Genomic DNA, 71389 nt, shown 5'->3' with positions numbered 1-71389 from the left:
TATATGCATTTTGCCACAGTGTGTCCATTTTCATACACATCACTCAGCTGAGGGATTCGGTGCGAAATTCAGAGAAGCGTGAATTTCAAAGGATGACTATGTTTCAGTTTGTGTATTGTTTCAGAAAGTGTGGAACTGGTGAGTTGGTCTTCAGATGCAAACTGAATTACATTTCTCCCACACCCCTATGCACCCTGGGGAATGCACCCTGATTATGTGATGAGACGGACAAAAGGGGAAGCAGCAATGTTCTCCAACGGGATTGTGGGTGGGGAGGGAGAGACAGTTCTGGGAACAGACTCAACTCTGTGGGAGGGGGAATGTTGCACTGCTCAAGGCCACACACCGGTTCTTCAGTTCTCCTTGCAATTCTTGTTCCTTATTTCATGCTATCTTGAAATACAAACGAGAGAGCCCAGTTCTTCCCCCATCTCCTTGCCTTGCCCTACTAAACAACTCAACTTCCCCAACGGGAAAACAGCATCCCAGCTTCTCCCTAAATGCAAGTCAGCAAAGACTCAAAGACCCGGTTCAAAAGCCCCTCTGGGCAAGGAGGCAGACCTATTACTTTAATTGCAGCTTATGCGGAATGCTTGTTTTCTTTAAAAAAATAAGATAATATTATTCATCATGGGATTTTACTCACACTGTTCCTTCAGGACACTTGTACAACTTTTATTTCAAGGTAGGGATGGGGGGGAGTTCACTTTTAAAGGCAAACCTGACGACTCCACGCTTTCCGAAGCATTATGTGAACCAAAACACAACCATCCTTTGAAATTCCCACTTCTCTGAATTTTGCAACGCAGTTCTCCAGCGAAGTAGCACAAATATGCAAATACTAGGGTAAAGAGGGTATAAAAGTGCATATATATTTGTGAAAATATTGTTTAAAAATTGTTACATTAGGGCAGGCATGGCCAAACTTGGCCCTCCAGATGTTTTAGGACTACATCTCCCATCATCCCTGACCACTGGTCCTGTTAGCTAGGCCATGTCTGCATTAGGGGAAATTGCTTTGCAAAAATGTGTACCTTGGGCTAAATTGCACAGGAAAAAATGTGTTCATTCGGAGAAATTTGCACTAAAATACTGGTGAATGTTCATGGGGATTTTGTTTTAGAAAAATCATAAATGGTTGCAGAAATGTGGAGGATTGAATTTAAGACCAGAAAAATGAGAAACCAAGAGAACTGAAATTGACAGATCCCTCCCTCCCTACTGAAGGAGGCCTGTGACTTCCAGAAACATCCCGTTGGCCACTGTGGCACACAAGACCACAAGCTCTGATGGGCTTTGAGACCAGCCTTTCCCACATTGTGGCAAACACATCTCCATCTTGAGATCATATGCTGCAGAATATAGAAAGAGCAGGCGCAGGGAAATCTTCCAACAAATAAGATGGCTTTGTTTGCTGATCACATCGTCTTCACTGGCTTCACTGCCTCAGGAACCACGAGTCACTTTCCTTATCCTTGTCACAAAAGTCTGATCTTTGGGGGAAGTGTGTTTGCGGCACAATACCACCCAATCCACTGTAGTTGGACAACCTGAACCGACCAATATGTGACTGAATCACACCTGAAAACACTGACCATCTGGCACTGTCCTTCGTCTCTCTCCCACCCACCCCTTTTTACATTCACATATTCACACTTTTTTCCTGTTCATTCACACATTCTTCTGAAGTGCTTAAGAATTCAAAATTGCATGAATCACTTGGATGTCACAATTGGAGTATGTTACACAAATTGTGTGGTTTGCATCCTTGATTCTGGGCACAAGGTTTTGACAGTCCCTGGTGCAGAAGTTGGACAGGGAAGCACATTCTCCTGCATCACCTTCAATGGAGCTATGCTGTTTCCATATGTGGGGCCACCTCAACTAATGGCTAGAAGAAGAAGAAGAAGAGTTTGGATTTGATATCCCGCCTTTCAATCCCTTTAAAGAGTCTCAAAGCGGCTAACATTCTCCTTTCCCTTCCTCCCCCACAACAAACACTCTGTGAGGTGAGTGGGGCTGAGAGACTTCAGCAAAGTGTGACCAGCCCAAGGTCACCCAGCAGCTGCATGTGGAGGAGCGGAGACGCGAGCCCGGTTCACCAGATTATGAGACTACCACTCTTAACCACTACACCACACTGGCTAGATGATACATTTGTACTGGAGAGGACAACCAGCTATCCAATGCCCTTGCTTTGGGGCAGAGAGAGAGAGAGAGAGAGAGAGAGAGAGAGAAGAAAAAGCAGCCCAGTCATAAGATATGGACCTCATCTCAGGTGCTCTGAAGCCCAAGAATTGCACTCTCTGCTGAGATCTCCCCCACCTTTCTTTGCCAAGCTGAGGTGGCAGTCATGGTAGGGAGGTAAATAAGGTTTAGCTATTCTTCCGTGTGTGTGTGTGTGTGTGTGTGTGTGTGTGTGTGTGTGTGTATCAGCCAAGCCCAGCAAAATATCCCAGTTGCAAGTATGAACATCTCCACGTTGTATGTTTGTGAGCATTGCTTTTGACCAAGATGCTAATGAGAACGTCTCATAGCTAATTCTGCACTTATTGGCAACCAAGCTGATTCCTCCAGGAAGCACACAATAAGAGTGATGGTTATCTGATGTAAGAGAACTTGTGGTAACCCCGGGAGTGCATCAAACAGCGCTGGATTGTAATCCTTTAAGAGTATCAGACATTCTTAGTACAAATACCTGCACCCTCCAACTGGCATTCCTCCAACCCAAGCAGTCACGGCAGACTCGCCCTACTGTTATATAATCTCCATGACAGAATAGAAAAGTCTCGTGCTAGTAGAGGGGTGGTAAAGTGGAGGTTCTTTAGAGGAATGCAGGTCTGAGATATGAGAAGATTCCACAGTTTACAAATGTCTGTTTATAGCAAGGGTGGGTAACTTCAGACCAGAGGGTCAAATGTGGCCTTTTAGGCCTGATCCCAGGCTGCACACCCTTCTCCAGCCCTGCTTCACCATACCCTGCTTTAGATCTTTCCCCTGCCTGGGCTATGTCCTTCAGCTGTCCTAAGGCCTCTTGCTCGCCTGCATGGAGAGATTCAAGTGTAGAAACCTCTGGCTTCCATGTGGTGGCTGGCCCACGGCCCACTGTACAGAGATAAGGGCTGTGTACACATTATACCTTCAAAGCGCATTTCTCCCCTTAAAGAATTCTGGCCACTGTCATATGTTTTTGGTTCCTGGGAACTATAACTCTGTGAGCGGTAAACTACAATGCCTAGAATTACTGAGGGAGGAATGTGCCTTGAATGTGCTTTAAAGATATGGTGCTTATCCCGCATCTGTCCCGGTAAAACCTGGACATCCTGGGGGGTTTTTCCCCTCACAAGAGCATGGTGGCCATTTTGGGCACCATGATCTCACACGATTTTGTGCCCCTGAAATAAGGCTGCTATCTTGCATGGTACTCCCAAAATGCCCATTTTTGGGCACCATGCACAAAAATGCTTTTTCCAGGGATGTGGTGTCGTGCAGGTCACGCGACTTGCATGGGAGCAGGGTCCTGGAAGATAGCATCCATGTTTTTCATCACAGCGTGTTGGAGGGTATGGTAGTGTGTAAGCAGCCAATAATTAAATGAGTTGCTCTGCCCACTGCTTGCCTCTGGCCAATGTCATCCCTGGGCAGACAGCCCCTTGAAGGCTATCTGTGACACAGTGTGGACCCTGGAGAAGGTTCTCTGTTCTTGGTGTATAAGTATCATAAGTGGATAGGATGGAGATATAGCAACAACAAAAATGGGCATATGTTGACTTCAGAAGCAAAACAAGAAATCTGGTTACCTGGCATTTCAAGAGATCACTTTTGATGAGCTCTTGCTTAAACGTAACTTGGAAGCTAGCAAGATACTTCTTTTAGGGATATTGAGAGTTGGTTCACAAGACAGTATTTATCACATGGTAGGGTGAGGGCTCTTCCAGACTATTCATAAACTAGCCATTGCTCAGTTATTGTGGAGGAACTTTCATCTGAGTAGCACAGTGGACACAACATTTTGCAAAGATATCTGAGAGCTCACATGACTAAGACAGAGCCCGAACTGTCAATCTGGAAACCCTTTCTAATCAAATCATTGTTGTGCACATGCTGGACCAGATATCTGAGACCCAGCCAGGCCTCAGCTGTCAACATTTCCCTTTTTTAAGGGAAATTCCCTTATTCTGAATAGGATTCCTTGCAAGAAAAGGGGAAAGTTGACAGCTATGAGCCAGGCTCTTCTGAAGAATAAATTGAAGGATTTCCTTGGAAGAAAAGGAAAATGTCAGTCTGAGTGCCTGATACTTGCATGAGAAAAAGCACTCATGGGAGCTTGGAAAATTCATAAGCTTCTCAGTGAGGAATGAGACAATTAGTCACTATCTCTTAGAAATTCTGAAGTCTGCCTGATCTGTTTTGGGAGGTCTATCTTGCTTCCAGCTGGAAGCTGAACCAGCTAATGTAGGGGTAGTGTGTTGTTGTAGCACACCTACACTCAGGGACAGACATACACATGCCTGTCCAGTCATACACATATGCTTCCATTAACACACAAACATGCTTATTTATACACATTCAAAAACACACACTTGACTTTGTACCCTTTGAGACAGCTATAACTTTAGTCCAAGTGAATATGGTGACTTAATGTGACTGCTGTCTGCATATGTTGTCTAAGAATGTAAGACCATAAGCAGAGCCTTGCTGGATCAGACCAAAGACCTATCTCAGGTGTAGAGAACCTTTCCCCCTGATGTTGCTGAGCTACAAATCCCATAAGCCCCAGCCAACAAGGCCAATGGGTAGGGATGATGGGAGTTGTAGTTCAGCAATATATGGATAACCACAAGTTCACCACACCTAACCTATCTAGTTCAGCATTCTGTTCTTGCAGTGACCAACCAGATGACTCTGGGAAGCCCAGAAGGAGGACATGAGCACAGTAGCCTCTCCCCACTCTGTTCCCCAACACTGTATTCAGCAGCATCCTGCCTCCCATAGTGGAAATAACATATACCCATCATGACTAATAGCTAGGGATGGTCTTATCTTCCACAAATTTGTCTAATCCCCTTATAAATTCATCCAAGCTGGAGGCCATCAGTACATCCTGTGGTGGCAAATTCTGAAGCTTTTATGAACTGTGTGAAGAACATGCTTTTGTGTCTCCCGCATCTCCCACCAGACAGCAATCTCCACATTAGCTGTGTTAGTCTCTTGCCGTAATGATTTCGTTAGTCTCTAAGGTGTTGTTTACCCTACCATTCAGCTCGACCTTTCACTGTCATGAGGAAGAGAGAAAACCTCCCCATCCACTTTCTCCACACCACAGATAATTTAATGTATTGGCAGGGAGGGCTCAGAATTCTCCATATGATTTTTAAAAACGTTTGGATAAGAAAAACAACAACAATTTTGTACGCAGAGGCCTTGGGTGGCATCAAGAGAAAAGCAAGGGGTTTATTTATTTTTTTGGACTTCTTTTGTTTTCGGTGGTCAGCAGGTTGCCAACCACGGCACTGATGCATGATGGGTGAGAAACAAGAGTCTGGGCAAATGGCATGCTGCAAAATAATGGGGAAGTAGATTGGAGACAGTGAAGTAGGGCATCTGATCAACTTTGAAGGATACCGCTGGGCAGATGGACCAACAACAGCTTGGATGAACTACTTCTTGCAGGTAGCATGCTCTCTGCCCATTCTCTGGCAGTTTTCTAGAAAAGATAAGGAAAAACAAGATTGAATTACTATGTCAAAAAAAAGCTTCAATGGTGCTGTCCATTACCATTCCATTCAACAGAAAACATTTTAAGTTCATGTACACACAATACATTTTAGATGATTGCATCATTCAGCAAATCAGAGATCCATTACTATCCAGTTGTAGGAATTGTAAAATAATTCATAGCATGCCGATCTGTGACCAGGCAGTTCACCCATGTGGTTCTTGCTATGCCCCCATCACCACTATCTCTAAGACACACATAACTATTTCGAAAAATAAAATAAATGCACAAATTTGCAGTAAGCTCAAGGTGTAGTTGTGTTAGTTCGAATAATTTTCTTCTCCTACTCCCTTATTCTCAAAGACGGCTCTGCTCCATAAAGCCCAGAAACTCAAAAACTCTCGAAACAATGATTGGCCCATTTAGAGATAGCATCTTTTTATAGCTCTGAAAGCAAATGGAAACTAGGCTTTAGAGCAGCAGATCCTAGACATTATCCAGTGGACCAGGAATTGTTACTCTAAGGAAACCACGTGACTCAGTTGAGAAACTATCACTCAGTAGTTCAAGTATGTCAGCTCCTAGGTTTCTATAACTGCATATGTGAGATTGGGACTCCAGGGCCCCCTTCACCAGCTTTGTGCCTGAATTTGCTTATCTTCCTCTTTCCTTCCCATCCATTTTTCCTTCCTTGACATACTTTTTTAATTGCAAGCCCATAGGCAGGGCTTAAGACATTTACTTGCCGTAAATAGTAATACATACACAAAACATCATAGCTCTGATCTTTGGCCTGTTCTTATACCACCATCTGCTTGAGCCTCAGTCAGAATTTCAACTCAATCCAGAATCAATGGCCTTCCAGATGTTGTTGGACTCCAACTCCCATTGGCCCCCAGCATGGCCAATAATCAACATCTGGAGGGCCGTAGGTTCCCCACTCCTGATTTAAGTGCTTGATCCAAGGACCAAATGCTGCAGAGTTCCCCCACCCCCATTTCCTTATAGGTGTTGGGGTTGCAAAGGCTAGAACAGAGTGGGGAACATCTCTTACCTTATGCGTTCCATTCCTACGATCTAGTGGTGTAAATGGCCCCCGTGGTGGGCATGACCTGCAGAATGGGTCACGTAAGTGTGGGATGTCCGGACTTCACCAGATCTTCCACCTGATGTGCTGCTGGTTCTAGCTGCTCCTCCCCCTCCACCACTGCAGAGAAAGAAGAAGAGTCTTGATCAGCGAAGCTACAAATCAATCCTGACAAAATATAGAAGCAGGGAGGCCCCAGCCCTGTGCATTGGCCATCAGCTGCTGTTCTATCTAAGCTGAATATTTCCTTATAAGCTGGAGAAGATTGTGTGGATGCAAGAATCACTTGCACCTCCACTTAGTCACAGAATCGTAGAATTGGAAGGGACCCTGAGAGTCATCTAGTCCAACCTCCTACAATGCCAGAATCATCACTAAAGCATCCATGACAGTTCTCAACATCCACTTCTCAACATCTGATGGGAGATCTGATGCTTAGGGCACAGCTTATTTGTCTTTTTTTTATTAACTTGTTTACATGTATTTTCCACCTTTTCCCCCATTGTGGAATCCAAGGCAGTATGCGTGTATCTCCTCAAGGGTCCCCCATCCAAGCACTGACCGGACTCAGACCTGCTTAGCTTTAGCAAGGAGGTGGCAAAGTGTGCCTTAAGACCACAGGCGACACAGTCCTGAAACTATTATGTAAGTATCCCGGATGAAAGACTTCCTAGAAACCTGATGCAAAGCACTCTGAGTTTGTCAAGGGGACAGCAGGCTATTTATGAAACAAATAAAATATTTAATCTAGCATCTGAAGAGTATCCTGGAGAAGGGGCACATTCGTGTCCTAAAATGAACAGTGCAGCATATGGACTTGATTGCACCTTATTATCTCCTATGACTTGGATACCTGATGCTAAATCCTATATTCAATAATAAGGCAGCAACCCTAATCGATACCACGCTGTGCAGTGAAAAACGAGTTCCCTTTTTCACTGTGCGGCATGAAAGCATAGCAAACTGTCCATTGAAAAAGAGTGTGATCCTTTAATCCCTTCCTCCAAAGGCAGCATGGCAGCTGGACTTAGTCATGTTCCCTCTTCCTCACAGCTGAGCTGTAATCTGAAAATAATTGGGCAGTGCAGGGGGAAGATTTTCCCCCATGCTATTCATCTTATTATAGATTAAGCTCAGCAGTGGGAGAAAGGAAGCCAAGGAAAGTGGGAAAGGCCTGGGGAGAGATTGATGGGCCGAAAGAGGAGGACCTGTGAACTGTTCCACACCCTAATATGATCCTTCTCATAGAGGTGACATAGATGCCCTGAAACTAATCAGGTTATAAGTGGTGAGGATTAACCCTTAACTCTTTGTTAAGTGCTTGCTGTTCCTTCAAGGAGTTTAGGGCAGTGCTTTTGCCTTCACACACACAAAAAAACAGTGAGTTGGGTTTGCCTTAAGAAGGAACGGCTCACCCAAGATTACCCAAGCTGCTTCAGAGCAGAGCAAGGATTTGACTCTTGAGTTCCCACATCCAAAAGAACTAGTTGCTTTAATAAAAATAGCACTTAGCATTTTGTGTGTGTGAGAGAGAGAACATATTTCTATACAAATTATTCAGTATAGCTGAAGGAGCATCTCCACCCGCATCATTCAGCCCAGACATGGAGGTCCAGCTCCGAGGGCCTTCTGGCAGTTCCCTCACTGCAAGAAGTGAAGTTACAGGGAACCAGGCAGAGGGCCTTCTCAGTAGTGGCGCCCGCCCTGTGGAACACCCTCCCATCAGATGTCAAGGAAATAAACAACTATCTGACTTTTAGAAGACATCTGAAAGCTGTCCTGTTTAGAGACGTTTTTAATGTTTGATGTTTTGTCGTGTTTTTAGTATTCTGTTGGGAGCTGCCCAAAGTGGCTGGGTATAAATAATAAATTTTTGCTGTTGTTGTTGTTACTTGACTGAAGAATTGCACTGCAGAATCAGCAAAGTGCAAATTTCGAAAAATGCCTGTGTTTCAGTTTTGAGAAGTGTGAATTGGGTAGGTTTGCCTGTAAGCGCACGCTGGCCTGAATTACTCCCCCATCCTTTAAAAAGTCCCTTTTGGAAAAGTGCATCTGTTAAGCTGCGTTAATCAGCTTCAACTGCACGAAACCACATTTCCAGTAGGCGCTTGAATCCCACCAGCAAAACATTGACAGTCTGGAGATGACTGACATCTCTGCATGCTACTTACACTATATCATGCTGCCCGCCCTCCAGCAAGCAGCGGTACGTGGAAATCTCCTGCTCCAGCCGGCTTTTGACATCGAGGAGCTCCGTGTATTCATGGTTCTGGCACTCCATTTCCGAGCGCAGCTCTGCCAGCTGCTGCTCCAGGCAGGAGATGCGCTCCTGAAGCTCGCCCAAGTGGTTGTTGTAGCGGTGCTCCGTTTCAGCCAGAGAGGCTTCCAGGGTGTCCCTCTGGGAAACAAAACAGAACCCACCATTTCTCTTTTTTAAAAGGAGTACAGTTGTGGAAGATAAGCATAACCATTGTGTTAATTACTACAAAATAAAAAGGGTTTAATTTCACTCAGCAAGGTTGTTGTGGGGATTAAATGAGGGGGTAACTGTGTACACCATTTTCAGCTCATTGGGGCGAAAGATATAAGTGGAATGAATGAATGAATGTTGCTTTTAGGCCCCATCTGCACTATACATTTAAAGCAATATCATACCTAAGAATTATGGGAAGTGTAGTTTGTTGTGGGTGCTGAGAGTTGCTAAGAGACCCCTAGACCCCTCACAGTTGCCACAGTGCTTTAACTATCAACCCCACTTCAGAGGGGAGGGGAACTATGGGGGGGATGGGGAGCGGTGGTCTCCTAACAATTCTCAGAACTTACAACAAACTACAGCTCCCAGAATCCTTTGGGGGAAGCCATGGCTGTTTAAAATGGAATCATAGTGCTTTAAATGTATGGCATGAATGGGGCTATAGTTGGCAAAAGGGAGGCAGGAGGGAGGGACACAGACTAGCATTAGAAATATTTCCTTGTTTGTTTGTTTTTTCATTGGATTTACACTGTAAGAAAAAATCCATAAGTGAGCTGGGGTGTGAACATGGTTTTCCCCAGGCATAGGAAACTGGCTGCCAACCTATCAATCACCTGATGTCACACCTGATCACTGGGGCTTCCAAAGCCACATGCACTGCATGTCCCAATGATTAGCATAGTGTTGGGGCTACGCTTCCTTGCACAGGGTGATGCAAGCTTGCATCGGTTTGCCCTGTTCAATCTCAGCCACTAAAGCACAATGGCAAGGAAAGGGGTGGAGGAAGAGTAGGTGAAGCTGGATTAAAGCCTTCTCCAGGAATTCTGAAACTAGAGTCTAGAGCAGCCTTTCTCAACCTGTGGGTCCCCATCACCCCTAGCTAGCAAGGCTAAGGGATGATGGGAGTTGTAGTCCAACAACATCTGGGGACCCACAGGTTGAGAGCATAGCTGTCAACTTTTCCCTTTTCTTGCAAGGAATCCTATTCGGAATAAGGGAATTTCCCTTTAAAAAAGGGAAACGTTGACAGCTATGGTTGAGAACCACAGGTCTAGAGTAAAACCCAAGAGGGGAGAGCAGGGATGAGCACACCAGCTCCCCATCATCATTGTTCTCATTGCACGTCTCCAGTCGTGGCTTGTGCCAGTTCATTGCATGAAGGCATGTTGCTGCCTGCTGTAGTTTATTGATCTCTGCCACCCCAACAGCATGCAGCTTCAATGATGCCAAGGGAAACTCTTGCTCTCTCTTTTACCAGGCTGCACTGGGCATCATAGTCGATCTCCAGGGCTTGCAGTTGGCGTCTCAGTTCCGTGACCTTGTTGTTGCTTTCTTCGATCTCCTGGCTGCTGGTGCAGACATCACGATTCACCTCCTCAATCTGTAATGTGTGGAATTAGGGAAAGGATGAAGCTCAGCTTTGCACGCAAAAGGTCCCATGTTTGATCCCTGACATGTCAAAGCCTGAAGTCTCAGAAGAGCCATTGTCAGTCAAGCAAGACAGCGCTAAGCTAGACAAGACAGATGGTCTGACTAAGTGTACAGCAGCTTCCTATGTTTCTCCTCACTGAGGGTATTTCTGGGGCTTCCTTCTAAATACTTCTAAAGGGGAAAGTACCCATGAAAGTGTCCCAATGAATGGGATTCTTTTTGGCAGCATCAGTTGCAGATGCAGAGGTCCTGATGCAGGTTGGGCCCAGAGTAAGGAGAGGTTTTACAACACCCTAAGCCCCATCCCTGAATTAGACTCCTGATCTGGACAGAGATTCCCATGCTGGCTATTTGTCCAAAAAGCACCTGCCCTTAAGAGTAGACCTGCTTGGCCAACATGATATGGTGGAGCAGTCTATAGAGAATGCATAATATCTGTAGTAATGTAAGAAATCATGAAAGGAGAGTGCTTCTGAGCATATTCAGAGTAGGTTTCCCCCCAATGCGTAACTAAACAAGCAGCCCACATGCAACTAGAAATAGGGGTAAATAGCTTCTCCATGTCTAGGGGTTGACATCCAAGCAGGCTTGAAATATTTGGAATTAACCACTGACTGTATCCATTGCACTTTTCAATTTTACTTGAATTCTTTACAGTCCCTGTTGCACCTCTGCTTTATGTATTATGGACTTGGAGGTGTACAGCTTACCTTGGATCCATACCATGCTTCAACCTCCTTGCGGTTGCCATCTATCATTGCCTCATACTTGCACCTCATCTCTTCCAGGATCTTCCTCAGATCCGGTCCAGGGCAAGCATTGACTTCCACATTGACATCTCCAGTTGACTGGCTCTTCAGGCAGGTGACTTCCTGCAAAAAAAAGATTGCAAGCCAAATGAAACCTCTGCCCACCCCCATGGCAGATTCTCACCTCCCATTTTCTACTATCCATTCTACCCTCAATGAACTCTCTAATGAGAACTATCATGATAATAGAAGTCAATGAAGGCTCAAAGCAGGAGATCTGTCTCAAGAAGACAAGATGGATCCTCTCTGGACCAACAGTGAATGGCAGTGCCATTCTGGGGCTGTGCTGCTTCAAAATGCATGTGACTGAATACCCCTTAATATAAAGAGGCTCCTGCATTGTAGTGATATGTTAACTATGCAAGTGAAAGGAAGGGTCCCTAGGCCAGAGGTGGTCAGGCTGTGGCCCTCCAGTTTCCATTGGACTCCAACTCCCATCAGCCCCTGTCATCATGTCCTGATAGCTGGGGATGATAGGAGTTGTAGTCTAACAACTGAAGGGTCATAGCTTGCCCAGTCTGGCTCTGGGCAGTTTTGCTAGTGACTGATGCTCTGCCACTTAATAGATCAAAGTTTCTTCAGTGGCTGCAAATGCACTCAGCTGTGATGGCCTGGGAATCCGATTCAGAGGCTGAACCGGAGGAATCCCAGCCTGCACAGGAGTCCCCGCCTCCAGGGCCAGCTGAACTGGGGCAGGGCCTTGATTCTGAAGCGCCTGCACCTGTGCCGGATCCTCAGGAGCAGGCACCAGGTGAATCCACTCTGGCTCCGGAGGTGGTTGAGGATTCAGTGCCTACAGGTGAGTCTCCCCCTGGGTCCAGTAACACTGTTCAGCCTCTCCTGAACGGCAGAGATTCAGGGCAGAGAGGCAGAGGGAACTGGTTTCTCCCAGAAGGAGTGCTCGCCTTAAGGCCAGGAGAGGCGGGTCTCCTGGGGGCTGGGACCGCCCCTGGCCTCAGACAAGATAAAGGCCAGTCAGCCCGGTCCCAGGTTGCGGGAGCAACATCATTGAAGAGATGTTTCGGCCAGCACCCAGTCCAGTTCCCCCAGAGTTCCTGTCCTTGCCCGGCTCCTCGCTGTGGACCCCGCTTCACCCGTGGAGGACTGTCTGCCGACCCTCGACTCAGGTTCTGGATCTCGCCCCACGGTAACCTCCCCCCTGGACCAGCACATCAGCTATCCAAGTCTTAGATACAATCTACTCATTTTATAAAGCTGTGCCATGTTCAAAAATGCCCTTGGGATCAAGAAAGCATCATCCCACATGTTCCATTTTGACTTCATTAAAGGAGAAGACGGTGTCCCTCACCTCCTCATGGTTCTTCTTCAGGCAACACAGCTCATCCTGCAAGTTCTCACACTGCACTTCCAGGTCAGACCTGCAGGCAGTCAGCTGATCCAGGATTTGATGCAGGCCATTGATGTCGGCCTCCACGTTCTGACGGAGGCAGCATTCCGTCTCATACCTAAGCCGCAAGGAGCAGAGCATGAGAATTCCATTATTCGTTGCTGGATTATTATTTTGGTTTCCTCCGCAGGGAAGGCCAATTGTGATCATTGCTCTTACAGCCTAGCTCTTCAGGAGGGCTGCTAGCTCTGATAGGCTTTCCCACATTGTGGGAAACGCATCTCCAACTTGAGATTGTACGCCACGGAGTATAGAAAGAGGAAACACGGGGAAATATCCAACAAACAAGATGATTTTGTTTGCTGATCACATTGTCAAGACTTAGCTTTGCTGCCCCAGGAAACGTGTTACAGTCCCCCTCAAGTGTCTTATAGCTGGAATGGAGAAACTGTGGACTTCCACAAGTTGATGGACTCCAACTCCCATCAATCCTAGCTAGCATAGCTAAGAATGAGAGGTGAGGGGATCTGTAGCCCAGAAACTTCTGAAAGGCCAAAGGCTCCCCACCCTAGAGCAGAAATGGCCTCCAGTTCTGAGGAACACCATGTATTCCCGCAGAATAGACACTTCCAATCCCTGATGGCTGGAAGGACAAACACCCCCATCTTCAGACAGTCCCAGCAGCAGATAACCTGAGCCACCGAGAATATTCCCTCACTCGAACAATGGGACCCCATCTAACGCACACATATTTGTTCCATACGCCCCCTTGTTTACTGAGAAGTACTCACTTGGTTCTGAAGTCATCAGCAGTCAGCTTGCTGTTATCAATGCACAGCAGGAGTTTGTTGTTCTCCACACTTGTACAAATGAGCTGGGTACAGAAAAAGTTAACAAGAGACCAGTTACCACCCCTGCATGTGAAGATCTAGTATTAAGATTCAGAGTGCATCAATCCACGCCAGATGTTTATCAGCCTTACTCTATCTTCATGCCAGTCTTCAGACATTGTGTGCAACTGGTCCATAACAGTTCCATATCTACACACAGGTGAACCACAAGTCAGCAAGCCACCATGATCACAAGTGGGTAGTGAGGCAGCAGTGCTTACTTGACCTCCCAACAGATGAGTTACTGCTGATTGACAGGAAGGGAAGGGAAAGGAGAGACACGGTGGGGAGGTCACTGCAATGGAAGCACATCTACAAAGCCAATCCACACTCCTGACAGTGCATTTGTGTCATCCCAACCTCCCTAGCACATCATCCCACCTCCACTCCTTCCAGGTAAGCAGCAGCGACTCCACTTTCAGGAGGTCAGGTAAGCACTGATGCCCTACCACACAGTTCGCTACTGCACTGTGGGCCTAGCAAAATGCCATCCTTGCAACCACAAACCACCCAAACTATACACAGGCTCCCCCACAGTTGGAATGATAGCAGTAGAAATTGCAGTGGAACATCATAGGCGATACACCAATATGAAATGAAGATAATGATCTTGTAGGATTTTTTTTTTAAGTCTTGCTGATTGCAGTTCTAGTTTCGTACAGTCCACATCACATATCTGAACAAGCCTTTCAACGTTGAAAAATAGCAATACCAAGTTTTAAGGAGACAGAGTATCTACTGAATGAGTTTGGGAATTCCAAGAACAAGCTTAAGAGAATTTCATTCCTTTGTCTTTCATGAACTGACTTCACACCACTGTCATTTCAGTTCTGAGCTTACGCCAAGGCCTGCTGTCTGTAGTCACTTCAAAGGAAAGCATGCAAGAATGACTAAAAGTTGGCTGTCCATTGGCACCCTACCTGGTTCTTATAATCTTCAATTTGCTGGTGGTAATGGCTGTAGTCCTTGGGTTCGCAGAGCGGGCCTTGCTTGGCATAAAATTCCCGGATCCGACACTCGAGCTCAGCATTCTCCTCCTCCAAGCACCGGACTTTGTCCAGGTAACTAGCCAGGCGGTCGTTGAGGTTCTGCATGGTCATTTTCCCATCAAGGTTAGAGAACATGCCTCCGCAGAAAGGTTCGCTGACCATTCCGCCAACTACCGTAGGACCACCCATGCCACCAACCATGCCGGCAGGAACGCCTCCAACCACGCCACCCATGGCACCAACCATACCAGGATGGGGGCCTCCGACCACGCCACCCATGCCACCAACCATGCCAGCAGGAACACCTCCAACCACGCCACCCATGCCACCAACCATGCCAGCATGCCCACCACCAGCGCCACCAACCGCACCGCTCCTAGCCGCAATGCTCCCAGCGTGAGAGCCGGCACTTCCCCCAAGATGTCCGCCACCAACAAAGGCCCCGCTGCAACTTCCGCTTGAGAACTGGCTTCTTCCTGCTCCGTAGGCACAAGTGGAGCCTCCTCCGACATGGCTCCGGCCAGAGAAGTTGGCTCTCCCGTTGCCTAGCCCGCAGGAAGTGTACCGTCCAGAGGAGACCGAGGAGACCCCCACCCTCCCTCCACCAAGGTTGCAGCTGCCGCTGCTGCTTCTTCCAGCTGTTAAGACGGTGTGCCTTGTGCTACAGCTCATTGTGACGGTGATGGAGGATCTCTAGTGCTAAGCAGGAAGCAAGAGGCACTGCTGGGTGTAAAGTAAGACTGCTAGGCTCCGGGCCCCACCAGGTCTCTATTTATACTTTCTGCAGAGGGTGTCGCCAGTACTGGTTGAGCTCCTTTTTTGCTTCGTGTGTGAGGTGGTTCCCCCCCCCTTTCTTCTAAACTCGTAGCATTGAATACTGTAATTATCTGTGCCACAGATCTCCCAAAGGCAAAGATATAATGGGATCTGAAGAAGATGCTGCGCGTGTCAGCAGCTCTCTGGGAGGGGGAAAAACCCAACGAGGAGTAAAATGTTGTGCTGTTTGTGAGACACACTTGGCAAACAGATTGTGGCACAGCAGTACATAATAGCCTCTTTTGCCTACAGGATGAAAAGAGGCTTTCCTGAGCCAGCCTAATTTTGTTCCACAGCTGGAATGCAATCTCGTCAATTTAAGGATGAGACAAAACAACTCAGTTTTCGAACTTTGATTGATTGAGTGTTGAAAAGCGTCTCCTTTTCGCCGACGACGTTGACACCTCTTGAGAAATAGCTGCCTGACTTGATCTTGTTTGAAACGGATTTCGTCTGCTGCCCTCAGTGATGTCATCAAGTTGACAAATTTGATTGACTGTGTGGTATTGGTGGTGTCGCTCTATTCATTCCATGATCCTTGATTGGCTGGGCTCACCTATGTCCCAGAAGCATTGTCCTCATTCTCAGCCTCCCTGATTTGCCCCAGTAACTTCATTCTGTAGTCAGATATGGTTTGCATATGTCACATCGTTGTGTCATTGTATTCATCAAAGGACTCCTGCTTTGCTAGGGGGGTCACTCTTACGACTCATTTAGGAAGGAGAAAGAAGCTGAGACTGGGAGGGGGTGGCTGGTACCAAAGCTCCTGTAGCTAAGAAGGAACAATGTCACTGAATGGGGGCAAGAGGGGAGTAGCACATTTCTATTTTCTACCCAAAAATCAAAATCTAAGGATATTCCACACACAACTCTAGTAGAATTGAAACATGACCCATTTTAAGCGTGAAAACAGTTGTGTTTCCCAATTCAATATATAGCTGGAAATTATCACTCAAATGCTGAATGAATATTCACAAATAATCAGAGGTTGAATGTGAATTTTTTACTCAAAATTTAAGCCAGTGTGGTGGCTTGGTTAGAGCAGCCTTCCCTAAACTGATGCCCTCCAGGTTTTTTGGACTGACCATTATTCATGTTGCTTAGGGCTGCTGGGAGATTTAGTACTAAACCAATAAAGGTCACTAGTTTGGCTAATGCTGCTCTAACCAGTCATCAACCCTGGCTTAAATTTAGTGTAATAGCTCTGAATTAAGTTTGGCCATATAACAATACAGAGGCTCTACATTTTACAGCCTGAAATTTAATATTGATGCCTGCTATTATAACTGGGGTGGCGAGGTGGGATCAATGCCTTTTGGCAAATGCAAATGTCAGTGGAATTTTGAACAATCTGGTGACTTTTCAGTATATATTAAGCATCAATATGGGCAGCAAATAATTTTGTGAAGCAAATTCATTTTGCTGGGTTGGGGGGGGTGGTATAATAAGTTGCTATGGCATTACCCGATGTCCTCTCAAAGAAGCCCCCCACCACAACTTGAGTGGGACTGCATTATTTTCCATTTAAGTCCCAACCTTAGCTTTAGCCTTGCTAGTTCACTGTGTTTTTCGTTTCTCCATTTTCTCACTGGAGAAAATAAGTCCCCAGTCAACATTTTTCTTGTGGTACTTCACGAGAAGGGTGTTGCCTGTCCAACGATGTTTGACTTCAGAAGTGTCTCTTATTTATTTGCTTGCTGGATTTGGGGCTAGCTAATTACTCTGGTTATTAAATCTCATTCTCTCTACTGGCATAATAGCCCAAAGGGGCTGCTGATTATACATCTTCTGAGTCCTTTGTGGTACTGACAAATGTTTGCTCTTAATGAAATTGGAGTGTCTGCCATACGGACTTAAGTTTACCGCCCGCTTTCTGCACTTCAGGCCCAACACCACTAAGAGTTTAAATAGTGAACATTGAGGGCTCCACCAGTCTCACCACCCTCCTAACACTGCTGCCCATCCACCTGAAAGGCAAAAGTCAAGGAATAAACAGCTATTCCGTTCACTTAGAAATATTTTAGAGTGGGAGGAAATTAGGGTTCACTGGCGGGGCCCTTATTTTGAGAACTAGATGAAGTCATACATCTGGTGTCTCATAGTCCAATGGTACCAGAGCCTTCTAAGCTGAACTGGGCATTTTAAAGGTTTTTTGTGGGGGTTTTTGGCATTCTGATAACATTTTCAGTAGAAATAAAACCTAATTTTTGAACAATCCAGTCTTGAGAGATGCTTTTTCCTAGGAAGACGTTTTGGTCTTTTCTCACTTTGTAATGAAGCTGGACAAATATGAACAGGGACAGATTTGATTCAGCAAACAACAACAACAACACCCAGGAACTTGCTGTATTCTAGAAGAGAAATTGTCAGAGAAAATGTTCAGTCATTACTTTTTCATTATTTGCTTTAAGTAACAATAGAAAACCACTACAATATTGCCAAGGTACAGTAAAGACAGTATTTACACCCATGTTGAAGACACTGTTGAAAGACTCTCCAGCTGGAAAAGGAACAGGAATGCCTAGCAAACAGCTTGTTGCTTGGAATCGCAGGTGGGGAGAATCAGCAAGGGGGGGTTTAAAGCAGATTTTCCATCTGCACAAATTCCCTGCCAGACTTTTTGAAAAGCCAGATTAACACTAAGCGTATTTCGCTCCTTGCTTACACCTTCTACCAGCGGTGGCTTGTCCTGTGCTTAGAAAGCATTGGTTCAAGAGGTTTTCCTATTTCCCCATGCTTTCTAGGCAGGGGTCCAAGCAGTTTTCCATTTGCCCCATCACTGTCTGTGGGGGGGGGGACCCTCTTTACTGCTTAATCAGAGCAAATGAAAACTCAATGGACCTTTGCTCTGATTCAGTGTTAAAGAACGGGTTTTTCCCAAGGGGAAGCGATGGGGCAAAGAGAAGTGTGGACAAGCCCTCTGTTTATTAGAACTGAGTTCACACTGTTGTTTTAGGTGCAACCAACCAGTTTGTTAACCTTTCTTCATTAGGACAACAGTGTCTGTTGGAAACCCCCAAAGCTAGCACACAGGTACTGCCTGGGCAGATGGTTTAGCTGGTTGACTCATCTGAGGCTAAAGCTACTGTAAACTGAGTTAATTACCTCAAGCCTTGCTCATAGAAATGGCCCAGAAGCCTGGGGTTTATTTCCAAGTAATGATAAACTTCCATCCCAAATCCCTTTTAATATACTCCTCTCTACGCTTTCCCCCCAGCCGGTGCAGAAGGAAATTAAAACTTAAATGCCAGCTTCAAAGGAACTGGGTGCCTCAGCGAAAATCCCTCGGGTCACATCCTCAACCGGCTGAAACTCTTAACTTCATGGCATTTCCTGGTTTGCAACACGTTCCCGGCTGTGGAGGGGACATTTTGGTTGATGAGATTCTCAAAATGTGGGGTTTGCATTGGAACAAGGGGAAAATGGACAATTGCCAGGGGAAGAAAAGCTTCAACCTGGATATGCTCCTCCCAGCTGTCCCACAGCTGCTTGGCGCCATATGTCCGAGTGAACCCCGCAGCACCTCTAAACCACCACAGATAAGCCTCCACTTGCTCTCATTTGGAAGAAGCTCAACGTTTTCTTTTTTAAAAAAAAAAAATATTTTCAATGCAAAATTACAACAAAAATTACAAACACTGAATCCAAAACAAAGCAGTACAAACAAGAAAAAAAACACAAGAGAAAAAAGAACAAAAAACAAAAACACATATCTACAAATAAAACCATATCATCATTCTAATCATTACATACATATATTCATACTGACGCCCTTCCTTTGTTCTAAGACCTCAAAATTTTTACTCTTTCTAAATTGTTATGTCTAATGCAGATTACCTCTATCTTTAAACTTTTTGCACCATTTTTCTCTTTCTTTAACCCTGCAAAGTTTCATTCGTTACATACTGATATACTTATTAAAAGAAGGGGAATGTGCTAAAGGGTATATGAAAAAACATTGTTCTGGAGTAAGTAGCTCAACGTTTTCATGGAGGAGAGGGCTTTCAGTGGCTACTAGCCATAAAGGCCATGTCCTGCCTCTACAGCTGGAGGCAGCAACACTGCTGAAAACCAATTGCTGGAAACCTAGGAGTGAGAGAATGCACTTGGGCTCAAATCCTGGTTTAAGGCTTCCCACAGGCATCTGGCTGGCTATTGTAAGAACAGTATGCTGGACTGGGTGGGCCATTGGCCTGATCTAGTGGTCTCTTTGGTTCTTCTCCAGCTTTCAGCACCCTGACCTTCTGCTCTCTGGGAGCCTCCGTGCAGTGGTGTGGGAAGAGGGGTGCGGTGGCCCTCACTGAGGGGAGTGACAAAATAGCAAAAATATGTGTTTTTAAAATATATACGGTGGTACCTCAGGTTAAGAACTTAATCCATTCTGGAGGCCTGTTCTTAACCAGAAACTGTTCTTAACCTGAGGTACCACTTTAGCTAATGGGGCCTCCTGCTGCCGCTGCACCGCCAGCATACAATTTCTGTTCTCATCCTGAGGTAAAGTTCTTAACCCGAGGTACTATTTCTGGGTTAGCAGAGTCTGTAACCTGAAGCGTCTGTAACCCAAGGTTACAGTGGTGCCTCGCAAGACGAAATTAATCCATTCCTCGAGTCTCTTCGTCTAGCGGTTTTTTCGTCTTGTGAAGCAACCCTATTAGCGGATTAGCGGATTAGCACTATTAGCGGTTTAGCGGCTATTAAAGGCTTAGCGGCTATTAAAGGATTAGCGGATTAGTGGCTAAAAGGCTATTAGCAGCTTAGCAGCTTAGCGGCTTAGAAAAAGGGGGGGAGCGGGGAAAAATCGGAACACTTGCAAGACGTTTTCGTCTTGCAAAGCAAGCCCATAGGGAAAATCGTCTTGCGAAGCAGCTCAAAAACGGAAAACCCTTTCGTCTAGCAGGTTTTCCGTCTTGCGAGGCATTCGTCTTGCGGGGCACCACTGTATTAAAAAATGGGCTCATAACACTTTTTTTGAAAAAATAACTTCCGCACCCCCCGCACCCCCCTTCCTATGCCACTGGTAGCTAGGTGAGGCAGGGGGCATTGGGTGCCACACTGCGGGGACTGCAGCATGCCTGAGCCATGCATCTCTCCTGAGGGGGAGGCAGCGGGCGGACTGCCTGCAAGCTCCACACTGCTTTTTTTTAGCAGCGTGGGGCTTGTGTCTGCCTGCAGGACACGCACGCCACACCGGGCACCCGGGCGGCTAGCTACGCCGCTGCCTCCATGGTGCTCAACTTAAACCCAGAGCCTCTCCGTGTTCATAAAAACCACCTAGAAAAAGTATGTGGTGGGGTGACCCTTATTTAAGACTGGTGTAAGACTAAAATTTTTCTCAAGGGGAGTAGTGGGAAAAAGAGAAGTGTACATCAGCCTGGCAGAGAATGGTTGAGGAAAAAAAGCACGAGACACTTCCAGACAACTTGCTGAGCATAGAAGCTGATCCGTTTGCAGGGAGTTTAGATGACGTTGACTGTTTATTGAACATTTGTTCTGATTTGTTTGTGGGGAAGTTAGATGCCACTGCGTCAAACAAGTCTCATCCCACACTTTCCAGTGCATTTCCTGTCACTTTCCTTGCTGCAGAAAGGCTGATCTTTGGGGGAAGAGGGTTCCTTGTGCAAGAGCTGACAATTAACTTTCATGGTGCAGCCTGAATTTGCCAGTATATGATTGAATCCCACTCAGAAATTGTGGCAATGCCCTAAGAAGTCTTTCTTTGTTTCATCACAATTTCTCTCCTCCCCGCTTCCACTTCATTTTAGAGCACTTTTATTATCCTTGTGTGTTATGTTTTTGAGCATCGCCGCTTCAACACAATGGCAATCATTGTAACTCAAGCAAGGAATAACACAAATACTCCTCTTCTTTTCCTTCCGCAAAGAATAAAAAGCAGCATTTCTTATCTTTCTACATGCTTAAAAGGAGATATGGAATTTATGACACACAAGCCCTTCTCAGTCTCTTGTTTTCTGACTTGATGAGAGATTAACGTTAATTACTGCTTTGCTAAATAACAGAGTCCAGGAAAAGAGGTGTGTAATTTTTTGGAAGAATTATCTTCCTAAAGCTCATTGCCCATGGTTTCCTGCTGAATCAGGAATTTTTAGTTCAGCACTAACATAGATTTTCTGATAATTGATTTTCTAGATAAACGAGAGAAACAAAAATGCTGTCACAACACTGTTAGTAATACTCAACAGCAAATCCACCAAAAACAATGAACTTAACTCCATTGATTCTAATGGATCTCCTCTGATTATGACTGAGGGATTGTCCATATTTCCAGTTGCCCCATGCCTAGAAAGTGCAGGTCTGAGAGGTTTTCAGCTTGTCCCGTGCTTTCTAGGCACAAGTCCAAGCAGTTTTGACTTTGCTCAGGTGCTTCACTCCAGAAAACCTGCTCTTCAGTGCTAAATCGGAACAAACAACAATCCACACAAAACCTGATTGCTGTTTGTTCTGATTCTGTGCTAAACCATGGTTTTCCCAGGGTACAGCTGCAAGGCAAATGGAAGTGTGGATGAACCCTTAGTTGTTTGCCTTCAAACCCTTGAACATGGGGTGGGAAAGCTGTGGCTTTCCAGATGTTGTTGGACTCCAGCTCCCATGAGCCCCAGCCAGCATGGCCAGTGGGCAGGGATGGTGGCAGTTTCCAGCAACATCTGGAAGGCCACAGGTTCCCCATCCCTGTTCGAAAGAGCCAGTTCACTTGCTTCAGTTGTTCTTCAGTTTTGATAGTATAGCTTGTCTTGTTGTGGACTTTAAGCCTTTGGAACCACAGCAGACAAGAAGTAGCAGAGCTTTGCCCTGGTGAGCCTTCCTAAGTCATCAAAACAACTTCTCAAGCCATCTTGAACAGAAGGTATTAACTTGCAACGTTGATGCTTTTTGCAGCTTAAGGGCAAGTTAATGAATCGAAAAGGGAAAGGAGTGGGGTTACGTTTATTCGCGTGTAGCTTTCCTTTGCAAAAACTAATACAAACTGACTTGCAGCTAAGTTCTAAAACAAACATGCATGTGAGTGGTTGTGCTGGACTGTGCTCAGGCCACGAGAAAAGAAAATTGCAGTCTATGTGTGCCAAGTGGCAGCCATTCATCTGTAGATTCCTGGGTTGAACCCAAGCATTAAGCACATAATTTGCTCTGGATGAGCTCTGGATGTACCACTGGAATTATAATATTGCTAATGACACTTTTTCCTAGGGAGAGGGCAAGGTGTAACAGCTCAGCTGGCAGATGCAGTCAGCTGCAGATGTAAAGGCTCCATAGCAGGTAGGCCAGTCCAGATTCCTGTTGGAAACTGTGGAGAACCACTGTGAGTAACTGAGGAGAAAATACTGAGCTGGTTGAGCCAGTGGTCTGACTCAGTATGAGGTAGCTTCCTATGGGCAGCAGTGCCAATGGAGCAGGACAGCAGAGCTGGCTTAACACATTTTGGAGTGGCGTTCATGAGGAGTTAAGAATTGCTCTGCTGGATCAGGCCAATCGCCCAACAGCATCCTGTTCTCACGGTGGCCAACTAGATGCCTGTGAGAAGCCCACAAGGAGGACTTGAGCACAAGAGCACAATGTGTAATAATGCTCTTTACCATACAAAGGGAGGGGATAGCATTTAAAGCATGGGTTTAAGGCCTGGGGGCCGGATCCGGCCCAATCCCCTTCTAAATCCGGCCTGCAGACGCTCTGGGAATCAGCATGTTTTTACATGAGTAGAATGTGTCCTTTCATTTAAAATACATCTCTGAGTTATTTGTGGGGCATAGGAATTCCTTCATTCCCCCCCCCCAAAAAAAATATAGTCCGGCCCCCCACAAGGTCTGAGGGACAGTGGACCGGCCCCCTGCTGAAAAAGTTTGCTGACCCCTGATTTAAAGTAAGTGAAGTGACATCTGTAGAGAGGGGGTCTGTCAGACAAGTACTTCAAAGTACCACTGCCTATTGATCCACAACTGAGGTATTTAGGGACATAACAATACATTCAAATCTAGGGGGCGTCAGGGAAAAGGCTTCCTCTCCCCCCCCCTCCTTTGGCTGTGCATCAGCAGAACATAGCAATTAGAGTCCTTTACCAGTTAAGAGTGTTTAATGATCAGAGAAAAAGAACAAAGCAGCCATTCTCGGAGTGAAGGTGCTCCCTATTAAGTTTTCCTCCTACTCCCCCCCCCCAGTCCTCCCCGTCAGTTCCCCTTCTCACAACCTGATCTTGCAACCACTGAGCCTTCTGCATAGCAACCTTATCAGCTCTTCTTGCTGTTGGAGAGAGAGGCTGGACACTTTCCAGCGAAGGGGAGTCAGTTATCTATCTCTCTTACCTGTTCTGCTTCTCTTAGCTGTTCCCCATTCAGCTCTGCCCAGCTGTGGTTTTCCAAACTATGTCCCTCTGCAAACCAAGTCTCTAAATCTATACAGCGGTACCTCATGTTGTGTAACTTCCAGGTTATGGAATCTTTGGGTTACGGCCGCAGCAACCCAGAAGTGTATATTTCCGGGTTTCACCGCTCATGCAAGCACATGCGCAGAGGCACTCTGAACGTGCATGTGCAGAAGCACTCTATCACACCACATACATGCGCAGAAGCAGCACCTCAAGTTACAGACTTTTCAGGGTGCGCACGGCACCCTGAAACAAATTAAATCTGTCACCAGAGGTACCACTGTACTGCTCCACTGTTCCTGGGCAGCTTCAGGATCCTGGTCAGGAGCAGGAAGAGGGGGAGGTTCCCACCATTCCTCATCAGAGCTGTAATCCTCAATCTGGTCTCTGACAGGGACACATTTAAAGGGGGAAAGATCTAGGACAACTGTGAGATGGGAAGAGTTTCTCTCCTACATTGATGGGGGACAGACCAGTGCAGATACACATTTTGTTCTGGTGTGGACAAGCCACTGGTTGTCCACCGTGGATCTGTTTCACCTTATGTTCTTGATTAAGCCTAGTTGCCTTAGCAACTGCAGCACCTTACCCTTTCATCCTGGCCACTTGCCTCCTTTGAAGCAGTTTCCACAAGTTGTGGTGCAATGCAAAAATAAAACAAAATGCTGAGTCGCAGGGCTTGTTTTGCCATGGGTGAAAATGTTCAGGAAGCACCACTTCATTCCTGTTTCAGCTCTGCACTTAATCTGATCTTTTAGAACATCCCAGATGTAGCATGGCAACATCCTAGGATTTCCAGATCTCATCACTGCCCCAGAGAATCAGAGGCTTGCAGCTTCCAGCCCCTCCTATCCTTCACTAGAACTACCTCAATTGTACACAATTTTTGTGTCACTAGCATCCCTTGTCCCATGGATAGCTGATGCACTGATGACAGAGGAAACACCCTCTAATTGTTTTGCAGTTCTTGTCCAGCTGGCTTTCTAATCTCAAGCTCACCCACTCAGAAAATGTGTTAGGTGGAGGATTTTGGTCTCTGATAAACAGAGTTTCTGGCTCCAAAGACACTGGTAGCTTTTAACCTGATCCTCATGGTTCAGAGAGCAGAGAGGCCTTATTGGCAAGCCTAACAGGAATGGGAGGCCCCATAAGATCTCAAGATATTGTGTGCAAAAGAATGATTGCCTAAAGTTCACCCTTACTAATACTCAAAAAAAGTGGGGGATGCTCAAACTAGGGAGGGATGAACTTGCCAGCCTCTACCCCATGTTCCCACAGGCACTGGTTGTACCCATTCTGCCCCCAGCATCGAACAAGAAGGCCTTCAGTTGTGTGCCCTTAGGAGCCTCCTTCTGTCATGGCTTTGGACCACCTCTCCTCTGGTAACTGCGGTTCTGAGAAGGAGGGGGAGGAGGGGGAGGAGAACCCACCCCCAGGTCTTTCCTGTTTGGGACTGTTATCCCTGGAGCCTGCATCCCCTTCTCTGAGACTGAAGGAAACACTGCTAGCAGATGTTGATGGTTGGTCTACAGACCCCTCAGGGGATCAAGCAATACCACAGCTGGAAAGTCCATTACCCCAAAAGGAGCTAAGAGGAAGGGCCCTTTAAATAGCTATTTACTCACTGGGTGGGGCCTCCAGTCAAAGGCTCCCTTGTGCTGCTATTACAACTCAGCCAGGTCTTTGTTGAGGCAACTTGGATGGTTGGCCTCAGCTCTCAGAGAGCTATCTGTGGTGCTGAACCCAGACCTTAATCTCCCTCCAAGGGGCTAACCTTTGCCTTGCTCCTCTGCCTGGACAATCAGCAATGTCTGACCTCTCCTTGTTTGGCCAATCACCCTCCTGGGTGGTGGAAATCCCTGTGGACTGTGACTGATCAACATGGGACAGTTGGGGGAGTTAAATGGGGGTGCCTGGTGTGTTCACCTCCTGCTCAGTTTGAGCTCCATGAATTCTTTTTGAAGGCCTGAAGGGGACTGCTCTATCACTGTTAACTGCCCCACGGCATCGGGATGAAGCCAGCTGAGTCAGGGCAGTTTTACTTGGTGACATTTCATTCAGTAATTGTTTCCTTTTTATGAAGTCCTGTTAGTGCCATGATTGGCATGAAGTGTATAACAGAACATGACCTTAAGAGAGAACTTTTAATGGGTTTTTCCGCAGGCTGGAGGGTGCTACGTATGAGATGCAAAGGCTATGGGCTTTTCCACAATGGTTGCAATTAATAGATTGCAGGGCCATGGACCTATTCACCTCATTAGGGAGGATAATAAAGGCAGACTTCGATTTTACTGGCCTTGGGATTGTTCTCTGCTGTTCTTCAGTTTTGTCAAGGACATAGACTGAAACGATTTACCTTGTTTAGTGTTTCTTTTCCCGACTGTCAAAAACTGCCTTCCATTTTTTTGGCACCACTGATGTTGTCTTTGGGCTGCCTTTGTTCCCCCATTGCTATTTCCCTTTATGGTTCTTTCCCTTCATAGTACTCAACCTCATCTTCCTTCACTGCTGATGTATTGGCTGTGACAACCCATGTGATTTTGTTGATGATGTTACAGAGTGGATGGCAACTAAGGTCAAGGGCAGTGAGGGAGGAGGAGGAGGAGGAGGAGGAGGAGGAGGAGGAGGAGGAGGAGAAGAAGAAGAAGAAGAAGAAGAAGAAGAAGAAGAAGAAGAAGAAGAAGAAGGGAAATTGTACCAAGAAGCAATAGTCAGGGGAATAAGCAACGCATTGAAACAATGTGAATTTGAAGAGCAATTCAAGTTGAATAATTTCACTTTTTTGTTAAAAAATGAAGTGCCAGTTCTCATATATTTATAGAAGTGTTGTGGGTGCCAGCCCAAAAGTTCCAATGCTCCATACTAGGGAGTCCTGTCACAAAAAAATCCCTGACTTCCTCATTTTTTGGTGGATTTTTTCCTCCCCCTGGAGAAATTCAGTGGAAATGGTCAGCACACTTTCTCTGCCCACCAGCATGTTTTGAGAGGCCATTTTTGCTGACCACTCTAAAAGATCCTCCTTCTGCTACCCATCTCTTGCTTCCTGCACCATGGAGGCCTCCAGCTCTGCCATTTCACTGTCCTCTACTGCACTTTTCCCAGTTATCTTCAGTAATGTGAGCTATGTGTTGTGGGGAAAGTTCTGTCTCCACCACCTCATTCCTTGTTCCTTCCTTTGATGTCCAGGCTTACCTGTCTGCATTGTTCATATCGAGGGCACTGTTTCACCTCCAGCAAGGCAATCATCATCACCTTAATCACCATTTCTAATGAAGCTCAAGCTCCTTCGCAGTACTCCAACCCTTCAAAGCATTGCTTAGTACAAATGCTGGTTAACCACAGGGTTTTGATGTTCTCGTTTTTATGCCCTTGCACTTTCTCCTGACCACCACATTGTTGCACACACAAGCAAGTAGCTCGCTTTCATCAAAAGGCTCCGTCAGTCGATTTGGCTCAGCAAGCTGCCATTCAAAAGTCCTTAGCCTGATGTTGGCAATACTTGTGCGGTTGAATTTGAGGAATGTTGATCGGGAAGCTTGGGATTCTGATTCTGGCAAGACTCCCATGGTGGTGAAGTAAGGTGTGGCAAGACAAATTATCACAGCAAAAACAAAAAATGCACTGAGCAGCCAATGGAAGCATCCAGTTATGCCAACCCAAAGTGGCACGAAACTGTCACATGAATCCTCCCAGACAATCAGGAGTCTAAGGAGGCAATGCTAATATTTCCCTGCTGTTCTCACCTCCGCCAACAGGGGGTCAGTGCTAACGTGCAGTCACTGTATTGTAGAGGAGACCCTGGTTCAAATCTTGCTACCAGACAAAAAAAGTGCTCAAGGCCAACCACCAGGCAGCACAGCCAATCCATGATTAGTGGTTTGTTGACGCGGTCTTTTTTAAAGGATTGTGCTATTTTAGGGATTGTATGTATTTTACATTATTTTATTTGATGTTTTAATGTGTTGTAAACCACTTTGAGAATTTTTTTCTTAATAATGTAAAGTGGAGTAGAAATGAAAATCATCATCATCATCTTTATCTATTTGATGTTGTTGTAAGCAGACCTGTTTCTTGTGCAAAGGGCAGTATATAAATATTCTAAATAAGTAAATAAACATGGAAATGGGGAGGGGTGTAGGGGGAGATTACTGGTCCTCCATATAGCCGTAGCCATTCTTTGTCACCTAAAGCTGCCCAACCCTGGTTACAGTTGGAGAGGTTCCATGGCTGAAGTGAAGGGTGGTGCTCATTAGGACTGGTAGGGTGGAATTCAGGGAGGTTGACAGTAGGGGGAGCCAGAGCAAGCTGCTAGCCAGTGAGGCAGAGCCAACCAATCTTGTTTTTGTCCCCAACCTCCTCCCTTCTGGCCCTTCTGCTTGTTATTTCTGCCTGTTCACCTATCCTCTCTGAGCATGTGACTAGGGTTGTGTCATCCATTCCAGGCAGTTCTACATACTGGGGTAGGAGGGAGAGCAAAGGAATGGGTAGCTGGGAGAGAATCAAGGAGCGGGTAGTCCCACTGGGGGTATTTTGCTCAGACGAGACCCCACAAAATCCAAAGGTGGTTCTGTGTTGCCTTCCTGTTCACCACAAGTTTGAGTTTTTGAGAAGTTCTTTAGCAAAACACAGTAGTTGCAGAAGGAGGTGGGAGGAGAGAGAGAAGAATGAAAGGGTAAGCTGATAACTGAGAATGTGGCTGGAAGATATTCATTAAGCTCCCTTTGAGGATTGGACTCTCTTTCTGTGGATGAAACGGTAGACAGAAAAAGATGTAGAAGAAAAAGATTCCAAGCCAAAAAGCCCAGGTCTCAAATGTTATTACAAGAAAATTCTTGGAATGTAACTAAAAAAGCAAAACTGCAAGGTGAGCTGGAAGCTAAAAAGCTGAAGTAACGCCTTTGTTTTCTGGGAAATAGCCTGGCTAAATTCCATATCTGCAGCCCTATAAACCTGTGTAAAAATGCCTGTTTTCTTTAGAGGAACCAACCTAAGCTGAGGGACTCTCTGCTGGGTTTTCTACCTGCTCCTTTCAGCAATACACACAGGTCCTGCTATCCAAATGCTCAGTATATGAAAATTCACTTATCCAAACATGAGCAATTAGTACTCAAACCTCGCTATACACACTGCAGATTCAGATACCCAAACATCTTGACCTTCACGTAGTACTGTAAACAGATTATCAGCCTTAAACAAGCCTTACTTTTTTGTGTGTTTAGCTGGCCTGCGGCTTTCATTTCATCAAAAACCATGATGAGAAGGAGCAGGGAGGGAGAGGGAGAGATTGCACAAATATGAGAGCATTCCCCCCCTCCCTTACTATTTTGCCCTCTGCAAGGTTTCAGCGGGTTTCCCTGGGTTTCCCCAGGTTTTTTCATCATTTGCAGATCAAAATTCCTTGGTTGGGAATGCATTTTAAAAATTCCAATAGGAACCAATGGAAATCATCAAGTCATTATACAAACACTCACCTAACAAACAATTTCCTGATAAATTGTGTTTGGATACCAAGACCTGTGTGTAAATTGCTTCGAATAAAGACAGATCTTTGCACCCCCAAAATAAGTATTGAAGTCTGGGTTTTTTTCTACAATAAAAAAACACTGGTTCTTTCCCAATTTTATCCTTTCTCATGGAATCCCACAATGATTACATTTTTGAGAACCCTAAATATACAACCATGAAACGATCTCATGTTTTATAGGAAATAATGCTTTATTAGCTATTAGCAAGCAAGGCAGTTGACTGTAAAGGTCACCTAACAGTGTGCTTTTTCTTCCTTATGCAAAGGTTTCATGTAGCTTCACCAACATACATAACAGTAAATGTGTGTTGTTTTTGTTAATTTGGAAAACTTGCTGATAACTATTTTTTTAATAAAAATAATGGAATACTGCAGAACTCATGAAGATTCTGTGATGTTAAACTCTCTCAGTTGTATCCACAGAACTATAATCTTGGGGCACTATTGATGGCAGGTTCTTTTCAATAGGTGGACTGTTTGACCTGCTCACGAGAAGAGACGACCTTTCCATCTTCAACCTCCTCGACAATCATGCGGACTTGACGTGAGGTCTTTGTCACTGCAAGAGAAGAGTTGGAGAGAGGGTTTATTTCCGCTTCAGACGTTTCATAACTTCACCAGATAACTCCATCTCAAAAACAGAATGATCAGAGGTGAGAGGACCTGAGAAGCTTATATAGGGTCCTCAGCCAACTGGGAGGCTGAGGTGGGAGCCAATCAGGCCCTGAGGGAAGGAACAAGGAATGCTGGAAGGTTTCTGTTGCTTTCTGGGCCTGTGAGCAGAATGGTTAATGTTTCCGTTTCCATATACAGAAGACCCCAGGAAGTTGCTCCTGATATTATTTCATAACTTGTCTCACAGACCACTTGATTGTAAAAAAACACAACAACCTCAAAGCAGTTTGCAAAATATATGTAGTTGAGAGATAAAAGTAGGATGTCGGCCGAAATGACTGGCAGAATCCGAGACCAGGGAGAAGAGTCGGTGGAAGAAGATTGGAAGAAATTTAAAGACTATCTACAGAAATATTGTAAAATTAATGAATGTTAGAATGATGTTGGATAGAAATTAAGTGGTTTTCAGCTGTAATACTATAAGGGAATATGAAAATGAATTATTAATAGGCAAAAATTTAACGTTACAATATTTTAAGATCAATGATTAGGATAAACAAAGAGGGTAAGGATTTGCTGAACCAACAAACTGAACTGGAATACAAAAAAGGGAGGCGTGAGGAGGTCTGGGAAATAAGCTAATGAAAAATAAGTAATGGAAAGAATGAGTTGTTTTTAACAATTTCTATTTTGTATTTTATTATTATTATTATTATTATTATTATTATTATTATTATTATTATAATACTTTGAAAATTTTAATAAATATCTTATTTAAAAAATAGATAAAAATAGGATGTCTTACAGGGATGGGAAACCTGTGGGTCACTCCCAAATGTTGCTGAACTCCTGTCAGCCTTGACCATTGGCCATCCTGACTGGGGCTGATGGGAGTTGGAGTCCAACAACATCTGGAAGAGCACCCACTCCCCCTCTGTGCCCTGTCAGAATAGCAGAGATGAATACCTCATCTACTTTCCTCTTATCTACTTGGAATTGTTGGGGAAAACAGGGATTGTGTGGGCTGGGGTGTCATTAATAGCGCAATCCTAGGCATGTTTGCTCAGAGTTCAGTGAGTTCAGCGTGACTATGGCTGCACACACATTATACCTTTGAAGCACATTTGAAACACTTTTCTCCTCGAAGAATTCTGGGCACTGTGGTTGCTAGGGATTGCAATTCTATGGGGGTAAACTAAAGTGCCCAGACCTTTTTGAGGGGAAAAATGATTTTCAAATGTGCTTTAAATGTATAATGTGTGCACAGCTTTACTCCCAGTAAGTGCATTTAGGAAAGCATCATAATGTTTTTCTGAACAGCCTGAAATCTGCTCAGGATTCTGGCCAAGGGTGATAGTAACACTGCAATCCAAGATGGTGATGTTGGTGAACAGCATTCTTTGATGTGCAGAGATATTTTCATCCTGACTCACTTAGCAGTGGCAGCAGCTAACATCACAAAAGATGAAGGGTCTTAGTGTTCAGATTATCTCCTTACCATTTGTGGTAGTCCTTCAGCTACTGTTTTTAGAAGGCTACTGGGTTTGGCTAAAAATGGGACAAGTCAGGGCCTCTTGAAAGGCTCCACTATATTTCCCCCATAATCTGAGAACTGAAATTTTTTTAGTTGGCATGCATTCTTACCATCTCTTGCGGACACAGCTGCGTTGTACTGGGAACTGATGCTGTAAGAAAAGGAGGAAAGAAACATCGCCAAGTTAGAAATGCAGACTGCTTTTCTAGAATACATTATGAAATGCCAGTGTGATAATACACACAAAAAAGGAAATCCTAAAAATGCATCTTAAATATGGAAACAAGGCTGCGTACCAATTACAATGTTGTTTGTTGATTAGATAATCAAATAATGAATGGACCTATTAATGCCAGCACCACCCAAATCTGGATAAAATTGCCTTTTAAGATATTGAAAGCCCCTCCCTGTTTTGCTCCATGTGAGCTGTTTTAAAACTCCCTTCTTGCTATCCCTCTCCAGCACAGCCATCCCAGCCCATCTTTATACATACTGGGCTTCCTCTCCCTCCAACAGGCGGCGATAGGTGGCGATCTCCTGTTCCAGGCGGGTCTTGACATCGAGAAGGATCTTGTATTCGTGGTTCTGGCGCTCCATGTCACACCTCAGCTCAGCCAGTTGCTCCTCCATGCTGCTGATCATAACCTGGATCTGGGCAAGCTGGGAGCCATAGCGAGACTCTGTGTCTGCCAGGGTGGCTTCCAGTGCTGCTTTCTGGAGGAAGAGAATTGAGAGGAGGGTCACATTCATTGCTTTGAGAACTTTGGAAGATTATCAGGTATATAACCATGACAGTAGTGGGCTGCACGCTGGTTTTCTTATGTACTGAAGTTCTCACCCTGGGCCAGCAGGGGAATACTGTAGATAGTTATGCAAATAAGGGATCGAAAGTTACGTTCAGTGATTGGATAGTTTTAGAAAATTGTTACAGTTACGTTGTAATGGAGCTCTATATAAGCAGGCTGACTGAACCCTTCAGTTCAGTTCTGTTCTGGCCTGTGAATAAACAAGAGCTGTTTGAAGAATCGCTGTGTCGTCTGATATGTTCACCCACAACTTAACAGGTTTCATGAAATATTTCAAGGAGGGATGGAGGGAAATTGAATTTGGTTTGCAAACCAAAACACAACTATCCTTCAAAATTTGCACTTTTCTAGATTTTGTGGTGCAGCTTCCTAACCAAATAATATGCATATATTAGAGGAAATTTCCATAAAATTCATTATGTTGAGGGATGTTGCTTGCCAAAAAAAAAGGGTATCTATATAAAAATGTGCTTATCAGAAAGAATTCAGGCAAAATTCTAAAACCCCTGCACATTACTACTGAGATGTGGAGAACTGGATTTAAGATTGGAAAACTGAGAAAGTGACAGAAACCAACATTGTCAGATTTGTCAAATCAGGAATAACATCCAAAGTCCTTAGATAAATGCAGGTGTCCAATCAGCAAATAGCTTTGGGTTATGGAGCCTGCTGGATCAAGCCAAAGCTCTCTCTGTTCCAACATCCTGTTCTCACAGTGGCCAACCAGATGCATGTGGGAAGCCTCAAAGCAGCCCACAAATGCTTATGCCGTGATAAAAATTTGTTAGTCTTTAAGGTGCCACAAGAATCTAGGTTGTTGGTTTTTTGCACAAGAGTTACCCAGCTACCACTCTGGAAATAGAGACACAACTTGTTGCATTCATATTTCACCCAAGAAGCTTAAAGTAGCCTCACTCACTCACTCACTCACTCACTCACTCACTCACTCACACAGGCACACATTTCATCCTCATGAAATACAGTGGGATAAGAGATGGTGACTGGTCCAAGGTCACCTAGTGAACTTCATGACCGCATGGGGATCTGGTCTCTCTGGTCCTAGTCTGACAAACTAGCCATGAAACCACATTTTAATCATCCCATATTAAACTTCTGCAGAGCCTCTAGGCTATGAGACAAGAGCAGCAGGGCGACTCGCTCCATCGCTTCTCAGTGCCACACCTCTGACTCTCTCATCCAAAGAACGCAAAGACTGCAATCTGATACAGTGTAGTGTATATAGGCTGCACACTTCGCCGGAAGTAAGTCCTACCTAATTCAACGAGCTCAATAGACATATATAAGATTGCACCATTTGTCACCACCAACCTATCCCATTGAGTTCAATGGGATTTAAGCATAGTTCACTTTTGAGCCCTGTGTGTCTCTGTGCTCTTAACTACCTTTTTTTTCCTTGAGCTATTAAGGAGCAGTCAAAAGCAAAGTTGCACTCTGTATAAGGACACACTAATGATATTGTCCAAAAGAGGGGAAGTGGGCAATGTTACACAATGGCCAGAAACGCACCGCAAATCATTCAAATGAAAAGCTCCTACTTCTTGGACTGTGTCACTGAGATAGAGCCAAGGGGACATTCAGAGATTCATCATCCTCCCCAGTTCCACGTGCCCCCTTACCGTGCTGAGTTGAGTCTGCAACTCTATCTCCAAGCTTTGGACGCTCCGCCTCAGTTCTGTGATCTCCGACTTGCCGCTCTGCAGCTGCTCTGTGTGGATGGCAACTTCGCGGTTCAGCTCTTCGGTCTGCAAGCAAAAGGAGAAGATGTGCTGCTCACATGAAACTCAGAGCACCGAGTATCCATTTGAGAACCTGTGGCACTCTTTTTTTTTTCCCCTCCAGAAAGCCCCTTCATCCTGAGAGGAAGTCCCACCTTGCTGAAGAACCACTGCTCAGCATCCTTGCGGTTCTTCTCTGCCAGGTGCTCATACTGCTCACGCATCTCTGCCAGGATCTTGGTCAGGTCCACTCCAGGAGCAGCGTCCATTTCCACGGAGATCTCACCACCCATCTGGCTTCGGAGGACAGCCATTTCCTGGAAAGCGAGGAAAACATGGAAAGTTTATTAGCTTTGTTTTGGTTTTGTTTTTTGTCCTCTACTCTGGGTTAAGGAGGGAACTGCATGCAGATGAAAGTGATGAATGGTTGCTGAAGGACCCTGTGTGAGATGCAGGGAAGGGAAGTTCTCCCAGGGTGGGAGGTTGGGAGAAGAAAAGGAAGGTCCCAGGTGAGAGCTGAGAGGGTTCACCTTTTTCTGTATGGGACAAGAGTTAAGACCTACCTGTGAGAGAGGACTCTGCATTCTATTTCTACTTTCTTTGTAAAAAAATTGTTTAGATCATTTGTTTTTTATTGTAATGTATTCTGAACATTCTTAATAAAAAAGAAAGAATGTTTATTTGCTTATCTGTTCCAGCTGTGACATGGGAGTCCAAAACCACATAGATATGTGCCTTATGGCAGATTAGCCTACTTGTCCAAGTTGTCCATCTCTCCCAAAACAACTGGAAGCAGCTCTCCTGGGTTTAGCAGGGGACCTTTTGAATGCAAAGCATATACTCCACCACTGAATAAAGCCATGGTCCTTTGAAGACAGGCTCTGTCTCGGTGGCTAGCAAGCAGACTTTGACCAGCTGCTCAACTGCTATGAATTAGACTTTCTGCATACCGTCACAAGCCACCCTAAATGTGGGTTTGTCCCGGTACTCCAAATACCAGATCTTGAGCATGGCAGTACAGGCACATGACTGGTTGGTTATGGGACTGAAGCCAGCAAGTGTAGGATGCTTTACTTGCCACTGGCCATGCGATACAGGTTCATGGCAGCTTTGTCTCTCACCTCTTCATGGTTCTTCCTGAGATAAGCCAGCTCCTCCTTCAGGTTCTCAATCTGCATCTCCAGGTCTGCCCTGGACAGGGTCAGCTCATCCAAGACTCTGCGCAGCCCATTGATGTCAGCCTCCACATTCATGCGCATAGCTTGCTCTGTCTCAAACCTGGAAGCAGAAAAAAGGACAGATTAAATTAAGATATCCCCTTTTCATATTGTTTTGTTTTGTTTTGTTCCACATAGTTTTGCTTACTGTATTTTTCCATGTATTAGACGAGGTTTTTTGGCTCAAAAATATGTCAAAAAACTGGGGTTGTCCAAGGCACGGATAGTGGCATGGGGGGAAAGCTGTGCACCACCAGCCAGCTGGTTGGCGGGCATGCAACTCCCCCCCCCCCATGCCGCTGTGGGAGGAATGCACTGTAGGGAGCGTTTCCCGCCTACAGTGGCATGGGGGGAGTGGCTGCCCACTTTGCCAACCCCCAGCAACGGCCCTGCTCAACAACTTTGGGCCATCTCCGCTCATTTTCTTTAAATTTAGTCCCCCAAAATAGGGGAGGTCTTATACACAGAAAAATACAGTATTTGCTTTTTCAGGCTAGTTGCTCATGACAGGCCTTCAGTTAAGTTTCCTGATATATGAGATGTCAGATTATCCAGCCTCGTTTGTTGGCTTCCTAATCCAGCCTGCTAATTACACCTTGCGTGTGTTCTGGACCAAACTCTGTGTTTCTAAACCTAATTTTTCTTTCCTTGCTCCAACATGTTTAGTGGCTTTTAGAACTGCCGTGGAAGCTGTTGGCCTATTTGAATCCTAGCAGCAGTGCTTAATATGGCTGAAGCAACTTCATCAGTCCAGGGAGCTGTAGATTGGAGACCCTTCTCCAAATGAAATGTTTGTTCCACCTGCTCATGGTTCATACATATTCTGCGGAAGCACAACTTACTTGGTTCTGAAGTCATCGGCTGCCAGGCGGGCATTGTCAATCTGCAGGACGATGCCAGCATTGTCAACAGTGGCAGCTAATATCTGGGGAAAGAACAAGTAGTCTTAAAGAGAAGTCTTAAAGAGGCTTGTCTGAATTATGTACTCTCTTAAGTATACAGGACAAGAGCAGGCATTAAGTGATGCCTAGGGTGGAAGTTAGAATGGCAGTTCATGGCACCAAGGTAATATGCATCAGGTCCGCCTGGATAGCTCAGTTGGCTGGAGTGGGGTGCTGATAATGTCAAGTTTGCAGGTTCTATCTGCATATAGCACAGCTGCATATTCCTGTATTGCAGGGGGTTGGACTGGATGGTCCTCAGGGTCCCGTCCAACTCTACAATTCTATGATTCTATGATCTATCCATCAGGCTTACTCTACCCATCACTGCCACTATTGGGTTGACCATATTAATAGCAATCCCTACTCATCCCTGTGGAACACCTTCCCATCAGATGACAAGGAAATAAACAACTATCTGACTTTTAGAAAACATCTGAAGGCAGCCCTGTTTAGGGAAGTTTTTAATGTTTGATGTTTTATTGCCTTATTATTATTATTATTATTATTATTATTATTATTATTCTGTTGGGAGCCACCCAGAGTGGCTGGGGAAACCCAGCCAGATGGGTGGGGTGTAAAGAATAATTACTACTACTACTACTACTACTACTACTATTATTATTATTATTATTATTATTATTATTATTATTATTACCCAAATGGATTATGATAAACATGAGGAAACTGGAAAGCAGCCTTTGCCAACCTGCTGCTTGCCAACTGTTTTGAACTACAACTCCCATCAGCCCTAGATAGCAGAGTCATGATGCCTGGAAATTGCCAGATTGGCAAAGTCTGCTGCCAAGCAAGGAAGGGACTTGTTCTCTGATGTTGTTATCCATTGGCTGCTTCTCATTAGGTGCCATTTTCAAGGAAGGACATCAGTAGATCAAGCAATGGATAGAGATTTCTGGTGATCCATGAGCAAACTCAGAAGCCTCACTCAAGGCATAGATAGATTAGATGATAGATAGATAGATAGATAGATAGATGATAGATAGATAGATAGATAGATAGATAGATAGATAGATAGATAGATTAGATAGATAGATAGATAGATAGATAGATAGATAGATAGATAGATAGATATAGATATAGATATAAATAGATAGATATAGATAGATGATAGATAGATAGATAGATAGATAGATAGATAGATAGATAGATAGATGATAGATATAAATAGATAGATAGATAGATATAGATAGATGATAGATAGATGATAGATAGATAGATAGATAGATAGATAGATAGATAGATAGATGATAGATAGATAGATAGATGATAGATAGATGATAGATAGATAGATGATAGATGATAGATAGATGATAGATAGACACACACAAAAATTTTCACAATGCCCCTCAAATCAAATAATTACATTGTTTCCTGAGTTAATTCCCACCCTCAGTTGACTTCTCCACAGTGTTTTTCCTCAAACCTTTTCTACTAAATTATATCTTTTCTGCTGCATTACATATTTTTTACAAAAGGTTCCTCCTCTATTACAATTGTTTAGGTGAGGCATCTTTCAAACTTAGGCTGCATTCGGATACTCATTTACACAAAGGTAAGTGCCACTGAACTCAATGGGATGTACTTCTGAGTAGAAGCGTATAGGATTGTGCTGACAGCTCCTCATCTGTAAAATGCAGGGTGGGCAGATAGAAAGGGGGCAGGATACTCATGCAGAAGAGGGGGTCTCAGCTGGTGTAGCTGGCATGGCAGCACAGAACTGCTGAAGTTCCACACATCATCTATTTTATTGTGTTTATATCCACCTTTTTTTCCCCTCCAAGGAACTCAAGGTAGTGCACATGGTTCCCCTCTTCACATAATCCCCACAACATCCCTGTGAGGTAGATTTGGCTGAAAGGCAGTGACTGTTCCAAGCTTCATTGCCAAGTGGGAATTTGAACCCTGGTCTCCCAGGTCCTGGTCCAAGCCAGCGTGCCACCCTGGCTCCCCACTCTCATCAGTATACCTGAAGGAGCGTCTCCACCCCCATCATTCTGCCCAGACGCTGAGGTCCAGCGCCGAGGGCCTTCTGGCGGTTCCCTCATTGCGAGAAGCAAAGCTACAGGGAACCAGGCAGAGGGCCTTCATGGTAGTGGCGCCCGCCCTGTGGAACACCCTCCCACCAGATGCCAAAGAGATAAACAACTACCTGACATTCAGAAGACATCTTAAGGCAACCCTGTTCAGGGAAGTTTTTAATGTATGACATATTAGTGTATTTTTTGTCTTTGTGGAAGCCGCCCAGAGTGGCTGAGGAAACCCAGCCAGATGGGCGGGGTACAAATAATAAATTGTTGTTGTTGTCACATTAAAGGTGCAGGATCAGCCTGCCTCCTTTTGCACCTGGACCCCCTGGTGAAATGCAGCTTACTTGACAGGGTCGTTGTGGAAGGTGGAAATGAGCAGACTTGCATTTGTTTTATTTAGCTGGTTCGCTCTTCAAAGAGCTCTCCTAATCTCTCGTTTCGGTCCAGTGAAAAACCGTTGCTCCTGCGCCTTCTCATCGCCCTGTCACTGCGACACTAGACAAAAAGGTGAGCTGCGTCAGAGAGCTCTCCTCTCCCTGCCCCGGGGTGCTTCCAGCTCCTCCATTATCTGAGCAGCTTGGCAGAGGGAGTGCATACTTGGAACGCAAGTCATATCCGCCGCGCATCCACAAGCCCAGGGTCCTGTCAGCACAGACATCACTCACGGCCCTTGTATTCTTTTGGGTGCACCTGAAGTGGAGCCACTGGTGCCCTGCAGCCATGCGCTCTAGCTGATAGCTTTCTCTTGATCTTGCGGTTGTCAACCTCCTGGGGATTAGCTCAACTGGAAATTAATCCAGTTCCATCCCTCCATCAGTCCACACCCTTCACTCTTAAAATAATTAGAGACCAAGGGTTTTAGAAACTGTGGGTCCACACCAGAGATGTAAAGCACACCCAACTTGCCCCCAAGGAATCCTGGGAATTGTTAAGGGAACTAGGAATCATGGAGAAAATACAGTTCCCAGAATTCTTTGGGGAAAGCCATGTGCTTTAAATGGATGTTGGGTGTACTTTACATGTCAGGTGTGCACCTGTCTTACAGCTGGTTTTTCTAAAGCAGCTGAGCAGTACTTCAAGTACCTAATGGGTTGTTACATAGATAAGGGCGAAGAAGAAGAAGAAGAAGAAGAAGAAGAAGAAGAAGAAGAAGAAGAAGAAGTCTGCTTCTTTAAAAGGAAGAACTAGATCTGATAGTTTTATGCCACAAGAGCATAGATCTCAGTTGACCTTTAGGAGAAACCTCTTGAAGTTACAAGCACTTAGACTATGGTACTGTTTACCCAGGACAGGGATAGCCAACACTGTGTCCTCTGGACATTGCTGGACTCCAGCTCCCATCCATTCCCCCACCTAGCCAACATGGTGCTTGGTCAGGATGATGGGAGTTAGAGTCCAACCACATTTGGAAGGTCACCTCATTGGTGCCCTGGACTTAGGGGTGGGTAGGCTTGAAGCAGAGGTTGGAGGACAGGCATCTGTTGGTGATGCTCTAACTTGATTTCCTGCATCAAGAAGGGGGTTGGACTAGATGGCCTACAAGACCTCTTCCAGCTCGGTCGTTCTGTGAACTTTCATCTCCCTGAAGGTTATATGGGGTTGTTGTTTTAATCAGAATCTTAATCAAAACGATCAGATATTATGTGTTCTGGAGGAAACCTCTCAGCTGTTGGTTCATTTGACTTGACTCTACAAATGTCTCCCTGGTGGACCAGAAATCAGGATGCCCTTCTTGCCCCTCCCCATGATGAGCAGGAAAATGGGGAAGGGCCGTAGCTCAGTGGGTAGAGCATCTGCTTTGCATGCAGAAGGTCCCAGGTTCAATCACCAACATCTCCAGGTAGGGCTGTGAAAGACTCCCTACCAAAATCCTGTAGAGTGTCACTGCCAGTCAGTGAAGACAATAGTGAACTAGATGGACCAATGGTCTGACTTGGTATAAGGCATCTTCCTACATTCCTCTGTGCCCTACATTTAGAGGGCTTATACCACTATCTAACTTAGGTAACACATCTCAGTTGCACAACATAGCTAAAGTTCAGGAGATCCACACCTCTGAATAAGAGTCTATTTGTACCCTTAAGATACAAAGCATGCACTAATTTTTTTAAAAATGTAGTGTGTAAATGAGAGAAGGATATATATGGAAACATGAGCATTATATGGGGCAGACGACAGGATAAGGATTTGTTGCAGCTTCCTAAGAAGCATCTGGTTGATGACACACTTGGCCACATAATCTGTGAGAAGCCCTAAAATGTGAGCACTCTTGAGAACTGAACCCACACTTCCCACAGTAAGCACCAAACTCTCCATCGCACCCCAGTTTCATACAGGAATCGCAGATAGCTATTCTTCTTATGTGCAAGGCGAATGGTCACAGCTGCATTGTCGCAAGTCATTCTGGGCTCTGTAACAGCTACACATACATACAGGCTTAAGCCAGAAACCAGTGAAAAGGGTTCAAATGCCTTAATAGCAATGCTGAGGTTTGCAATCCGACAGCCTGGGAAGCCCTTATTGCTGGGCTCAAGGATCCCTTGAGCATCCATTCTTTTTTCAGCTACCTTACTCTTCTTTTCTTAACTGTTTTGACACCACTGCATTGCTCTAGACACCCCAACTCTACAATTCAATAGTTCCAAAGGCTCTCTGGTTTGCCATTTACCTTGCTCCGCAGATCCTCGATGGTCCTGAAGTATGGGCTGTAGTCACGCTCTGGACCTGGTCCCTGCTTCATGTGCCACTCCTTGATCTTGACCTCCAGATCGGTGTTGGCTTCCTCCAGTGCCCGCACCTTGTCCAGGTAGTTAGCCAGGCGGTCGTTCAGGTTCTGCATGGTTTCCTTCTCGCCTCCACCCAGAAGGACATCGCCGCCACCAGCGACAAAGCTTCCACCATAGCCTCCACCAAACCCACCACCAAAGCTGCTGCTGCAGAAGCTGCCCCCATAACCACCACCAAGGGCACTGCCTACCCCATAGCCACCACCGAGGGCACTGCCTACTCCATAGCCACCACCGAGGGCACTGCCTACCCCAGAGACATAGCGAGAGGAAGAGATGGAGACGCCACCAGCTCCGCCATGGATGCTTGGGGCTCTGTATCCGCCGCCCAGATGGACGGAGGAAAGCCGGGAGGAACCCCCAGCAAAGGAAGGCCCCTTCATCGAGGAGGAAGAGGTGTATTGCCTGTAGGTAGTGGTCATGGCTTCCAGGAATTGGAGACACCCAAGAGAAATGTTCTGACTACGTTCTAAAAGGCTGGAGAGAGCTAGCAGCTCCTTGTCTGTATTCTCCTCTTATATCTGAGACGGAGGCGTTGCCACAAGGAGTGGCGTGGGTGGGTGGGGGTTGCTCTCCTCTCTTTTCCATTCCCTGAAGGTTTCATCACCCCGGGCATCCAAGCCAACTTCCCAAACAATCCTTTTCCTCCCTGCGTTTATTCATGTTTATGTCACATTCCAGAGGGCGGACTTTTCTTTTTATTGAACTGTTCCTTCTTTTGTTTCCGAAAAGAAATTGTCAGCTGTTACTCAGCCAAGGTGGCTCTTCCACCCAAGGCTATATATATTTTTTTTAAAGGGTTTCTGTACCAGGAAGGCTATGGAATGCAAGTAAGAAAGAATAAAGTATTTGGAGACTCCGCCCTGATGTCTTTCTGAAAAGTCAGGGCATTCTGCCTTTCTCGTGTTTTTCTTGGCTCCCACTGCTGAGTCTTTCCTAAGCACCCATATCCTTCAGCACCTTCTGGAATGTGGAGTGTGTGGACTCTGTCTCTAAAGCAGGGTTCAGCCAAAGACTCTTAAGAGCGTATAACCAATGACCAAGTGGAAGGATAGGTCTGCTGGCAAGACTTCGCTTGGCCGGGAACTGAAAATCTCAGGGCCAGACAACAAACAAAGCTTATCTTCCATCACAGCGTCCTTGTTGCAGAGGTTTAGTTACATGCAGGCATCAACAGAGGACACCCCCAGAACCTCTACTGCAGGGTTTTCCAGACTTGGGTCTCCAGTTGTTTTTGGACTACAACTCCCATCATCCCTAGCTAACAAGACCAACAGTCAGGGATGATGGGAATTGTAGTCCAAAACAGCTGGAGACCCACATTTGAGAAACACTGCTCTAATAGAACATAATCATCATTTCTAACCCACCTTTTTTTCCCCAAGGAGTTCATAGAATCATAGAATCATAGAGTTGGAAGAGACCACAAGGGCCATCGAGTCCAACCCCCTGCCAAGCAGGAAACACCATCAGAGCACTCCTGACATATGGTTGTCAAGCCTCTGCTTAAAGACCTCCAAAGTAGGAGACTCCACCACACTCCTTGGCAGCAAATTCCACTGTCGAACAGCTCTTACTGTCAGGAAGTTCTTCCTAATGTTTAGGTGGAATCTTCTTTCTTGTAGTTTGGATCCATTGCTCCGTGTCCGCTTCTCTGGAGCAGCAGAAAACAACCTTTCTCCCTCCTCTATGTGACATCCTTTTATATATTTGAACATGGCTATCATATCACCCCTTAACCTCCTCTTCTCCAGGCTAAACATGCCCAGCTCCCTTAGCCGTTCCTCGTAAAGGCATCGTTTCCAGGCCTTTGACCATTTTGGTTGCCCTCCTCTGGACATGTTCCAGTTTGTCAGTGTCCTTCTTGAACTGTGGTGGCCAGAACTGGACACAGTACTCCAGGTGAGGTCTGACCAGAGCAGAATACAGTGGCACTATTACTTCCCTTGATCTAGATGCTATACTCCTATTGATGCAGCCCAGAATTGCATTGGCTTTTTTAGCTGCCGCGTCACACTGTTGGCTCATGTCAAGTTTGTGGTCAACCAAGACTCCTAGATCCTTTTCACATGTACTGCTCTCAAGCCAGGTGTCACCCATCTTGTATTTGTGCCTCTCATTTTTTTTGCCCAAGTGCAATACTTTACATTTCTCCCTGTTAAAATTCATCTTGTTTGTTTTTGCCCAGTTCTCTAATCTGTCAAGGTCGTTTTGAAGTGTGATCCTGTCCTCTGGGGTGTTAGCCACCCCTCCCAGTTTGGTGTCATCTGCAAATTTGATCAGGGTGCCCTTGAGTCCATCATCCAAGTCGTTGATAAAGATGTTGAATAAGACCGGGCCCAAGACAGAACCCTGTGGCACCCCACTAGTCACTCTTCTCCAGGATGAAGAGGAACCATTGATGAGCACCCTTTGGGTTCGGTCAGTCAGCCAGTTACAAATCCACTGAGTGGTAGTATAGTCAAGACCACATTTTACCAGCTTCTTGACAAGAATATCATGGGGCACCTTGTCAAATGCCTTGCTGAAATCAAGGTAGGCTACATCCACTGCATTCCCTTCATCTACCAGGCTTGTAATTCTGCCAAAAAACGAGATCAGGTTAGTCTGACATGACTTATTTTTCAGAAATCCATGCTGACTATTGGTGATCACAGCATTCCTTTCAAGGTGCTCACAGACTGTTTGCTTAATGATCTGCTCCAGAATCTTCCCTGGTATTGATGTCAGACTGACTGGGCGGTAATTATTTGGGTCCTCTCTTTTCCCCTTTTTGAAAATAGGGACAACATTTGCCCTCCTCCAGTCTGCCGGGACTTCATGGTACTTGGTTCTCCCCCTCCTCATATAAGACACACACCCCCAACAAGCCTGCAAAGTTAGGGCTCCCAGATGTGTGTTTGTCATTTGAAAGGAGTATAGAAAAGAATGACTGGGAGGGTAAGGGTTAAGCACCCTCCCATCTGCCCTCTCTTTCTTGCAAATTGCGCCCTGGCCCTGTATTGGGTCTCTTAGTTCTCATTTTTCCAGTCTTAAATTTTTGCAGCAAATCTATATCTTAGTGTAAATTTCATATACTGTTTTGACTAATCTACACATTTTTATGCACACTTTCCCCCAATAGCTGCGTATTTGTGAACAAAGGTTGGAGAACTACACCTCAGACTTTGGATAAGTGCAAATTTTGAAAGATGGCTATTTAGGTTCTTATATTAGTTCAGAAAGCGCAAATTTGATAAATTCAGTTTTAAATGTGAACTGCGTCAAATTTCTCCCCCTGCCATTTTGCTCTGGAGAGGTGACACCCTGCAACCTTCTAAATATTGCTGGACTACAAATTTCATCATCCCTGACCATTGGCCATGCTGGCTTTGGGGGGCATAGAGTCCAACAACTTCTGGAGAGCACAGGTTGCCCATCCCTGTTTAGCCCTGTCTGAGTTGTGGAACTCTGCATAAAACAATCCGCCATTGGTTCTCCAGATGCCACAGCACCCAGCATTAGTTTGGCCCAGATCAATACAGTGGTACCTCGGGTTACAGGTGCTTCAGGTTACAGACGCTTCAGGTTACAGACTCCGCTAACCCAGAAATAGTACCTCAGGTTAAGAACTTTACCTCAGGATGAGAACAGAAATTGTGCAGCGGCAGCAGGAGGCCCTATTAGCTAAAGTGGAGCTTCAGGTTAAGAACAGTTTCAGGTTAAGAATGGACCTCTGGAACGAATTAAGTTCTTAACCTGAGGTACCACTGTAAATAGGTCTCAGCCCCAGTGAGCTTACAAACCAAAAGCTAGGGGCGTGAAGAGAATAGAGAGAAATTAAATTGCACTGGTCTTTTGTTTCTCTCTCCCTCCCTCCCTCTCTTTCTTTCTTTCTTTCTTTCAATACCAATATATTCCTGAGAGCCATTTCACACGCTGCACAGCAGTAAGCCTACATTTGCAACCAAGTCTCCCCTAGACCAGAGGTTTTAAACCTTTTTGAGTCCACGGCTCCCTTGACCGACTACCTTCTTTCTGAGGCACCCCTGTGGGGTTCAGGGGCCCAGTTATGTCACCGCTTGCCTTCAGAGCCAGCAGCCCCTCACCCCTTTTTGAACACCCTCCCTTGTGGAGTGCGTTCCCTCATCTTCCTCTCTCCTCCCCTCTCCTTGGGAGTCCTCTGGGCAGCCACTGCTGCCATCCCTGGTCTCTGAGCTGCCCCACCCCCTGCCCCAAAGAGAGGTGCCTCATCCTGCCACCCCACAGGGGCCTGGGCAGAGGATGCCCCCAGCCTTAGTGGCCCCTGTTTTGTTAGCCCCAAAATGGAAAACAAGTGAGTTCCCAAATTAAACTGATAGACTATGTGCAGCTTGCAGATCTAACATACAGAATAAGACAACAAGAACATATGTTTAAAGAAGACTGGAAAATGTTTATTGAATATAAGGGGGGAACTGTGTACACTTGAAAACGTTGGCAGCATTAAGATAAATTCAACAGCGTAAGTTTTGGTGGATGTAATAATGCAATACTTGAATGGCTTGGTTTATTTAAAATATGCAGGGATTGATGTTATGCAGAATGAACCATAGAAGGAGAAGAAGAGAATCTTGGTTAAATGAATATTCTAAATTATAAAACAGAAAACTTAATAAAAATGGGGGGGGGGGGAATCATTGCCCTAGACAATGAGAAACAGACAAATCTAGCTTTCTGGCAAAAGGAACTGCATGACATACTTGCTTGCAAACATCTTTTGTTTTATTCCTTCTTGACACTCTAGTTATACACCTAGAGATGTAGAAAGAGGCGACATCATATCAGACCCTTGGCCTGCCTAGCTCAATACTGTTGACACTGAATGACAGCAGCTTTCTAGGATTTTCATACGGTGCTCTCCCAGCCCTACCTTGAGATGCCCTTCGGAACAGAACCTAGGACATTCAACATGCAATGCATTTGCTCTAACACTGACCTATGACCCATCTCCATGCTGAAAGGACAGTGTCCAATGGCTCTAATGCCTTACTTTTGTAGACAGCTCTGGTTATCTCCCGCTTGGACTACTGCAATGCGCTCTACGTGGGGCTACCTTTGAAGGTGACCCGGAAACTACAACTAATCCAGAATGCAGCAGCCAGACTGGTGACTGGGAACGGCCGCCGAGACCATATAACACCGGTCTTGAAAGACCTACATTGGCTCCCAGTACGTTTCCGAGCACAATTCAAAGTGTTGGTGCTGACCTTTAAAGCCCTAAACGGCCTCGGTCCAGTATACCTGAAGGAGCGTCTCCACCTCCATCGTTCTACCCGGACACTGAGGTCCAGCTCCGAGAGCCTTCTGGCGGTTCCCTCACTGCGAGAAGCCAAGTTACAGGGAACCAGGCAGAGGGCCTTCTCGGTAGTGGCGCCCTCCCTGTGGAACGCCCTCCCACCAGATGTCAAAGAGAACAACAACTACCAGACTTTTAGAAGACATCTGAAGGCAGCCCTGTTTAGGGAAGTTTTTAATGTTTGATGTATTATAGTATTTTAATATTCTTTTGGAAGCCGCCCAGAGTGGCTGGGGAAACCCAGCCAGATGGGCGGGGTATAAATAATAAATTATTATTATTATTATTATTATTATTATTATTATTATTATTATTAAGCACTTGAATGCCTTGCATTCTTGCAGCTGTTGCAGAATCCCAGGTCCTCTCGCCACGGCATCACTAAGTTTCTTGATGATTAATTTTAAGTTCTAGGAGCCTTCATATGTCCAGCTTCATGAGGGTAAAAATGTCTTTAAAATGTTACACAAGTGTCAGGCTTTGGGGAATTCTATCCCTCCCACGGTGGCAGCAAAAGAGCAGAACAAAGAAGAGTTCTTACCAGTTAGTTTATTCAATAATCACAGCGAGAGACAAAGAAATGCAGTCTCTCTATACAGTGGTACCTCGGGTTAAGAACTTAATTCGTTCTGGAGGTCTGTTCTTAACCTGAAACTGTTCTTAACCTGAGGTACCACTTTAGCTAGTGGGGCCTCCCGCTGCCACCACCGCGAGATTTCTGTTCTCATCCTGAAGCAAAGTTCTTAACCCGAGGTACTATTTCTGGGTTAGCAGAGTCTGTAACCTGAAGCGTCTGTAACCTGAGGTACCACTGTAGTGGCGTTGCTCTACATTGTCCCTATTCTATGTCACCCCTGCATCAGCTAATCTGGACTTTCTGCCTCTGAGCTCTCTGTTCTAATACCCTCAATGCCCACCTCGTCCTGGGAGGGAGGGTCAGGAATGCTTTCCAAGGACACTGAGTATGTCAGCTGTCTCTCCCCTGATACTTTTTCTTCCTGTTGTTCCTCTCCCAATATTTCCCAGCTTCTCCCCTCTGCAGCCTCTGAACTATGTCCTTCTGCAAACCACTGTTCTAAATCTATACGGTCCTCCTGTTCTCAGGAAGGTTCAGGAGAAGGGGGAGGCTGCCCCCACCATTCCTCCTCAGTCCAGCCCCTGACAATAAGTGAACTGCAGTGGCTATGATCTCATACACACAAATTTCAAGTCAGGGGTTACTCGGTGGATATGAATGATGTAGCAAGCTGCTGCTTGTTGTGCAAATCCACTGCTGAATTAGCCGCATCCAGTTATGTCATTCCACTGGAACGGCCAATTGCATGTATGCACAATGAAAGTACACATCATACCGTTGGATTGCTATGACTCTAACCGTGCTCCACCTTAAGCATCTATTTGCCAGCTCAGAGCTCTGCAAGAAGGTAAAGGGGGGAAACAGGAATGGGCGGATCAGTCTATTTCAGGTCCAGGTCAGTTTCACATGCAATTCATTCATAAATCTGTCCTGTTTACCCAGTAATCTATGTATTTGGGGGTTTTTTTTAAGAATGCACATGGACATTCATGCTCAAACTCTAAATACATATTTTGTACTAAAAATACATTTAGACAGATATTTCATGTATGCTTTTATAAATATATATTTATCCTTGAATATGCAGTTTGGTGCCTTTTCATTTAAAAAAAAATATTTTTCATTTTTTAAAACAACAACAACAATATTATTATCCATTTAAAACATTTTCAATTTCTAGACATCTAGGATTATTTAGATCCCCAGACTCCCCCCACTGTATCTAATTACATTTTTCTAATCCATTTTATCTCCTTTTTTTACCTTAAATCATATTACATTATAAGTGTTATAACAATCCTGCTAACATTTTAAATATCTACAGTGGTCTTTAAGGTATTCTATAATCCCCCCCCCAACTTTTGGCTAATTATTTTTTTTATCATCTTGGTGTTTGGTGCCTTTTCCAAGCTGCAAACTGTATTGCAAAATTCAGCAAAGGGCCGAATAATCCGTGAAGTCCTTGTTCAAAGAAACCAAAACAGTGCAGGCCTAGTGATCGCAGCAACTCTTGCAGTAGGCCTTGCACCAATGAGGCTGTTGCAAGGACTGAAGGCCCCCGTCGTCCAACCGCTCTCTAAATCTCCTCCCCCAGGTCACTGTCCAGCAGCCTAAGGCTTCCTTGTCCTGTCTCTCTTTGGTCTGCCCTCTTCATTTTTCTGTGTGTGTTCTTTGAGACCAGGAGGAAGGGGAACAGGTCACAGCAGGAGGAATAGTTTCCCTGGCTTCTTCAGCAGCCTGACTCATTGCTGCCTCTTGGCCCCCTCCTCTCCAGCCTCCACTTCTGTCTCTGAGCCTGGACTGCTCTCTGCCACAGCCTCTTCCTGCTCACTAAACCCTGTTACCTCTTCAGCTTCTGACACCTCCTCCTGCCCGTTTGCTCCATCTTTTCCCTCTGGCCATTTATAGTCATTCTACCACCAAACCGCTGACTCTGAGCCTTCTTCCTCTGGGGGTTCCCTTGGGGTTCCCCAGCTATTGCCTCCCACTCCTCTGCCGGTCCATGACAACCACTGATTAAGACCTTATTTTGTGCTGTCTCCAACTTTCAAGTTCCAAAAATGAGCAGGTGCTAAAAAGTTGTAACAAAAGTTGTCCTGTTTAGGGATGTTTTTAATGTTTGAAGTTTTGTTCTGCTTTTTAATGTTCTGTTGAAAGCACCCTGCAGCCAATCAGAAGTGTGCTTTGGTTTCCAAACATTTTGGAAGTCGAACGGACTTCTGGAACAGATTCCGTTCGACTTCCAAGGTACGACTGTATTGGGGAGATGGGTTGAACCTAACCTTCTCCCCCAATTGCTAGATTTTGATGTGCAGGGGCTATTTCCTTAAATTGGTGGGTTGTTCCATCCTATGAGCTCCACCTTGTATGCCGTCTTAAGTGGCACAGCCCAGAAGCAGAAAGAACGATGCCCTGAGTGAAAAGCAGCCCTGAGACTCGGGTACTCATTGTATTTCCATCAGACTGTTGGTGCGGCACTAGATTGCCTTCAGCAAATGATTAATTTAAGGTCAGATAGGTGATGCATTTGGCTCAGCACGCATTGTCAGCTTAACTGTGAATTTCTCATGGATCCATTTCTTGTCTCAGCAAATCCCTTGAGAGTCCAGGAAGGAGGTGAGACATAGAAGAGGAAACCAGAAGATGTTTTCAAACAGAGGTGGGGAGCCTTCAGCCTGTGGGCCAGACTTGGCCCACAAGGCTTTTTCATTTGACCTACAGTGGTACCTCGGGTTACAGACGCTTCAGGTTACAGACACTTCAGGTTACAGACTCTGCTAACCTAGAAATAGTACCTCGGGTTAAGAACTTTGCTTCAGGATGAGAACAGAAATTGTGCAGCAGCAGCAGGAGGCCCTATTAGCTAAAGTGGTGCTTCAGGTTAAGAACAGACCTCCGGAACGAATTAAGTTCTTAACCCAAGGTACCACTGTATTTGGTGCCAGTACAAAGCAGGCAAGGTAGGGCTTCAAAAGAACAATTGTGGGCTTAAAGTGATTTTAAAGCAGTTTATGGAGGTTCAAAGAGTCATGGACTGGCCGGATGCAGAAGAGTGGTGCGAGGCACCAGGCAGGGAAGACTGTAATCCCAGGGTCGTGTGTTGGGTGAAAGATTTCTGCATTGTAGGGGGTTGGACTAGATGACCCCGGGGTTCCCTTCCAACTCTACAACTCTATGATTCTGCTGCTCCAGAGAAGCGGACACGGAGCAATGGATCCAAACTACAAGAAAGAAGTTTCCACCTAAACATTAGGAAGAACTTCCTGACAGTAAGAGCTGTTCGACAGTGGAATTTGCTGCCAAGGAGTGTGGTGGAGTCTCCTTCTTTGGAGGTCTTTAAGCAGAGGCTTGACAACCATATGTCAGGAGTGCTCTGATGGTGTTTCCTGCTTGGCAGGGGGTTGGACTCGATGGCCCTTGTGGTCTCTTCCAACTCTATGATTCTATGATTCTATGATTCTAAAACATTTTGGCTGCATAATGAAAAGAACATCTGGAGGGGGCCTAAGTCATGGCATTCTTTGCAGTCTTCCAGATACTGCACTAGAAGTCCTATTTCATCCCCCATGATTTGATCGCGTGCACGTACACACACACACACACACACTCAGGGCAGTGCAAGGTGTGTCAGAAACAGCATTCCCTTAAATGTCCTGCCAACTGTTTTACTGTCTTCAAAGGCAGGTCCTAACAATTCCATCCCAGAAACTGCAACGAACATGTTTTGCGAACAGGCTGCCTCAAAGGGAGACGAAAGACGACAGACCTGCGAGACATGGAAAGGCTTCCGCTTGTAAAAACTTCCCCCAACAGCTGGGCAAGGGCACCTTAGAAAGCCTAGAGGCTTCCTTCAAAATGACACAGAGAAATGATGGAAGTCAGCAAGCCTTTACAATACTTTGTTGGCTCCTTTTGGACAAATAATTGTGAGGATCATTTGCTCAGCACCATAATTAACCTTAAGCTGAGTTTTTTGGGGTTGTTTTTTTAAAAAATCAGAATTGGTGGTTTGAAACCCTATAAAACTCACTTCCAAAAAGTTAATTGCTGCACGGTGAGTGAGCCAGGTTGGAATGAGATCATGTTCTTAGTTTAATCCCCAACAGAAATCACTTTTAACTGCCAAGGCTACCCTCCTGGAATTCTGCTTTCAGCAAGTGTATGCAGAAAGGAGCTTGGGATCTAGTGGAGGATTGCGAGGTGATTTGCCGGAGATCAACACAAGTTTCCAAGTTCCAATGCTTTAACAGAAGCAACAACAGAAATCTACATCCCCCCCCCCCAAAAAAAAAAGACTGGAGAATCAGGAGTAAATTCACGTGGGAAAGGATTTGTGTGCAAGCTTCATTTAAGATTATAAGAAGATCTGTGCTGGATCAGGCCAATGGCCCATCTAGACCATGGTGGTGCTGTGGTCTAAACCACTGAGCCTCTTGGGCTTGCCGATCAGAAGGTTGGTGGTCCTGGCCAGGCCTCCGCCTATTCCACAAAAGGTTTACAAAGTTCAGTTATTGCAAAAGTTATCTTATGTCCTTCAGAGGAGAAATTGTGAATTGCAGAATTTTAAATACCCGTCATCATCCTTGGCTTCATTCAATTTTGTTTAAGCCACTTCCACCTTAAGGAGGAGGTGGGGTTGCAGGCTTCACGGCCCCGCCACATGTGCGGCAGGTGGAGGCCAGTCCCGTGCGATTGGGAGGATTCCCAGCCGCATCACCCCCTGGCTGGCCAATCGGCTGGCTTGGAGGCGTGGCCTGCCCTATAAAGGCAGGACGTGGCCGGGGATCTCCCTCTTTGCCGCCCGCCAGCTGTTCCTGTTTTTCCCACCCTCCCGCCCTATAAGGTTTTCATTCCTTGACCTTGCTATGGACCTTGGTTGGTCGCCGTTGTGGGGCCTGGTAGGAATTGTTCCACTTGGCAAATTGGCACCAGCCACTTGGTTTTCGCTTACCTCGTAGCAAATCGTCACAACTTTCTGGGTATTGGGGGCTAGGCATTGGTATTGTTCTGTAGTTGGAAGAGGGGAGGTAGCGCCATCACCTGCCCCACATATTGAAGGGTAGTCCATTAAAGGATTCTGCGGGGCGTTGCCCTGTCCGAAGCCTAGTGAGGTTAGGGCCTAAGGCACGCTCCCTAGCGGTGACCCCAGGGGAGTTCCTAGTTGATGTGCATCAGCAGGACTCCCCCTACTGGTGGTTAACCCTTCCCAGACTTCAAGCAGACGGGCTGGAGTTGGATATAGTTAGGACGAATGCCTAAGCCAATACTGCTCATTACCTGTAACCAATAAAGTTGTGGCCATTTTTAGCCCATTAACCTTAATAATTGTGTCATGTGTCTTTACTTCCACCTGGGGGGGGTTGGGAACTCGCCACGCGATAAGACTCTTCCATTTTCTTCTAGTTGTGAGGGTGGGGGATGAGGAGGGGCCTCACAAGTAGAGCAGCCTAGGGCCTCTCTTCATCTAAATCCGGCCCTGCCCATAGTCACCTTTGACTGGACTTTTTAACCCATCTAGACCAGCCTCCTGTTCTCACAGTGGCCAACCAGAGGATTGTGGGAAACCTGCCAGCAGGATTTGAGCACAAAAGCATTATCCCCTTCTGTGGCTTCCAGCAGCTGGTCTTCAAAACCAGCTGTTGAGGCTGAGCATAGCCCTTATGGTTTGAAGCCATCATTGATAGCTTTATCCTCCATGAATCTGTACAATCCTCTATTAAAGCCTTCCGAGTTGGTCCCAGCACCGCCTCCTATGAAAGTGAGTTCCATAGTTTTTATTATTATTATTATTTTTGAAAAGCCAGCAACTGCAGCAGAGAAAAACTTCAGGCTTTTTCCGCAGACAGCACAAGGGCATGTTTTTGACCAAGTAACTAGAGCAGAGTTTCATTTAAGCCCTGAACCAAGTCTGTACAAGCAAGGCTTTTAACACGGCATCTGCAGAGAGCAGGCAAAGGGGCCATCTATCAGGAGAACAGACTGTATCGAAACAACCTACACATACCAGTTTGAGTGTACAGTGGTACCTCAGGTTAAGAACTTACTTCGTTCTGGATGTCCATTCTTAACCTGAAACTGTTCTTAACCTGAGACACCACTTTAGCTAATGGGGCCTCCTGCTGCTGCCACACGATTTCTGTTCTCATCCTGAAGCAAAGTTCTTAACCCGAGGTACTATTTCTGGGTTAGCAGAGTCTGTAACCTGAAGCGTCTGTAACCCGAGGTACCACTGTAGACTAAAGGGGGACAGTGACGTGTGGATAAAAGCAATATCTGTGTGCACCACAACATCCAGCAGCAGTGGTCGTGTTAGAATGTTGGCTACCTCCTCATACTTGCACAAAGGCCTATGGGCTTACTATGGGAAGCTGGAGAATTCCAATGAAAACAGAAATGAGAGCAAAGTCGTGAATGCTTGCTTATTCTTCCTGGGTAGAAGAAGGGAATCAATCCAGCAAATGTGATCGGTATTTGCTGCTGCTGTTGCTTCCAGGCGGCATCCACAAGGCAGTTTATTCTGTTTTCGGGACTTTCCCCTAACTCTTAAGTTCTGCATTATATTTGAGCCTCTTCTGAACTATAGTGCAAGTCTGGTGCTCATTTCCATGTTATTTGCTTCCAGGGCGAGAGGAGGGGAACAGTTTGCAAATAATGTGAAAATGAGTGCTAAACTTGTGCTATATATTCCACTGTATTTCCAGAAGTAGCTTTTGCATCATGCCAAAGCTCAAACACTTGTATAATGTGGAAATTAACACTTAGGGAAATGTTGTGAAAATGGATGTGACTCTTCAATTCTGTTTCTGATTATGAGGCCTCTTGGCAGATCATGCTAGCACATTATTGGAGCCTCATTGGTGGAGGAGTCTGGAGCACTGGTGCAGAGTGGGGGGCAGAGCTCCCCCAAAATGTTCAATGCAGGAGTCAGGGGCCCCTCAAAATTCTGCAGCGGCCACATATGCAGGCCATGGGGCGTCCGCAAGACTTGTCAGAATGCCTCACAGTGTGCACAAGTGATGTCAGCACGCTCCGCAATGTGCTTGCAATGTGCGCCCATGCCCCGCGGCATGCTGACATTATGTGTGCATGCCTCAGGGCATGCATGTACAATGTGATGATGCCACACAGCCCCAGGTCCTCTCAATTGTGGGGGCAAGGGGGCATGTGTGGTCTGGAGGCCTGGTCTAAGTGCATTTTCCAGCCATGGGTGGTGAAACTTTGGCCCTCCAGATGCTGCTGAACCACATTTCCCAACAACCACAGCCAGCGTGGCAAATGATCAGGGATGATGGGAGTTGTATTCCTGGAAAGGCAAAGATTCCCCAGCCATTTTAAGCCCATTGATTTCCGTTAGAGAGAAGGCCTGAAGTTTAGTGGTGAAGCAACTCCTTTGCACACAGAAGGTCTCTGGTTCAGATAGGGCTGGGAACAGCTCCTTCCTAAAGCCCTTGAATTTTTCTGGTAGCCCCCCAACCTGGTGCCCTCCAGATTTTTTGGGGACAGCAACTGCTATCATCCCCAGCTAGCATGGCCAATGGATGGGGATGATGGGAATTGTAGTCCAAAACATTGGAAGGACACCAAGTTGGGGGGAGCCTAGTATACACAATATAGAGCAAGACAAACCAATGACTTATACCAAGTTAGACCATTAGTTTATCTAGCTCAGTATTGTCCTGCTGTCCTCCTAGGCTATTGGGAGGCAGCTTAAGATGTTTTCACAAGGACCTCTCCCACACTGCATATTCGGGCACTGAGAGCATCATGGGAAACAATGTTTTGGAAAGTTTGGTCCTTCTAAATGAGATGCGCTTTGATACTGCAATATTGACACTCAAACAATCAAGTCTAATCACACATATCTATCATCTATCTATCCATCTATATTTCTATCTTTCTATCTATGAAATTATTTTGAAAAGGCATGTCTTCTTTCCATCTAGGAAGGCTGAAGTTGGGTTAAGAGCAATGAAGCCATTCTCTTGAACTGACCACAGAAAACTCCTGATTTGCTGGAATGAACACACTTTATTAGAGCCTTGGGTATGCAGCCGTACAAGAATTCAAATTGCGGCTGGTAAGAAGACAAGCAGGAAAGGAAAAATCAGAGCAGTATCTCAAATGACAAGGAAAGGCTGATGTGTTCAAGGTGCAGACTTAACGGCCAGAGACGTGGACCTGTTCACGAGATGAGATCACTTTTCCGTCTTGGACCTCCTCGACAATTGTGCGGACTTGGCGGGTGGTTGAGGGTCCTACAAGGAGACAGAAGGGAGGGGGAATGTTATTTGCAGGAAAGTGATTCAGCCTCCACCATTTGCTGACCTGCCTCTCTGTGTCCTACACATCAGCCAAAGCTCACTGTTAGAGAAACTGGATTTTAACATCTCCCATGAAACCTCAGAATGCGTTGCTTTACCAAACCATGGGAATGCAGAGCAAGCTTTGCAGGACTGGCATTTAAAGGGCTTCTTGTGCTTTGATCAACATCTGCAGAACGTTTCTTCAACCTTTACAGACCTGGAGCCAATATTTAACTCCGACCAGCCACTTTCTATTTGTAACGTGGCACCCACTTTTATTTCATACTGTATGTGTCTTTCTCATTTCCCTTCTCCCTCTCTCCTACACACACACACACACACACACAGAGAGAGAGAGAGAGAGAGAGAGAGAGAGAGAGAGAGAGAGAGAGAGAGATGCACACACTATCCCCTCTTCCATCTTTCTCCTCTCCAGCTTGCCCCTTCTTTTTTAAAAAAAAATGAAACAAAGAAAAAAAATAGTGGCACGACCCCCTTAAGACTTAACTGGCATGACCTGCTTAAGAATAACTTTACTGAATCTCACTAGAGGTCTGTCTAAGGCAGCATCCTATATCTACAGGGCTGAACCCAGGGCCTCTGGGAAACCCACAACAGCCAGCAACTGATATTCAGAGACATACCACCTTTGACACTGAAGGCGATAAAGCTCTGATGCCTAACAACCATTGATAGCCTTCTCCTCCATGACTTTGTATATTCCCCTTTTTAAGTTGTTCAGGTTGGTGGCCAACACTACATCTTTCCATGGCTTAACTATGGGCTGTACTACAAGTTTTCTTTTCTATTCTGCATCTCCTACCATTCCTCTTCAAAAGGAAAATACCATAGTTCAGCGGCAGAACTTCTGCTTTGCATTCAGAAGGACTGAAAGCCAAGCCCCAGCATCTTCAAGTAGGGCTGGGATAGACCCCAGTCTGAGTCTTTGGAGAGCTGCTGTCGGTCAGTGTAGACAATACTGAGCTAGATGGACTAATGGTCTGACTTAATCTAAGGCAGCTTCCTGTGTTCCTATAGGATAACCCATAGCTCGATCCAGGTTGAGTTACAACCCGGTTGTTGACTATGACTCATTCATTGAAGGCCAGTGCCTTAATCCAATTAGTTTCCTGTGTTATCAAGTAACTACATGCATTGACTAATACAGATGACGTAGACGGCTTTGTTGAAACATGGCACCCTTTTATGAAATACTCACTTATAATCACGAAGAATGGCAATTGCCAAAATCACAGACTGGACTTTGGCAAACTTAACTAGATCGATCCCTACTGGATGGTAAAATATAGAAGCAGCTACCATCTTGAATGGCTAGGCCTATTTGTTGACAGCATACTGATGAATGTATCGTCTCCTGTCTGTCTGTCTGTCTGTTTGTCTGTCTGTCTGTCTGCATGCTTCAATATTCTCAGCTTTTATAAAACAAAGAGAACTTCTGAAAAGCAAAAGGGAGAGCAATGGCCCAACAGATCCTTACCACTAGAAATTGCCGATGAATACTGGGAAGAAATGCTGCAAGGGGAGAAAAACAAGACTAGATTAGAGAAACATGAAGAGTTCATTTTCAGCTGCAGTGCAGCAGGTGCAGAAATGGTAATCAAATGCGCTAAAAGGAAAGGCACAACAACACAACTTTGTGTCCAGTTAATTTCGTGATTGCTTTAAAATAAAGGAACCCCAGAGGCAGCCCTGGAACATTTCCATTTGTTACATTTTCTCCTCTGGCCCAATACTATCGGCTTCTTCACACATTACAGCAAACACAGCTACGAGTGTTTGTGTGGGAAAGTGTACCTGTATTGATTCATACAGATCAGCTGCTGTGTACACAGAGTGTATCCTAGTTGGGTGACACATGTGAATAACTGTATGAGCATGCAAGCACAACTCTTTGTATTCACAAGTATGCAGGTTGTACACTCATTGGATGTAATGTGTGAAAGGCCCTTATAACATTCAGCAATGGGCCAATGGGGGCAGAGGACTGGATATAGGACTCCTGTGCCTTTAGAAATGTACCAGGTTTGCAAGCCAACACAAGACGTTGCTCAAGGGTAGCATGGTGTGTTGACACTATTGCACCAGAAGCACCCACAACAGCTGGACCTAGTGTGCCAATGGCACATGATGTGCTTAACATACATCAGAAATAATGGGATGGGAGGACAGGCCTAGAACAGCCAGCAATCCTAAATAATTACTTGGCAATTGAAAGACATCCTCTGTGATGGACTGGTTTGGATGCAAAGGAATGCTGGGAGGAACCAGCTGGGGAACCACCAGGGGAAGAAGGCTCAGAGTCTGGGGAGTGGTGGTGGGACATTGTTGAGTGGTCAGAGGAAAAAGACTGGGAAGAGGAGGGGTTGGAAACTGAAGAGGTAACAGGGCTTAGTGAGCTGGGAGAGTCTGTGACAGAGAGAATTCCAGAATCAGAGGCAGAGACTAAAGCAGGAGAATGGGATGAGGAAGGCCAAGAGGCAGAGACGAGTCCAGCTGGTGCAGAGGCATGGGTGTCTTCTCCTGCTGCGACAAGCTTCCCTCCCCACTGGTCTCCCAGAACCAGAAGAGGCGTGAAAAGGGCAGAGGAAAGGTTGGCTGCACTTAGGCACAGTCTCCGATTGCTTGGGGAAAACCCTGGAGAGGAGTGGGCTGTGACAAGGTGGGGACTTTCAGTCTCGGCAACTGATCTATGGGGCAAGACCTACCAGGGATGAGCTGCCAGGTTCATTAGGCCCAACACTCCACCAAGTCTGTGCAGATCATGTTCTTGCTAACAAAGAGTTAGCTCCAACTTGCACAGTGTGATTTACTGCCAGCTCACTCCTGACATCCTCCTTTTTCAGCCTATTGACTCCTTATCCAACATTAGAAAACAGCCCTCCTCTTTATACATACTGGGCTTCCTCTCCCTCCAGCAGGCGGCGGTAGGTGGCGATCTCCTGTTCCAGGCGGGTCTTGGTATCAAGGAGGATCTTGTATTCGTGGTTCTGGCGCTCCATGTCGCACCTCAGCTCACCCAGCTGCTCCTCCACGCTGGTGATCATAACCTGGATCTGGGCGAGCTGGGCTCCGTAGCGGGACTCTGTCTCTGCCAAGCTGCCTTCCAGTGCTGCTTTCTGGGGGAAGAGAATTGAGAGAGAGGAAATCAGAGTTAGCTTCTGAGGGAACCTGCACAGCAACCTTTAATGTTAGAGTCCTCCAGCGGTGGCTGGTAGGACAGAAGGAAGGGAGCCCAACAGTAGGTGGCGCCAATGAGCCAAAGACAGACACAGACACCCTCTGACTGGTCAGAAGCAAGAAGGCAGGCAGGTGGCAGCTCGTTGAGGACAGACTGATGTTGACGGGGCAGCACCCCATTCACCCTACTAGACCGTCACTGGATTCCTCCCCGTAATTGGGAATCCTGTGCAATCAGATTCCCTAACTGAAGGGAAACACAGGGGCTCTTGGTCCATGCATATTAAGAACATAAGAAGAGCCTTTCTGAGTCAAGCCAGTGGCCCATCTAGTCCAGAATCCTGTTCTTCCAGTGACCAACTAGATGCCTGGCGGAAGCCTACAAGCAAAATCTGAATGCAACAGCACTCTCTCTACTTGAGACTCCCAGCAGCTAGCATTCTGACTGTGTGCCAGGATGTTGTCAGTGACTCCCGGCTGGTTGCCCAGGAAAGCATAAAGACAAGGAAAAGTTACTTACTGTCCCTTTTTTATTTCAATCTTTACAGAGAGAGGCTATAGAACTCAGACTCTTGGATAATGGCATTGTCCCAAATGAATCTCCATCCCCATCCCCATCCCTGTCTCTCCCACTTCCTCATTCATGACGTCTACGGGTGCTGCTACATGCCCTCTGTCTTTGAGCTCTTTGCTCTCCTACTTTTAAGGCTCGCCAGGCTCTGAGAGATGGAGGGTCTGGAATGCTTTCTAACGACGTGTCAGCCAGGCGTTGTCCTGGCTCTCCCATGATTTCCCAGCTTTTCCTCTCATCTGCCTCTGAGCTGCAACTTCCTTCAAACCCCTGTTGAAAATCTATACTGTCTTCCTCTTCCTCCTCCCTGGAAAGGTCAGTCCCTGACACTGTGGAGGTAGACTACAGCCATCATGACTTGTAGCCATTGATAGCTCCATGAATTAGTCTAACCCTCGTTTACACCCTCCAAGCTGATGGCCATTACAACGCCTTCTGGAAGCAAATTCTAATATTTGCTTCCTCAGAGAAGGTAGAAAGTCATTCTAGGAATTCCCAGCAAGTCAGGTCTGGTGGTGGGGTGCGACATTGTGCAACCGTTTCCCTGATTAAGGGCAGGGAGAGGATTGCCTGAACACCGTACCGTGCTAAGCTGGGACTGCAGCTCTATTTCCAGCCCTTGGAGGGTTCGTCTCAGTTCCGTGATTTCCGACTTGCCACTGTGCAGCTGCTCTGTGTTCATGGCAACTTCGCGGTTCAGCTCTTCGGTCTACAAGGAAATGGGGAGACAGCACCATAGTGACCTCACTGATCAAAACGCCCAGTATTCCATTCTTGTTTCTTCTCCCCCCCCACCCCCCAAGAAAGTGCATTCACCCCAAAGGAAGACCCACCTTGCTGAAGAACCACTGCTCAGCATCCTTCCGGTTCTGCTCCGCCAATGTCTCGTACTGCTCACGCATGTCCGCCAGGATCTTGGTCAGATCCACCCCAGGAGCAGCATCCATTTCCACAGAGATCTCACCACGGATTTGGCTTCGGAGAACAGTCATTTCCTGTGATAGAGGTACACGGAGCAAGGTTATTCGTAATTAAGATTCTATCATGTTGTTGATTTTATTGTACACCACTATCATTTTTTTTTAAGTATTGGCAATTTAGAAATATTCTTATAAATAAATCAGATGCAACTTCTTTGGGGGAAATTCCACCAATCTGAAAAATATAGGTTGTTTTTAAACCTATATTGCACTTGGATTGCAAACCCTAATGAAAGTGTCTTTCATAATGTGCTTCTGTTTCATGTAAGGATTTTCCTACATGCTTCTGAAAGCATGAGGCTGATGTTGTCAAGAGTTAGCTATCCCGGATTAGTACCATATTTTTCCGTGTATAACACGGCCCCTATTTTTTGGGATTCCAAATAAAAAAATCCCCCATATGCACCATACGTGTATAAGACGACCACCAATTTTAAACCTGAAAAAATAGGGGGAAATATAGTCTTACACACGGAAAAATACGGTAGTTACCACACTTGCCAGTAAACTACCGTATTTTTCGCTCTATAACACGCACCAGACCATAACACGCACGTAGTTTTTAGAGGAGGAAAATCCGTAGGCATGCCACCCGTAGGCATTCCCTCCATAACACGCACAGACATTTCCCCTTACTTTTTAGGAGGAAAAAAGTGAGTGTTATGGTGCAAAAAATACGGTAATTGAAGATGTACGAGAGAATGACTGGTAAGGGAATCAGCGGGTGCCTGCGGTCATTTGATCCTGACAGCCTAATTCTCATACAATGAATTATTTTGAGCCATGGCCCCAAGGATTTAGTTCTTCTGCACGTTGCTCTGGATACAATGAGTTTAGATTGGAGGCCAACCATTGCCGCAGTCTGGCTTTGTAGAGGCTGGTTTTTATCTCATTATTGTTGCAATCAATTGTAGACATTGCTACTACTCCGTTTTAAGGGGGGTGCAGTGTGGTTTTGATTTGGATGACTATTATTATTATTATTATTATTATTATTATTATTATTATTATTATTATTATTATTTCTTTTCAGCCAGAGCTTGCCAGAGCTCAGTTCTGGCACCTCTCAGGTGGGCGCCATTGCCACTCTAAGAGAACAAGGCAGACGTTCATGGTGAACTCTGGCACCTCTTTTTCTAGAAAAATAGCACTGATTATTAATATTTTAGTAGTAGTAGTAGTAGTAGTAGTAGTAGTAGTAGTAGTATGTGTTTATGAAATCTTGTACATCGTTTTCAAGGGCCAATTCTGCCCTAAAAGGCACACTGGAGCAGATCTAGGCTAGATTCTCACAGCTGTACTTGACATGCAGAACTCAGCCTGTTCGCTTTTCCAATGGACTTTTAAGGGCTGGTTCATTCATGCATCTTCAACACTTGATGGCTGCAGTATCTAAGAGTGACTTGCACTTATGAATGGGCCTTTACAGACAGAACAGTCAGAACCTCTTTAAACGCAATGCTTTCCAATGGAGTCCATTCCTAGACTTGACGTCTGTGATCAAAGGTATGTTCATGGGTAAACAGGACCCAGGTTTATGGTTACATGAATTGTTTGGTAAGTATCTAGATCACAGCCCAAAAGGTCTGTTTCCTGCCCATTTTTCCAATGATATTTCAAAGACATTTCATTGTGGCACAGCCTGTTGCGCTAGGCCATTCAGAAGATGCTTGTAGCATGTGCAACCACATTGGACAAAAAGAACGTGCGTTGGGTTCATCAGACATAAACCAGTTGAATGCTGGTGTCCTCCCCCTCTCCTTTAAAAATGTTTACCCCTCTGTGACGTTGCCCATTGGGCATCCTTACCTCCTCATGGTTCTTGTGCAGATAAGCCAATTCCTCCTTTAGATTTTCCAGCTGCATTTCCAGATCAGATCTGGACAGTGTTAGATCATCCAAGACTCTGCGCAGACCATTGATGTCAGACTCAACACTCATGCGCAGGGCCTGCTCTGTCTCAAACCTGCATCCACAAAGGATTGAGAGGAAGAGGGAAGAGGGAAGGGGAAAGGGGTAAGAGGTTGTCCCAGGAAATGTTTATCATACAGCTCCCAGCCATGGTGCTGGCTGTGAAACCAACCCAACCACTGAGTTTTGTGTGTGTTTTTTTAACAATTAAACCTACTTGGTTCTGAAGTCATCAGCGGTCAACTTTGCATTGTCAATCTGCAGGAGGATGCTGGCATTCTGAACACTGGCAGCAAGGATCTGCAAGGGAAGTAGGGAATGGGTGGTTTGATATGGTAAAAAATCTGGGCAAGTTTTATTTTATTTTTAGGGAACCCTCAATGGGCATTTCATTCAGGACCTAGCCTTGTGCTACGTGAAAGCTCTGGGACGTTCTTTCTAATTTACTTAACAGAAACCCATTTCAAGGGCAGGAAATCATAGAGGAATCACAGAATTGCAGAGTTGGAAGGGACTCTGAGGACCATCTGGGCCAACCCTCTGCAGTGCAGGAATATTCAGCTGTCCCATTCAGGGATCGAACCTGCAACCTTGGCATTATCAGCACTGTGCTCTAACCAGCTGAGCTCTCCAGGAGAAGCATGGCATGCACCAAATTATCATTATTTTTTTTAGGGGGGGGCACCATTTAGAGTACAGGGTCTAACCTACAGCTGTCCAGAATCTGTTGGGAGTCCCCCATATTTGCCCTGGCCACTGGCATTGCTGGCTGGGGCTGATAGGAATTAGAGTCCCACAACATCTGGAGAAGAACAGGTTAGTCACCCTCTGGATTCGACTTGAGGAACAACAAATGTCCTGGGCTGGCTCCAGTTTTAGGGATCAAAGTGGGCGAAATGAATTAACTTCCCGCACTAAGGAAATCCTAGTTAATTTTACTACAGAAGAGGCTTTGGTTTGGCTGATGTCATTCCTCCACAGCCTCCATAGCCCCACAGTTAATAATTATCCCTCCCAATTAGGAGGTTGTGTTGGACCATGGGCTACTTCACATAGGTCCTTGGTCCTGTGTAGGGGGAAAGTGTACATCTTCAGGCAGGGTGTACACTAGGAGCATCCCAGACCCTGAGATCTCAGGGCCCAAACCTTAGACTTAGGGGCATCCCCTGGTGATGTCACAGAGGTGGGCCCTGGCCATTCTTCCGTTGCACTCCCTCCCACCTCTGAGCCCTGGAGATGGAAGTTAATTGGAAGAGGGAGTCTCTGCAATAATCTGCAGCTGGCTCCTGCCAGGCTGAAGCTTGCAGGCTGTATGCACAGTCTTCTCAATAAATGAAAATGAAAATTAAATTAAGGCACAAAAGAAAGTAGTATACCACTAGTAGTACCACAATAGTAGTGCAGTAGTGGCGATAATGGTATTTCTGGACGATAACTGGGCTAGTTGCAGCTACACAGCCAAGAGTCCTGTGGTAGCATTTAACTAAAGAAAGCTATGTAAGAAAGGAGGGGAATACCCAATGGCTATGAAATGTAAGAGACAGGGGTAATTCAATGGCATTTCTATGCAAGGACAAATCGTCGGCAAGATAAGATCTGTGACGCGTTCACAGCACTAGCAAGCACTATCTTAAAAATCTTTGCTTTACAAATTTAACAGCTATAGTGGGAAAGAAACACACAGTTCTGATTAAGTCTAAATTCAAGGGGGGGGGACATCAAATGTGCTGATCAATGTTAGCTCAGCAGGTTCATGCTGGAACTTCCCTTTAATATTATTCTCTGATTGTGGTTAATATTATTCTGACATCATCAGCTAAGTGTTCTTGGATTTTAAAAATCCTTTGCCTAATGCCTACTTACATGTTACACAGACTAAAAGAATTGGATTTGAGGTCTCTGGGTGCTAAGCAGATTTTTTTTTAAAGGGGGGGTTCTCCCCAAACCTTTCAGACTTTCCTCATGGTCTTGTTAAGAGCCAATTTGCTACGGTTTTCCATCCTAGAATTGTAGAGCTGGGAGGCACCCTGAGGATCATCTAGTCCAACCCCCTACAGTGCAGTAATCTGCAGCTCTCCCATAAGGGACTCGAACCCTCAACCTTGGCGTTATCAGCACCACGCTCTAACCAGCTGAGCTATCCAGGCTAAGAAGCCCCCTTAGAGTCACTTCACCATACCTTGCTCCGCAGATCCTCAATGGTCTTGAAATATGGGCTGTAGTCACGGTCTGGACCAGGTGCTTGCTTCTTGTACCACTCCTTGATCTTAAACTCCAGCTCAGTGTTGGCTTCCTCCAGCGCCCGCACCTTGTCCAGGTAGTTAGCCAGGCGGTCATTCAGGTTCTGCATGGTCTCCTTCTCGCCCCCGGCCAGAAGGCCTTCTCCACCACCAGCAACAAAGCTTCCACCGAAACTTCCACCATAGCCTCCACCAAACCCACCACCAAACCCACCACCAAGGCCGCTGCTGCTGCAGAAGCTGCCCCCATAGCCACCACCAAGGGCACTGCCTACCCCAGAGACATAGCGAGAGGAAGAGATGGAGACGCCACCAGCTCCGCCATGGATGCTTGGGGCTCTGTATCCTCCGCCCATATGGACAGAGGAAAGCCGGGAGGAACCCCCAGCAAAGGAAGGCCCCTTCATCGAGGAGGAAGAGGTGTATTGCCTGTAGGTGGTGGTCATGGTTGCCAGGAAATGGAGCCCAGAGAGATGTTCTTGCTGCTTTCTAAATGGCCGAGGGAACTAACAGCTCTCTCATACCCCATGCTCCTTTTATCTCCAAGGTTGGAGGGGGGCGTTGCTTTGGAAAAGCCCTTCTTCTCTCTGCTTTGCATTCCCCAGGGCTTTCGTCATCACAGACATCAAAAGCCAACATCCACGCTCATCGTTTGTCTCCCCAGGTTTATTCATGCGTGTGTCACATTCCAGCAGATACACCTTGCCCTACAAAGGGCGGTTTTGTGTTTCCACTTCTGTTCCCAGGTAGTGTGATTCAGAAAACAGGAGGACTATTGCTCAAGGGTACGGTGTAAGATTGCCACCTCGTTTCCCTGAACGAACAGCGTGCCCAGGTAGAAACAATGAGCCCTTGAGAGCTGGAAATCTGAGGGAGAGGGGGGAAATCATTACAAAACAAAGGGATATTCATACAGGAGTCCAAGCTCTAAATGCCTTGCACATCTGTTTCTGGCAGGAGATGCAAACCTGAAAGTTCTGGCCAGGGGCTGCTTCAGGGAGTGCAAGAAATGAAGGAAAAAGTCCTACACAGAAGATTGCAGGTTCACATTGCATGGATGTGCAGTGGGAGATTTGTCAGTCGATACCCGTGGGAGCTTTGATCCCAGCACCAGAAGGGAATTCTCACCAATATCACAGTATGTGATGTCCTTTGATTGAACAAAGATGCAGGGAAAGGAAACTACATGGAGTTTCTGATTGTTAAGCAGTTCTTACGTCTTAAAGAAAGAAACGAAACAAGGGAAGGCCTGGGACTATTGTTCAAGTTCATGGGAGCTTCAAAATGCCATATGTTCCAAGTTATTCCAATCATGATCACACCAGGCTCTCATTTCTGGTGCAGCTGAGTCACAATTAGAAAGTCAGTCAGTTCACAGCCTTGTTCACCTCCTTCTGACAACTGCAGGGTGCCACAGTGACAGCAAGAGCTAAGTCTGCTGTGCCCTTGTGAAAGGAGACACACACACACACCTAACTGGAAAAAGTCGCACCCAGTAATCTAGGCCCCCACTTCCTAATTGCACTGGAATGAATTTGTACCCATGAACATTTGCAGGACAAAGAGTGCATTTCAAGGGCATAAAAAGGTTTTGGGGAGAGCTTGTTTTTTAAAAAAAAAATAAACAACCAGTATGAAGTTTCTGTTTTTCTCCAGTCTGCAACTTTTGTGCTCTTCCTGAGGCTGTGTACACACTACACCTTTAAAGCACATTTGAAGCACATCTCCCTCTCCAAAGATTTATGGGCACTGTAGTTTGTTATGAGCTGGTCAGAACTGTAGGGTGAACTCCTATGCCCCACTGAAATGGGGAATGCCTAAATGTACTGAAGGCTTTAACATAAGGAAATTCCACTGGAGTATACTAAGTGGTCTCTGAACTCCTTGATGGGTTGATAATTAACTATTGTTGCTTTCTGCTAGCTAAACCATAAGTGTTTAACCTTAGATCAGGTGACAAAGGTATTTGGTTGCAAATCTCCATTTTGAAAGCCCTGTGGCATTTTGTGGCAAAAGTGGGTATTTGTCACTACAATTTCATCCCACACTGATTTATACCAGAGGTGGGGAACCTGCAGACCTCCAGGCTTGTGCTCCCTCCAAAACATCAAAGGCAAAAAGCAGAATACCATCTTCCAGGGTGCCATCTTCCCATTTTTTCTTGCAAAAACATGGCGGCCATTTTGGGTGCCATGATCTCGCATAATTCCGCACTGCAAAAAAAGTCATTTTTCTGGGGGAGTCGTGACGCAGAATCACACAAGATCACAGTGCCCAAAATAGCCACTGTTCTCTCATAAGGAAAATAACCCAGATTTCACGGTATTTCTGGGACAGTTGAGGGGTCTGCATCAGGCGCAACCTACACAGCAAATAGCCAAGGAGTGTGGTGGGAATTGTAACAACATCTGGAGGGCTAACAGTTTCCCCTACCCCAACCTATGTGGAAGTTCTTTAGATCAGTGTTTCTCAACTGGGGGGGCATATAGCCCCCTGGGGGCCCCCAGGATATTCCAATGCAGCCACAGGTGAAATTATATACCGTAATTTGTATAATTATTACAAATATAAAAAATGTTCTATTTATAAACAAAATACAAAATAGCTACCTTTCTATTGGTAGGAGGAGGGGGCACAGGAAGGAAACAAGGTGGGACCATGGTCGGAAAAAGGTTGAGAAACACTGCTTTATATTCCTGCCAAATTTACTTCCAAATATATGGGCTTGAGAAAGATGGCAGCAGTGAATCTGCTCTATGCAGCCAGGAACCAAAACAAACAAACAAGCCCTTATATTAATAATTTAGTGATGTATGGAAGTGAGAGCTGGACCATAAAGAAGGCTGATCGCCAAAGAATTGATGCTTTGAATTCTGGTGCTGGAGGAGACTCTTGAGAGTCCCATGGACTGCAAGAAGATCAAACTTATCCATTCTTAAGGAAATCAGCCCTGAGGGCTCACAGGAAGGACAGATCCTGAAGCTGAGGCTCCAATACTTTGGCCACCTCATGAGAAGAGAAGACTCCCTAGAAAAGACCCTGATGTTGGGAAAGATGGAGGGCACAAGGAGAAGGGGATGACAGAGGACGAGATGGTTGGACAGTGTTCTCGAAGCTACCAGCATGAGTTTGACCAAACTGCGGGAGGCAGTGGAAGACAGGAGTGCCTGGCGTGCTCTGGTCCATGGGGTCACGAAGAGTCAGACACGACTAAATGACTAAACAACAACAACATATTAATAATTAGGATGGCCAGGTGGAAAAGAGGAGAGGTCGCTTGCAACTTTAGTAGAGTCATGAAAGAGGGGTTTTCAAGCAGGGATGGTTTGTCACGCAAGTCACAGCTGCTGGCAAGCTACAAACTTGCTGAAACTCCCTGTTCTGCTCAAGAAGGAAAAGCGAAGGAGCCCTTTCTCGCGTCTGCTCACCCAGAAGGAGTTTTTGGGGTTTCGTGCTCAGAGAGGAAGCTAGGAGCAAAAGGAAGCAGGAACCTGGCTGAGCCAAAAGAAGCTCATCTTATCACCACCCTCTTCCTTCTCACACTTCAGGGAGTGTCCCCAAACAGAGGGGTCCCATTTAACTCTCATGGTTAACAGCCTATCCTTTGTGAAAATGTGTCACTGGGGGCTGGCAAACCTTTTCCAGTCAGCAAGCCAGATCCTGACTTCCCCCAAATTCCCCATGGTTCCTTTTGACAGATAGGCATCCTGCACCTTTGAAATAAAACCATGCAGGCAAAAGCTCTGGGATTTACAGGCCCTCTGCTTTTTGCAGAGAGAGGCATCTTCACCTGCCCTGCACCTGACAGCATGGATGACATCAGGCATAGGGCAGCTGAGTGTGGCTAGAGAGAAAACAGCCTGGTGGGCCAAATCAAGACCCCTCCTGGGCCTATGCCCATCGCCACACCTTCTGGCAGTGAATTCTGAAGGCAAATGCCGCTTGGAATGCAGACCTATGGACTTTACTGCATCCCCTAAAGGTAAAGGTAAAGGGACCCCTGACTATTAGGTCCAGTTGTGGCCGACTCTGGGGTTGCAGCGCTCATCTCGCTTCATTGGCCGAGGGAGCTGGCGTACAGCTTCCGGGTCATGTGGCCAGCTTGACTAAGCCACTTCTGGCAAACCAGAGCAGCGCACGGAGACACTGTTTACCTTCCCGCCGGAGCGGTACCTATTTATCTACTTGCACTTTGACATGTTTTTGAACTGCTAGGTTGGCAGGAGGAGGGACTGAGCAACGGGAGCTCACCCCGTCGCGGGGATTTGAACCACCAACCTTCTGATCGGCAAGTCCTAGGCTCTGTGGTTTAACCCACAGCGCCACCCACATCCCTACTGCATCCCCTACACACACAAATCTGAAATGATGACCCCTGTCTCTGAGGGAGGGCTATTTCCCTGGATACCTGCCCTCCTTCCACCCTCCAGTCCGGACAGCATTTGCATCAGAGCCAGAGAGCACTGGCAGTCATTGCCACATCATGCGCAAGGGGACTGCGTGCCAAATGCACGTTGTCACACTGTGACTGGCGCATTCTGTTTCTTCGCTCCTGCGTTTCCCACGCGTTGCCAGCTTTGGCTCTTAACCAAGCTCTAATTATTTCTTTTTTTCCTCTCCTTTTCTTTTCACAGCCCTTCAGAAAGGTGGAAACAATTCTGTGTACTCGGGGATCAATAAAACTTGCCCTGACTTGACTCCTGGCATCCTATTCACCTTGGCGCCTTTTCTTAAGGAATTACGTGGCTTCTGTTGGGTGAATAGCCTCAGGGCAGCATTGCCAACCATAACTTATACTTTTGGTTTGTGGTGTCTCTCTCTCTTTCATTATGGTTTTATTATTTTTATTTTTACTAGGTAACTGTGCCAGGATTTCTCCTGGCAAGAGCCATCAGTAGATGGATTTTTTTAAAAAATAAAAATAAAAAATTAGCACTTTATAAATTGCATATTTATCCTGTGTTTTGTTTTGTATTTGTTCCTAATCTTTGTTTTATGTATTCTTTTCTACTACATGTTATTTTAGCTGCCTTGTGGGCCTCAGGCTGAAAAGGCTGGATATATACCGTATTTTCTGCTGGCTCCTCTGACCAAGTATGCCAAGCTATTTGCTAACCCCCTCCCGACACACTTGGCCAACCAAGGGGGAGGCCCTTTTCTCGGTCCTGCCACCGTGAGAACATGGGACGGGGCCTTCTTGGTGGCTGCTCCCAGACTTCGGAACTCCCTCCCTAGAAAAGCTAGACAGGCTCCCTCTTTGTTGTCCTTGAAGACCTTCTTGCATTTGCAGGGGAGAATCAGCAAGCATGATGGCAGTGCTTAATTCTTTTCCCATCCAAGGCCGACACTACCATTAGGCAGAGTGAGGCAGTGACCTCGGGCAGCTGATTTGGTGTCACAAAAGGGCAGCAAATTCTGGTTTGTTTCTTATCATGGTGGGGTTTGTTTTTTTACTGCCAAGGAGAGGAGTTTGGGGGTTTTCTGCCTCATGTGCCAAAACAAATTGCCCAGCCTTAGAAAGGTAGGGAGCAACCTTATTCTGAGTCTGACCATTGGCTCACCAAGGCTAGTATCACGTATATTTACTGGCAGCAGCTCTCCAGGGTTTCAGGCTGTGCCTCTCCTTGCCCTACCTGAAGATGTCAGAGATTGGACCTAGGATCTTCTTTGCGCAAATTATTTACTATCTTGATTGGTGGAGAAGGCAAGGGTACAGTTTGGGCTGGATCTAGACACATCAAAAAAACGTTTCAGGAAAACGCGTTGTAAATCTCATGATGGGAAATCATGTCGCCGAAGGATAGAATTCTAAAGTGCCCTCTGGTGACACAGTGTTGTAGTGCATTTAAAACACTTTAAAAGAAAAAAACCTAATGTAGCTGAGCCCTTGGTTTGAACCCCAGGCCAGCAAAATATCTCAGGATAGCCCTAAGACCAAGTCTTCCCTACAAACGCCTTCATTTTCCTTCTGAATTCATCCTCCAACAAGATCCAAGGACACTTCCAGACAACCTGTTTCCTGAGCATTCAATAGATCTCCCTGTTTGCAGGGAGGCTAGACAACATTGCCTGGAGCAAATCTCACCCCACACTTCGCAATCCGTTTTCCCGTCACCGTCCTTGTTGCAAAATATCTGGTCTTTTGCGAGAAGCGGATGTGTTGCACAAGACATCCCAAGCAGCTGTGGTTCAGCAACCTGAATTTGGGGGCATGTAATTGAATCACACAAAGTCAGCAAAATCAGGGGCAAAAATGACAGAGGCGAGGAATTTTTTGGGGGGTGGAATTAGTAGGTTTAGTAATTGGTTAAGCACCCCCTTTCACCCGCCACTCCACCCCAGCAAATGTACCCTCCCACCTCTGCAGTCACGTTAACTGGTGGCATAGGCACAAACTCCTTAGGGCTGAGGTGTCTTCAGCCCTCTCAATATTGTTGAGTGAGGGGCTCAGCCTCCTGCAATATTGAGGGGGCGGAGGAGGCTGAGCACCAAGCCAAAAGCAGTGCAGCATCAGTGGCAGGCTCCTCCTGAGCATGAGAGAGGTGGAACGGTGGCCACTGAGGCTGCACAGCACTGGGCTAGGCACTCAGCCTCCTCCAGACGATGCGTACACCATGCATGCCGTGCTTGTGGTGTCACTAATGTGTGACGTGCACACGATATCGCACGCAAACTGTGGCACTAGCTCCCCCCCTCCAAATCTTGGGCCTAAGCTGGGGCTCCAAATGGTGGACACCTGCTTTTAGGAAACCAGATCATTGATATACTGTGAGCTTCCTTCCCCACTTCACACGGGATTCCCTTATACCAGGGACGTCCAACAGGTAGATCGTGATCTACTGGTAGATCACTGGACATCTGAGGTAGATCACTGGCTCCCCCCAAAGAAGCTCAACAACTTTGGCTCCTCTAAAAAAGCTCAACAGTTTAGCCCTGCACCCCAAAAAGGTGCTTTCCTCCTCCCTAAAAAAGCTCAACAACTTTGACCTGAACCCCAAAAAAAGGGGGTAGACTGCTGCCACTTTTTAACTCTGTGAGTAGATCGCAGTCTCTTGGGAGTTGGCCACCCCTGCCTTACGCAAATATATGGTGCAACCCATTTGGAATACCGTGTGCAGTTCTGGTTGGCTCACCTCAAAAACAATAGGC

The 71389-nt window shown here is 45.9% G+C and overlaps 2 protein-coding genes across 2 annotated transcripts; both read right to left on the bottom strand.

Moving 5' to 3' along the window:
• Nucleotides 1–5429: 5429 nt before the first annotated feature.
• On the bottom strand, nucleotides 5430–15474 carry LOC308571107 (keratin, type I cytoskeletal 19-like). Its single transcript, XM_081166501.1, has 8 exons — nucleotides 14678–15474; nucleotides 13659–13741; nucleotides 12829–12985; nucleotides 11421–11582; nucleotides 10535–10660; nucleotides 8978–9204; nucleotides 6774–6926; nucleotides 5430–5707 (listed from the first exon to the last, which is right to left on the bottom strand). The coding sequence occupies exons 1-7, from the start codon at nucleotides 15416–15418 to the stop codon at nucleotides 6797–6799; spliced, it is 1626 nt and encodes a 541-aa protein (XP_081022627.1). The 5' UTR covers nucleotides 15419–15474; the 3' UTR covers nucleotides 5430–5707; nucleotides 6774–6796.
• A 14153-nt stretch (nucleotides 15475–29627) lies between these two features.
• Nucleotides 29628–64970, bottom strand: LOC308571659 (uncharacterized protein). The gene is made up of 16 exons (XM_081167307.1): nucleotides 64180–64970; nucleotides 62218–62300; nucleotides 61899–62055; nucleotides 59943–60104; nucleotides 59693–59818; nucleotides 58257–58477; nucleotides 56839–56873; nucleotides 55198–55292; nucleotides 41026–41655; nucleotides 36211–36293; nucleotides 35273–35429; nucleotides 34307–34468; nucleotides 34053–34178; nucleotides 32103–32323; nucleotides 31720–31760; nucleotides 29628–30019 (listed from the first exon to the last, which is right to left on the bottom strand). The coding sequence occupies exons 1-16, from the start codon at nucleotides 64684–64686 to the stop codon at nucleotides 29922–29924; spliced, it is 2904 nt and encodes a 967-aa protein (XP_081023433.1). The 5' UTR covers nucleotides 64687–64970; the 3' UTR covers nucleotides 29628–29921.
• Between the last annotated feature and the right edge of the window lie 6419 nt (nucleotides 64971–71389).

This window comes from Podarcis bocagei, assembly GCF_964188305.1.
Source record: "Podarcis bocagei genome assembly, chromosome: 13".
Lineage (NCBI taxonomy): Eukaryota > Metazoa > Chordata > Lepidosauria > Squamata > Lacertidae > Podarcis > Podarcis bocagei.
The sequence above is the reverse complement of the archived record's forward strand: the minus strand, read 5'-3'. Positions and strand labels throughout refer to the sequence as shown.

Coding starts and splice junctions, on each gene's coding strand:
- LOC308571107 (XM_081166501.1), bottom strand. CDS start 15,418: ATGAGCTGTAGCACAAGGCACACCGTCTTAACAGCTGGAAGAAGCAGC. Junction 11,583..12,828: donor TGAAGAAGAACCATGAGGAG/GTGAGGGACACC, acceptor TTTTTTTTGCAG/GAAGTCACCTGCCTGAAGAG. Junction 10,661..11,420: donor AAGCATGGTATGGATCCAAG/GTAAGCTGTACA, acceptor CACACATTACAG/ATTGAGGAGGTGAATCGTGA.
- LOC308571659 (XM_081167307.1), bottom strand. CDS start 64,686: ATGACCACCACCTACAGGCAATACACCTCTTCCTCCTCGATGAAGGGG. Junction 59,819..59,942: donor AGCAGTGGTTCTTCAGCAAG/GTGGGTCTTCCT, acceptor ATTTCCTTGTAG/ACCGAAGAGCTGAACCGCGA. Junction 35,430..36,210: donor GCCGATGACTTCAGAACCAA/GTAAGTTGTGCT, acceptor TTCTGCTTCCAG/GTTTGAGACAGAGCAAGCTA.